The 60,948-nt window shown below is 38.9% G+C and overlaps 2 protein-coding genes and 1 long non-coding RNA gene across 4 annotated transcripts in view; 2 read left to right on the top strand and 1 right to left on the bottom strand.

The window, feature by feature from the left end:
* Positions 1–1,059: 1,059 nt before the first annotated feature.
* On the bottom strand, positions 1,060–20,469 carry sdc4 (syndecan 4). 2 transcript variants are annotated; one of them, XM_042407716.1, is made up of 5 exons: positions 20,152–20,469; positions 3,020–3,245; positions 2,858–2,901; positions 2,553–2,751; positions 1,060–2,412 (listed from the first exon to the last, which is right to left on the bottom strand). In XM_042407716.1, exons 1-5 carry the CDS (start codon positions 20,203–20,205, stop codon positions 2,261–2,263), a joined length of 675 nt encoding a protein of 224 aa, XP_042263650.1. In that variant the 5' UTR covers positions 20,206–20,469; the 3' UTR covers positions 1,060–2,260. The 2 variants fall into 2 exon arrangements, with proteins under 2 accessions (XP_042263650.1, XP_042263651.1); XM_042407717.1 differs by having other exon boundaries at positions 3,020–3,242; positions 20,152–20,468.
* On the top strand, positions 4,505–31,709 carry LOC121894844. Its single transcript, XR_006095629.1, has 3 exons — positions 4,505–4,683; positions 21,644–21,691; positions 31,579–31,709. It is a non-coding gene; the product is annotated as an uncharacterized LOC121894844 (long non-coding RNA).
* Positions 31,710–56,564: 24,855 nt separating this feature from the next.
* The window catches only part of gdf5 (growth differentiation factor 5), an 11,919-nt gene continuing 7,535 nt past the window's right edge, over positions 56,565–60,948 (top strand). The window contains exon 1 of the mRNA XM_042407715.1: positions 56,565–58,408. Coding sequence (XP_042263649.1) covers positions 57,541–58,408 — 868 coding nt within the window. The 5' untranslated portion in view covers positions 56,565–57,540. The remainder of the gene's footprint in view (positions 58,409–60,948) is intronic.

Below are 60,948 nucleotides of genomic sequence, written 5' to 3'. Positions count from 1 at the left end.
AACACGATACATTGTATTTGTTGAATCAGTGAATGTTGGTTTTACGTTGGTTCTGTCTTACTTAAGAAACAGTAAAAAGCAAAAAACCAACTGGAACAAAAGAACATTTTTAAAACTTTTAACTGTAGCTTTATATTTAAAACAGACAGATATGAACTCTCCACCACTAAATAAAGAGAGAGAATGTCAGAGAGTGAGTTATCTGTTAATTATAAGCCTACTGTTAGCTTAGCTTAGCAGCTCTGTACAAAGTCAACAAAAACCACCAACCAGCACCTCGAAAGCTCACCGAATAACACGTTACGTCTTGTTTTATGTGTATAAAAACTAGAGAGTAAAAACATGTTGTGGTTTCATTTCCGTCTCTGATTTCTTGCTCAGAGCCAAGAAATTGTCATTTTTACACCTCAGTTTTTGTACAAAGTAAATAAACAAGCATAAAGAGGGCAGAGCCAGGCTAGCAGTTTCCTTCTGTTTCCAGTCTTTATGCTAAGCTAAGCTAAGCTAAGCTAACTAGCAGCCGGTTGTAGCTTTATATCTCATCTAACTCCACCAAAAAAAAGCTTCTTTTAACTTAAACGTGACTGTGAAAGAGAGTCGGCAGCTACAGTCGACATGTTGAATCTTTGCTGGTTTCACACATGACTGAGCTGCGTGTGTGTGTGTGTGTGTGTGTGTGTGGAATGTAGGTGTGTCACCCTGCAGGAGCATGTTGGTTTGACTCCAGTCGAGTTCACCGTAATAACAGAAAACAAACCCTGGAGGAACCGTTATAATTATTATAGTGGTAAAACATCTTCCAGACTTTTGAAGTCAAACTGGCAGCAGAGGACAACAACACTTTACTCTGTGTGTGTGTGTGTGTGTGTGTGTGTGTGTGTTCTGGGTCATACAGTATTTGCAAATTCTTTTTTTTCCCCCCCGGATTAGTTAAGCTCACTTATCCTGCGCTACGTGCCAGACTGACAGGACTTTCCCTGCATGAGGAGAAACAAACAAAAAAAAAAAAAAAAAAAAAAAAAAAAACCATGGCAGAAAGTTTAGACAGTAACAGAAAAATAAAGTCTTTCAAGATCGTTTTAATGAACTCTGAAAATGTACAGAACATGAACTGAATGGTCTGGTGGGGAGGTGAACTCTGCTCTGCTCGGCGTGTGCAGGCAGAAACAATGATTTGTAAATACTTCGACCTCTTTTGTCTTCTCAGGAGAACCAGCAAAGAAGAAGCATTCACAAATATTGTAATTAAGGCGCCACTACCAGCACATTTCTTAATTCTTTAAACAAAAACACAAAAGAGAGAATTTATAATCAGCCAATATATAATTATTCTGATTTTTTAAAAGTCTAAAATATCAATATCGGCCTGAAAAATCATTGTAAATATTAAAGGTGAGTTGTAACGGATGACATAAAAAGCAGAAGACGCAGTGTTATTGAGAGGTATCGTTTTTCAAGATTCAATCAATGTGAAGTTAATCGTCTCCCATCATGAAGGGAACTTTAAGAATAATAATAATAAAAAACGGACATTTCTGAAAATCTCTCTGCATCACAAGATTTTTTTTTTTTTTTTTAAATAAAAATGTTCATTTAAAAGTCATTTGCTACAGTAATGTGAGAAGCTGCTGCAGTCCCAGGAAGACAAAACAAAAAAACAAAGGAGAAGAAAAATAAAGGGAGGAGATAATAAATAACTGGACTGGATGTTAATGTGTACCATCATACTGAGACAATCATTGCACAGTGTTAGTGTTTTTAACTGGAAAGTGAACAAAGACAAAAAAAAAAGATGAGATGAGAAAGTTGTGTTGTTTTTTTTCTCTCGATGTGGGGGACAAAAAAAAAAAAAAAAAAAAAACACAAGACGAAATGAAAAATCACCGTGTACCGCAGCTGAAATAGTCCACTCCTGTTGCTCCTTTTCTCCAAAAACCAGAGAGAGACCGACAAAGCCTCTGATTGGTTGAGAGAGCACCAATAATATTAATCAGGTAGGAGGAGTCAGTCAATCGATTGTGTTGTTGGGGCTTCTCTCCTGATGTGTTTACATGAGCGTCCGTCCTCCGACCGGCTGTGCGGTCAGAGGAAAAAGTGAGGAAGAGGAGGTATGATGATGGTGATGATGATGATGATGATGATGATGATGATGAGGCACTGTGAGGCCAGGCGTTGGCCCTGATTGGGTTTTTTCGAGGGCTTTAAAGGGAGTGAGGTGTGTGTGTGTGTGTGTTTTGGGGGAGGAGGGAGGGGGGAGGGTCTATGCGTAGATCTCTGTGGTGGGCGCCTTCTTGTAGATGGGCTTCTTCCCCAAATCGTAGCTGCCCTCGTCCTTCTTCTTCATGCGGTAGATGAGGAGGAGGATGAGGAGGACGGCGAACATCAGGCCGACGGCGCCGCCCGCGATGAGAGCTGGAAGAGACAGACGAGGGAGAGAAAGAGACGTTAGACGATGTCAGCAAACATCCGGCGGTTACCGAGCAACGTTCATGAGTTTCTGTCCAGCTGGTGAGTGTAAGTTAACTCATCATTCTGTCGGGTTGCGTACTGACCTGCGAGGACCTCCGTCTTGTTAAAGATGCTGTCTTCGCCGGCGAGGGACATGAGGACGTTGGATGGGTAGTCCTCGCTGGCTTTCGGCTCGTTCCTCAGCGGAGGGATCTCGTTACTGTTCTTAACGATGTCCACCTCGTTGACGGTCGGCCGCGTGGGACGCTCCGCCTCCGGGATCTTGTTGACGTTGGCGTCAGGCTGAGGATGAAGAGAGAGGAAATGTGAGAACGCCGTCCTGCTGTTTCTACACGGTCAACAAACCGAGGTTTAAACCAACTGTTTGATTCATGAAGCAGTTTCTCACCTTCGCTGACGGCCTGAGCTCTCGTTCAGGTGACTCGGTCGCTGCTGTGAAAGGAAGTAGATTCTTTATTTCATCTGAACGTCTGTATATTTGAGCTACAAATCAGATTTCAAGTTTGAATAAGTACATCTGAAATGTTGAAAAGTCTTTGTAGAGACCGACCTGTGTCACCAGATCCGGAGAAGTTGTCGTACTCGTCCTCGTCGTCGTACAGCGTGTCTGTGTAGTAATCGTCATCCTCGTCATCCTCGTCTCCTTCGTTGTCCGTGAAGCCGAAGTCCGAGCCGTTCTGGGAGTCTCCTGAAGACTCCAGGTCACCCGGGTGCGTCGACAAGGCAGCGGTCTGTGTGGTCTTCATGGGCATCCACGTCTCCGTCTCCCTCACCTGCTGGGACACCAGAGACAGAGCACGGGGGGGGTCAGTGGGATACGATGTCCGGAGCAACGATACTCAACACACAGCAGGAAAACAACAGTAAGAGTCTACAGTCGGCGCTGTGAGGCTGAGCGGAGGAACAGCTGAGGCTGATGGGAACGTGAGGAGCTTCGCAGGATTTTAGTCGTAAATCAAATGAAATTTTCATCTGATGATCTAAAGTTAAGTAAAGACAACTTGAGATGATGACATCAAATAAGCACGAATGTTTGCACCAAATTTCATGACAATCTATGAAATAGTTGTTGAGATAATTCAGTCGGGACAAAAATAAAGAATAAAAAAAAAATATCCAGTTTGCAGTGTCTATAATCACACTGGTAAACTACCGTCATCAGCAGATAACAGCATTACAGCAGGTAACCAGCCATCATCTGGACGTCCTTTTCTACTCTAAACCACAGATTTGTGCTCGCTGGAGGAGAAACGTCTCCCGTTCTGGACGCGCTGATCAGCAGAAAAACAGTTATTAGCGACTCTAACTGCCTGGTGGAGACGACCGGAGATCCTGACGAAACTAAACCTGCATATTAAAAAAAACCTTCATCCTCTGAAGCTGCTGTTTAGAGGAAAATGATTTAAAACTCATTCGTTTCTGTTTTACCACCAAAAACCACGACGTCTTTAAATCTGTCACCAAACCGTCTGTTATTGATACTGACGACGTGTTAATGTGGCACAAATACTCTGCAGTCTTCAGACATGCTGCATGTTAAAACACTAACAAGTAGCAAAATATCTACTTCCTGTTTTATTAAGTGTTATTAACATACACTTTTAACTTGTTAGTGCAAAATTAAGCCGACAAAACACGATGTGATAATCAGTTTCCCTGCTAAACCTTTCAAAATAAAACAATGAAGACAATCAAAGGAAACATTATAAAAAAGATAAAGCAGAAAAAAGTCTCACAAAAATGGAGCCAGAGAAGATCTGTCATTATTGTTTGACTAATTATTGTTTCAGCTCTTTTCATAATAAGTGTTGTGATTTTACTTTATTTGTATGTTTCATGTCATTTTTATTATTTTAGAAATATTTCATTTAAAATAAAATAAAACAGCAAATATTCACATTTTTGAAGCTGAAATCAGGATTTTTGCTTGTTAAACATCTGCAGCAACTGATCAATTTATTTAAGTCGATTGACAGAAAATTAATCAGCAACTATTCTGATAATTAGTTTCAAGCATAAAAAAAAGCCTCCAAACACTTCTCTAACGTGCTGCTTTTCTGTTTTATTTAACTGTAAACTGAACATGAGCGGATCAATCAACCTGATTTCTTCTAAACTGGAAGCTGTGACTGAATCATGACTCGGCGAACGGCAGGAAACACACGACTAACTAACGTGAAGTGTGAAGAACAAAGTTCATGAAATCTGCATGAGGTAAAGAAAGCGTCTCTAATCAGTGTGAAGCTTAACATCCACCTCCTTTAATCACATTAACACACTTAATTTCATTGACCATTTGCTCTGTAAACAGCGTGAACGGGATTAAAAACACACACACACACACACACACCTCCATCAGCCTAATTACCATCTCAGCACACACACACACACTCAATCAGCATTAGAGCTTCATTAAAACAGAGGCGACTAATGTTCTCACATCTTTTTACTCAAGTTTATATTTGATATTCTGTTTTCAGACACTTGAGATGAAACATTCTGTTTATCTGGTTTATATTTATGGATAAAAAGGACAAAATAGAAAAGAGAAGATGGGATTAAATTTTCTTTTCTGTCACTATAAATCACCATTAATGACAAATATGTTGTGAACACCTTGTTGTCTCAGTGAAAACATGTTAAACCTGTCAGGCAGTAAATCAATCAACATACAGCTCAAACAATTAGTCCAATCATTCAGTTGAGTCGTCCAGAGAAGCTGCTGGAAGCAGAGTTCAAAGATTCAAAAAAAAGAAAAGATTAAATAATAAGATTATCAAAATATTTGCTGATCTTTTCAGCCTTGAATCGATTCGTCGCTGCGGTTGTTTGATTAAGAAAAAAGGAAAAAGTTCTCTGCTTCAAGATTTGCTTATTTTCTGTCTTTAGTCTTGAAGGTATTTGGTCGTAACTAAAGTATTGGAGAAATTAACATTCTGACCAGCTGACAGAGGATCATCAATGTTTCTGGGATTAATCATCTGGAAACCAGAATATTTGTTCCACTTCTTGAGCCGATCCATCTTTGATAATTATATTAAATTATATTAAATGTGTTGGTCGGAGAAAACAAGACATTTGTTTAGCCATAAATCTACTGAAATAAAGTGATGAATGATCTGGAGGCGTTCTCAGCCACTCAACCTCATTGATAAGTAAATTGATCACATGTCAGACAGAAAGAGGAAACACGTGCCTACAGTTTGTGTGATGGGAAGCAGCCAATCACTGTGTTTGGTTTAATGGAAAGAAACAAAACTCCAGATACAAGAGAGAGCACATTGTTTTTTTTTTCTTCTCTCCTCCATTTTTCAATGAAACCTTCCATTTACCGAGAACAAAAGCCGACCACAAAATCACGTTGGAAACATGCCTGGGCATCACCACAACATCCTCATTGACTCTCTCTCTCTCTCTCTCTCTGTCAGACACAGCCAGTCCTTCTCCTCATAATTACTTCCATCTGAGTCTTGTCAGGGTCTTAATTTTAAGGGTTAACTGGTGGCTAAGCCTGCCCGGGGCCTCCCAGCATTATGTGTGTGTTCCCCGAATGCTTGGCATAGTAACGATGTGTGTTTGAAGGTAATCCTCTGCCTTTAAAAGAGAAGCCTATATGAGGAGGAGGAGGAGGAGGAAGGCCCCCCTACCCCACCCATTGTAACTACACAGGGGGGGCTTCAAACAAGGGCGGCCATTTTACTGTGATTCCTCTGAGCGACAAGGTGAGCTGATGAAGACTCCCTGCTGTGTTTAGCAAACATTCACTCTTTCATTTATTCCTCTTCTTTCAGAAAACTAACAGTTTCAAAAAAGGAAAAACCCAAAGTCGTTGTAAATCCTGTGGAGATCGACACCATCTGTCATGTTGTAAATATGTTGAATGAATGGATTTTAAACTGCGTGTTATTCAACGTCGGTTGTATAAAAGTCGACAGTGTTGTGATATTTTTTGTCCAAACGGTTGATGTTAATGTTTCTGTTGGTTTGGTGAAGTTGGAGAAGCAGAATCTGGATATTTGACATATTTATCCATAACTTCATCTAACTATTTAAACTTTTATCTTAACTATTCTAACTTCTGTTTGTTTGTTAATTAGTTTTCATGGACTCTTTTAGCTTGTTAGATCAACTTCACATCAATGTCTAATCTGACTTGTGTGTTAATTTCCCTCCTGAACACAAATATGTGGACACATTTCCAGTTTAATTTTCATATTAGTTCAACATCCCACATTTCCCAGCGGAGGCTGTGAGTCACTGCTTCATTATGTCCTGGTACGTGACCGGTGGAGAGTGTGTATCTAGTCTTAAATCCTAAAATGGTGACTAGTGGCTCTTTATTTCCTCACTGCTGTTCAGATGGGAGTCTGCTGCTGTGACGTGCTGAAACAAGTCGGGTTTATTCACTGAAGTACGGCGGCATGACTCATTCATTCAAACAGCTTTTCTTTCCCGTAACACTGAGATTTTACAGTGCTGTGAAATATCGTGCCCCAAGGCAACTTTTACTATGTACTACTACTTTTTTTCAATCAGCTTCTTACTATTTCTAACCATCTTACATGAATATTTTCTGCCAAATTTAAAAGGGTTTTATTTTCTGTTAATTAACCAGCAGCTATTTTGATATTCACTTAATAGTTTTAGACATTAAGTAGAACATCATATGTCCCTGATCTTTAAGAAACGTGGACATGAAACGGCTCTAAAGCAGCAGCGTTACAGTCTTACAGGCTGCTGAAACTTGTCCCAACAGGCCAGGTTTATTCAGCAAGACAGAGGAGGGAAAAAAAAGGATCAAAAGCTTGAGAATTTTTTTGTTATGTTTAAAGTAAAGATGGCAGCCCACTGAAGTTACTATCAGATGTGAGGGGGTAGGAGGGGGGGGGGGTAGTCCATCTTTACTATATTCTCCCAGGAAGCGAAGCCAGGATGGGATTCAGGCCAAGTCCCACCGAGTCTGCCGGGGGACAAAAACAAGCTGTTCCCAAATCCAAGAATGTATTCAGGGGACGACACAACAGAGCGGATGAAACCGGAAGTCTCCTTTTCACACAAATAATAAAAACTGTATTCTATAACAGAAGACTTGTGTGTTACTCTGTTATTGTGCGAATGGGACAAAGATATGCATGCGTTGTCCAAAAAAAACAAAACATTTAAGCCAGTACAGACAGTGAAAGAGCTTGAACAGTAGTTATGTAACCAACATGACTGAATGAGGGTCTGTCTGGTTCGTTAAACTCAGCTCCATTCAGTCATGGAGGCCTGTTGGCCAACTATTAAACTGTTGTTTTGATCAGCATTTATTTGGTGAACGATTGACAAAAAAAATGTAAAAGCAGAACTGAAACTCATTCTGTACGTATAAAGCACTAAATTATTATCCAGCATCATAACTGCCACATAAATTATGACGCTCTCATATGCAGCTTAATGTGATCACAACAAAAAAACAGCCTTAATGGGCTCAACAACACAAAGTGCTTTAAGAAGGAAACCACAGAACAGCACAGAGGCTAACCAAACATCCAGCTCATGATCATCTCTCCAACAACATTTCCTGAAAATGATGGTTAGAGGAAAAACTAACAAAGTTCTTGGGCAACCATTTTAAACGCCACTTATGACCCCAACAGATCACCATTTTGTCCTCCCATCAGTGATTCACAGCCTCATTTATTTTCTGACTAATGTGCGGCAGCTGATAAGCAGCTGGATGTGGATCACAGCCAAAAAACCAAAAAAAGATTTCCAGCAAACCGAATGGTTAAAAACGGAAAGAAGCAGGAAATATTATTTGTGATAGTGACGCAAAAACCTGCAACAGTCCAGACGTATCGACATGGAGGTCATTCCTTTCTCAGATACACCGTTGTGACCGTGATACCTGTTCTCAGACGAGACTTCAAACAGTGATTATCAGTTCAGATAATCTTTTATGTGGGACTCTTGGTCTGAACCGCAACAGTCAGTCATCCAACGGCTAAACAAAGCTGCTCTTTGTTTAATGAAAGCCTCTTAATTGCAGAGCTCATTTGGCATCGCTGTGTCAAAGCAAAAAAAAAAAAAAAAAAAAAACACCCACGAGACTGAAGCTATCCAACATGTGACCTCGATGTCATCAGATCTGACATAAACCAGGCCTGATCGACACATTAAAACTCACTGAAAGCCATGTTATGTAGTAATGTGATCAAACAGCATGAAAACCAGGAAGTATTCACATTTAGGAAGCTGGAACCAATGAATTTTTACCAATTTTGCTTCCATACCATATAATAAACTAATAAAAACACCCTTCAAATTCTTCTTTTGGCTGCTTCCACTGTGACTTCATAGTGTAGCGTCACATTTAGGAAACTCCCTCAGCTGGTCAAAACACTAAAAAGTGGTTGTTTCCTGTCCCGTCCGTCCCGTCCTGTTTATCCTGCCCCATCTCAGCATGGAGGTCCTAAACTTTCCAGTTACCAATTGTCCGCATTCACTGAAAAGGCAGTCTGTCAAGACACCCGCCACCCAGCCTTTGGGTCTGTCCCTTCCATTGACACCAAACAATGCCGGTGGATGCCTCGAGAGCATATCAATGACCAAGGTAACCGGGGATAAGCCTCCAGCAGCCTCCCTTCATTAAACTGGAGAAAACAATCCCTCCATCTGCCGACACAGAGAGAGGCATCTGGTCCATTCACACGGCGGCGTGGAGGAGGTACAAAGTATGAAAAGACCCGAAAAGAAACACCAGCACGCAGGAATGTGCTTCCTTATTCTTTGTGATGTCCGACGTCTCTTGACCTCTTCGAGAAAAAAAAAAAAAAACAGTTGTTGTAGTTTTCTAACAATCTTCCACGTGATGTTCAGCTGGCCGGAGCAGATATGGTTTAAAAAAAAATAAAATAAAATAAAAAGGTATAAGAGATCTCAACCTCCCTTCCCTCCTTCCTTGTTTTTTTCCTCGTCCTTCACCTCTTCACATTTCACTCCCTCTTCATTCCCCATCCTGTTTTTCCAACTCCCACCCTCCCCCCTCCCCACTCCCCCTTGCCGTGGTGATACTTGAACCAGCAGGATTTGCACCATGTATTGTGTCGCCTGATCTGCTTGTAAGATGCACTTCTGACCCCCCTGACGTAACTCTTCACAGACTCATTTCAGGAGTCCAAGTCCTCTAGTTTATAGTATCCAAAGAGCCTCCATAAGAGTCTGGTGTTTGTGTTTGATTCAGAGCGCAGCGTCATTCTCTCTCCTACAAACAGTCCCCCTCACATAGCCTGGAAACCACTGAGCGACTGTTTCCATTATGGGCCTCATTTGTGTGATGAGTTCCAGTGAAGTCTATGTGTTTATCAAACACACACCTACTGTGTTCCCTGCAGTTTGCTGTGACAGCAGAGCTCTACATTCCTTCTACCTGCTCCCAGTCTATCTATAGCAGCGTTTCCACCTATCAGCACCATGCCAGATGGCAACACAGCCATCGACGTACAGGTAGCGGAGGCGTCGATGTATGACGAGGTAACTGGTGGAGTTTTCATTGTAGACTTTGGAAACACACATCTGTGATAATATGTTAACCTTGAGGTTCAGTTAGTAGCTTTTTCAGGAGCTCAATCAAACAAACATTTTGTCCACCTCAACTCTAACAATTAAGTGAAAATGAGGCCTGAATGTATCTAACTGTCTCTCTGTCTAGGTTTCATATCTGGGAGTAGTCATGATTACTAATTTGATCAATCGGCTACATGTTGAGTCAATCAGGGCTGTTCTTTCTTTATTACAAAAACAAATATTACTCACTAAAATGAGTAATATTCAACTCTAACAACCTGAGCCATTTGTCTCCTACGAAGCTCTGCTCCTCTGACTCTTGTAGATAAGACAGGAGCTGCGCAGACGGAGCAGCTGTGCAGCAGACTGCGTTGATTCAGCCTCCACTGATAAGCGTAATTGAGTTTTGATGAGCGCCTCCTGAGGAAACGTCGCTGGTCTTATCGTTACGGCCTTTATTGGTCACTTCCTGTCCTCCGATGAAGCCATCATGCCATGTCAATTGGATGATTCTTCCCCCCCCCGTTATTACCAAATCCATGACTGATGGACAAATAAGCCGAATGCCTGTGAGCCAAACTCTTACAGAAGCTTCTCTTAATGTCTTCCCTTCTTCTCTCTTTGATGTCACTCCCTCAGGCAAACATATCGCTGCCTCGGATCAAAAAAGACATTACAGCCCAGTAGACTAAATGGAAAGCTACTGAGGAGGTTATTATCAGCTGAAGGATCAGCTCGAAGCTTTAAATGGCAGGAAATAATATGAAAGAGCAAAACAGGAAACATCCATCTAAAGACAGATCAACTCAGTGTTTAATAAAAGTCTCTGAGAAGAAGCATGAATATGAATTATGCCACAAAACAACTGACTTATTTATACTATTTAAGTCGTTTTAGACACGTGTCCGTTCATGAAGAGTTGGTCACAATAACTCCCATTCTTTACCAGTTGGCCCTGAATAGCTGTGGGTCATTACACCAGTAAACATCCTCTAATTTGAATTAATATAAAAGTAAAAAAGGCTCCATTTAGTGCTGTTTATTATCAAATATCTGCTGATTAAGTGGATGAATCGTTGCAGTTTTAGCTTTGCCAGTTTGTACATAAAGTCTCCTGTCTGCTTGAATTACAACTGAAACCAGATTAAAGTTTGTTCTGGCATTGATTAACAAACTGCAATGTTTAATGACACTTGACTAACAGATGTGTCACTTGTGTTATCGGTTAATGTTCAACTTCATCCAGCACACGTTGGCCTGACTCACTACCAGTGATAATGGGGATTTTTCCTGTCTGTCTTTCTTTCTTTGGGATTATGATTTTGTAATGTTTCCCCTCAAACCCTGCCCTCACACTCAGAGAGGTCCTGCTGCTGCTTAGATTTACTCTGCTCAACTTCACTCAGATAAACTCGACTTCAACAGATTTCCAGCTTCAGCTCAGGCTGCTCGTCAAACGTCTGCTCTCAAATTTCTGCTCTTGGATTTTTTTTTTTTATCCAACAACCCCGTCGAACTCCCCGACCAGTAGAGCGCCAGGTGTATTATTGACCAATGAAATGATCTCTGCCTCCTTGCGGACGTGTTCGCTCTACTTCTCACCAGGTTCATCCACTCCTGCTCTCCAGAGCTTTTTATAAAATCTGAATCAATAACTAGCAAAAGAGGGAAATGTTACAGATCAACCTGCTGAGGAAATATGTCAGCTGTCTTAAAACAAAAATACCACATACAAGGTTTTGTGATTTTTAGCTTCTCAAATATGATGAATTGCTGCTTTTCTTCCTATATGGGTTAGGGTTAAGGTTAAGGTTAAGGTTAGGGTTAGGGCCAGGGTTAAGGTTAGGTTTAGGGTTAGGGCTAGGTTTAGGGGTTAGGGGTTTGGGTTAGGGTTAAGGTTTAGGGTTAAACTGAACATTTAAGGGTTTTTGGACTTTTGGTTGTCACCTTTGGTTTTGGGGGAAACTGATGGACATTTTTCACTGTTTGTGATTTAAATGATTAATGGAGAAGCTAATAATTAGTTACAGCTCTAAGAACAAGTGAAAACACTACTAACCTCAAAGTTTCTTAGCTACTTGTTGTTCAAATGTAATTTCAGATCTATGGTGACACAACTGGAGAATATTTTGTTGCTTGTGGTAATCAGACATCAGCTAATGATTTCATTTTTCAAGCAAAAATGGCAAACATGTCAGCTTCTCTCTGTTTTAAATCATGTTAGGCTGAATATCTTCAGCTTTTGGACTGTTGGTCAGACAAATAGACATCTGAAGATCTGAGAAACTTCGATGGGCGTTTGTTCAGAACTTTTTGACATTTTGTGCTGTCTGCATAATAATCAACAGAACATAATCATTAGTTGCAGCCCTAATTTAAGGTCTAAAAATACAATAGAAAGTCAGCGTGTGTGTGTGTGTGTGTGTGTGTGTGTGTGTGATGGAGTGTATGAAGCTGTGCGGTGATGTTGAGTTTGGCAGACTGAGGAATGCGTCTCTCGGTGTGGGTCAGCTAAGTAGCCGGGACCTCGGCTCCACAGTCAGCCACCACATTCCTGTCTTCTCTACAATGAAGCCAAGACTCTCTGTACACTCACACAGAGAGACAAACACACAAAAGAAGAGCTCCGGCCCGAGCCACCAAGGACCGCTGCTCTGGTTCCTCCAGGTACGAGATCAGACCGCGATGTCCTGCGGCGAGGTGGTTGATTTACAGGAAAGAAATTAACCCGTAAGGGAAGTTATGCTTGGTTATTTTTGCGGCTATTTCATGGTAAAGCTCTTCAGGTGAAGTGTTGTTCTGTGGAAACAACAACCTCTAGCAAAACAACCTTATTTGACCTCATTTCTGTCAGACATACAGACACAAACACACAGCAGACATCAGAGAGCCTGCAGGTGGTACGGGGGGGGGGGGGGGGGCTTTCCCCTTATTCAGACATCCTTCCTGACAAACGAGCTCGTGCCCTGCTGTAGGGCTGCGACCCATGATCAGCTTCATTATCGATTAGTCGGACGATTTCATTCAAGTAATCATTTTGTCTATAAAAGAAAAGCCGTTATAGTTTAACAGTCCAAACCCCAAATATATTCAGTTTACTATCACAGAAGAGAAGGAAGACTAAAGACACTGAGAACGTTTCCTCCTGATCGACTGATCACACGCAGCAGAGATCATAGAGCTTTTGGGTGGTACGAGGGTTTACTCCTTTATTCAGACATCCTTCCTGACAAATGTGTCTCAATAATACAGTAGCTCTTTGATGTGGTGTGTGTGTGTGTCCCTGTATTAATGTGTGCATCACAGTGTGTGTGGGGTCTACCTCTCTCTCTACATTAGAGACCACCACTGGCTCCCTTCAGTCAGCCCATGTGGGCACCACAGTCACTGAACCTATTGTCAAGCAACAGAGGCCACCTTGTCCGCTTCAAATCCAAATAATTCAGCTGTGATTAACTTGTGATAGTGTTCGGCCTTTATGTGTGTGAGTGTGTAGCAGTATTCTTCTGTCCAGAGACAGTCATGTTTTATTGGTTTTCGGGAAGAGCCGTGTGTTGTCAAATGCGATGTCATTTATTACCCTTGAGGATCATAAACAAATTGTTTCAGCTGTGTTTTGAATATTTATGTAATTTTCTCCCCAACTGTTAAACTAGTTTTTTTTAAACATGTTTCTGTCCACCTGGTGAATTTGAGTCCAGTATTCTCTCTCTTTTAGCTCTGTTTTTGCTCGCTACCAATTGCAGGTAGTGTACAGCTGCTTTTTACAGCTTTTTTACTCTGAAAACGACGCTATGAGACGCTGAGAGTGAAGCAAAACAGTAAAGTTGCAGCCGGACAGATAAACAATGAGCTGAAACTCACTATAAAAGCTCCGAGAGGAGCTGCAGATAATTCTCTGTAGGTTCATCACTACGAGTCAAACACATTACACACTGACAGCTCAGACATTGTTATTGTGAAAAATAATCAATTATAGCTGCTTTAAGTCAAAAATAATGAAGACTAAAATGCCTCAGCAAGCTGCCACAAACACCTACTGAGCTCACAGACATGCTCATAAACCTCTGAGATACAGAAGAGCATGATAGGAAGGTTAAAAGTCCACATAGCCAAGATTTATACAAGAGTAAACATGCAATCATACAGTGTGCAAACCTGTAATAAACTTGACTGTGTCTCAAAAGTCTCTTTATGTGTGAACATCTTCAACAAACAGCCCTGAAACATCGTCACATTACAGACAGAAGCAGTCAGTCAGTATTATGGGGATATCTGATTGTGTTGCCTAGCATCAGGGTAGATCATTTTGATTATTACATTTCATGCAACCGCTCCGTTCTTCAAGTCAGATACATCTGTTCAGCTCTGGGAGAAGAGTGCATCAGCGCTGATAGTTGCTAACCGTCTGGCTTCAGGCCGGGAAGAAGCATCTGTCAGAGTATGACAGGGTGTCCTGGGACAGCAGAGGCCCACATCAAACGGCCTCCCTCCAGGCTCCATCATACATTTCCTGATGGAAACACAGCCGGGCTCATATTGCATGTTCTGCGGTTCTCTATATTTTTACTCGTCCATCACAAAAGCCACAACAGCTTTTCTTTGAAAGACAGAGGGAGGTGGCGTTAGGCGCGTTTCCCAGGCTGTCAACGTAAAATCTCGGGATGCTTCCGACAAACAAAACTCAACGTGTAGAAAAGCAGAAAAAAATGCCAAACATTTGATGATTCCAGTTTCCCAAATGTGAAAATCTGCTGCAAAAAATTAACATCAGAGAAGCTGAAACTATAAAGTTTCGCTTGCAAAATCATTTAAACAACAATCGAAGTTCCTTCAGATTAATTTTCTGCCAATCAACTAATCAATCATTCAACTAATTGTTGCAGCTGTAGACTAAAAGACAAGAGAAGCACAAGCTGAAAGTAACAAAAGGAGAAAAACTAGACTTTTAATTGATTAATCTGCCAGTTATTTTCTCAATTAACAGACTGATCGCTGGGTCTATGAAATGTTAACGTTTAAGAAGCTAAAACCAGAGAAAGTTTGGTATTTTTGCCTATAAACGTCTGAAACGATTACTCCATCACCACAATAGTTTCCAATTAATTCTCCTCGGTTCAATTAATCATTGCAGCTCTACTGCTCTGACGGCTGCAGGCTCAACTTTAACTACAACAAAAAGAGTCCAGAAACTGTTAGATGAAAGTGATATAAGCAGGAAAGGAGGGGTTTTTTTTATGGTCGACTTCTGCCCTGAATGTATTCATATAGTTCCCGTTACAACTGCCAGAATATGTAGCGGTTGAAAGGAGGTGGAGGGAGGTGGAGGAAAGGGGGGGGGGGGGGGGGGGGAAATCAGACTCTCGACTGCTCTCCATCACAGGCAGGAAGGACAAAAACCTCCTCTCTCTCTCTGTGCCAACATTCCACGGCCCAAAGGGATTTTATAGACCAGCGGACAGCAATGCAGGAACCATTATTACATCCTAGTGATACTATTTATCATGCTCCCTTCTTTTCACCGCACAAGCTTTCAGTGCACCCCGTCATGCAAAAGAGACACACACACACACACAAAAAAACTTCCTTAAAAAAAAGAAAACCTCTGGCTCATTCTGGTGCAAATGATTGGGGGGCTAAATGCAAAACCAGTCACATTCCAACAAGATATAACAAATGGACTCAGCCTCCAGGCTCCAAAGGCAACAAGCTGAGGTTTGGTGGTGCAACATGGATTAACTCCGGGGGCAAAGAGGATTTTTTTTTTTCCTACCCTGATTAACCACCACAGTTGCCCCCACAAGCACATTTAGTAAATTAAGGTGCTCTGACGTTGCTAATTGAGATGAAAACCGTAAAACAGCTTGAAGAGATCTGCGTTTGTGTGCCTTTTATTTTTTTTTAAAAACACAAGCACTTACTGTACTTTCCTATCTTTCAACTCTCATTCGAGACGTGTGTGTTTGCATGTGTGACCATACATGGGCAGAAAACGCTGAGGTCAATGGAAAAAAAAAAAAGGGTTTGTTTGGCTTGGTCTATCTTGGACTAACTGATAAAACTGTACAAAAAAAAAAAAAACAGCCTCTGAAACATCTACCACAGGCAGCGATAGACTTCGCTAAATGAGGCAATAACTTCCCAGAATTGAGAAATTAATCGTCCCTGGGCATCCTGTTGATAAGACAGCCGACTCAATGCATTGATAAAAACATTCCGATCATGCCTGCGGCTCCCCAAAAAAAAACAACAAAAAAAAGCCCTTTTTTGCATTCAGAGCTGGCTGTATTGTCAGGTAAAGGAACACTGTTATCGATTAGCTGGGAACGCCAAACCCACATTCCAATAATGACCTCAGTGGGTAGAGAGAAGAAAAGGCTGCAGGGAGGGAGGGAAGGATTGTCATAGCTCAGAGGCTAAGTATCCATCAAAGGAAAGAGTAGCAAAAAAAAAAAAAAAAAAAAAAGAGAGAAAAGAAAAGAAAAAAAGAGGGAGAAAAGCCGCTGAGGGCCTTACTGAGGAATGACAACTGATCACAGAGACAGGCTGAGTGGAGACTAAACTACAGATTATCTTCATTATCAATTAATCATCTGGTCTATAAATATCACAGTAATCATTCCTAAACTCCAAGGTGACTTCTTCAAATGTCTCATTTAGTCTCACAAACAGTTCAAAACCTCAAAGTATTCAGTTTACTGTCATAAAATACTAAAGAAAAGAAGCTGGACTGATGAATTTTTGCTTGCAAACTTACTTAAATGATGATTAAAGTTGCTGCAGCTTCATTGAAATCATTATTGGATTATCAGAGTTACTGTCCAATTAATTCTCTAATTGATTAATCGATGCAGCTTTAGAGTATATCCCGGTGGGAAAGCTGTAGGTGTAGCCACGCTAGGCTAGCTCGCAGCCACCCAACGGAGGAAAGGAGTGTCCCTTATGAAAAGGCCCCGGGGCCCTATTGAGATCCCTCCGAGTGTGCAAAATCCCCAAGAGGGCCGGTCAAGGTCACCAAAGGTCACATTCCAGAGAGGAAAAAAATCAAAAAGAAGAAGAGACAAGATGAGGGAGAGTGAGCAGAAGCTCTGAGGAATGCAGCAGATAGTGACGCCAGCGACATGCTGCTGGACAGAAACAGCAGATGAGCAGAGTCCCGAGTGTTTCTGGCTTCACATGGGAAATATCACTGTGTCACAATATGTCACGCTGAAGCATGTGATAGCTTTCAAACCCTTGCTGCCTTTTTTTTTTTTTTAAGTGTAAACTGATAAATGTCAGGCATGTAGTCAAACCTAGAGTGACCAGTAAAGTCAGCGTTTTACTGCTTTCCACCTTCTCGCACCATTTGTACTGACCAACTGGGCTGACTGGGGGGGGCATGTTTGTGTGTGGGTGGCATCCACACAACCTGTATTAGTACTCCAGTACACACAGCTACAAGTTCATGTTAAAAAGCAAAGAATATGAGGACGGACGTAACCGACAGCCTCGTCAATGCAACTGGTGGTTTGTGCTTTCATGCTGATAAATGCTTTATTTAAATCAATATCTGCCTCTATTAATCCACTGTGTTCTAAACTTTTAAAAAGCCTTTTTATTAAATGTTACTGCAGAGTTTATTTCCACTTCCTCTATGTTGTAATTGTTACTCTTTAACATGTATATATATACATACATCTCTCTCCATTTACACAACACTGAAGAAGCTACAGGCCAACTTCTACACACAAAACAGGTTAGTTGCCTGTGTGACCGCCACCACATAAACCCACACACAGAGGCCCCCACCCCCCCACACACACACACACACACACACACACACACACACACACACACACACACACACCATCACATGGCAAATCTGTCCTTTGCATATTAGGGCAGGTCTGGGTCAACCCATGACATTCTCAGGTGTTTGAACAACACATGTTGCACAATGAAGAAACAAGGCTTGTGTGGCAGAAGGACACCAAACAGGACAACAGCCTGACTTTAAACTTTAGAAAATGCTGGATAACAGAGCAGAAAAGTGATACAGTGATAAAGAGAAAGCCCACATGAATAGGGGTTTTTTTTTTCTGTCAAATCAAGATGGGTCACACCCTAGAAATAATTACAGCATATAACTCCTAAAAGTCATAAAAGCACACATGGAAACCCTCCGGTGTCTCGTGAAATAACGTGGGTATATGTCAGCCGCTTCCAGCTCGGTGACGCTGCTCGGTACACAAATTCTTCTGAGGTTAAGTCAGACTTTCACAGCACAGCAAGACGCAGTTCAACTTTTCCCCAGAGGATCAGTGCTTCATGAAGCAGAGTCTTCTGACGGACATCTACTGAAAAATTCAACATTTTAGATGCTAAGAGAATGATTATTCTCATCTTAAAGTTTCATGATTGTTGACTGCACCAAAATGTCACAACAATCAGCCAGAATAAAAGACACTTAAATCCTACAGTAGGGCTGCAACTTCAGATTTATATTATTGATTTGTTAGTAAATATCAGAAAATATTAAAAGTGTCCATCAGTGGCGTAGGTGATGACATCAGATGTCTTGTTTTGTCCGACTAACAATCCAAAACCCAAAAATATTCTGTTTACAATGATATAAAATAAAGAAAAGCAGAAAACTCTCACGTTAGAGGAGCGTTTGTAAGCACTTTTTCTTTAAGATAACTTAAACGATTAATCAATAGATTATTTTTCTGGCAATCAACTAATTGATTGATTGTTGCGGCTCTAATCTACAGTATAATATGCAGCAACGTTTAAGAATAGAGGGAGAAAGTTGTAAGAAGTACTCAGATCCTTTAAGTAAAAGTACCAATACAATAACGTAAAAATACTCTATTACAAGTAAAAGTCCTGCATGAACAATCCTACTACTGCTACTACATAATACTACATAAGTATTATGAGCTTGATGTAGTTAAAGTATTGCAGTAAAAGTAGTGGTTTGGTCCCTCTGACTGATATATTATTATATATGACATCATTAGATTATTAATAGTGAAGCATCAGTGTTAGAGCAGCATGTTACTGTTGTAGCTGCTGGAGGTGGAGCTAGTTTACACTACTTTATATACAGTTAGCTAGTTTAGTCCAGTGGTTCCCAACCTAGGGGTCGGGCCCCTCCAAAGGGTCAGCAGATAAATCTGAGGGGTCGAGAGATGATTAATGGGAGAGGAAAGAAGAAAAAACAAAGTTCTGATACACAAATCTGTTTTCAGTTTTTGGGACTTTTTCTCTAATCTTTGATTTTTGCTGAAATATTGGATCATTTGAACATTTATTGAAATGAAAGCATTTGAGAAGTTTAGAGGGAAAAATCACTATTTGGTGGAGCTGTTAACAACTCATAGACATGTGAAATGTGACCCGGACTACACACTGCTTTTTGTAAGACGTCAAAAGACAAAAAGGTTGGAAACCACTGGTTTCATCTTTAACAATGTGTTGTATTTTAAAAGCTTGTTATATTATCCATTGTGTCAAATCTTCATCTGAAAAGTAACTAAAGCTGTCAAATAAATGTAGTGGAGTAGAAAGTACAATATTTCCCTCTGAAATGTAGAAAGTAGCATCACATGGAAATAATCAATTAAAGTATAAGTACTTCAAAACTGTACTTAACAACAGTACTTGAGTAAATGTACTTTCCACCACTGAAATCAAACGTGTGCTCTGGCTTGTTGATCAAAAAGAGTCATTCATGTAAAACGAGCAGCCCAAATGTCCCATCAGAGGCAGGAAAAGTGACTCTGCAGCTTCCCCCCATCTGGGCCCCAAACTGGATAATAGCAGCGGTCTGTGGATGCCTGAGTGTCCCTCTCCCCCCCAGCCAACACTCCCTCCCTCCCTCCAGCCCTAAATCTAACCATGAAGGTAGCTGGATATCAACACTGAGGCTGTGTGACTGTGTTACCTACTTTATACCAACTTTATTTGTATGTTTGAGCCTTAAAAGTTTTTTTTTTTTTTTAAAAACAACAGTTGGTCTCTTTGACGTTAAATCACAGCTATCTGAGTCGCGGTTAACGTGAGCTAGCGAAGCCGGTTCAACCGAAGAAAACTCAGCGTTTTCAGACTTTTATCCCACATTTAAGAAATATAAAGTAAACAACTTACCGACTCTGAGAAAACGGAGGCAGATAAAATCAACACGAGGCAAAGGTGGAGCATGGTGGTCCTTTCAGGTAACAGTTACGTTAACGTTAAAAGTTTAAATTAAAAGCCGTTGGACGTTAGCTTTGTGGTTAATAACTACACCGGTGTCTCTTCAGGTATAGTTGCTCCGCAGCGGTGTCCCGATATAGTCCAAGAAACGTACAAATAGTTCACCAGTAGTTCACCAGTTGTTCACCTTTATCACCATTAACGTCTCTTTATCGGTAACGTCTTCTCTCTACTGTGTCTGCGTGACTTAACTGCAGGCGCTCGAGCCGATCTCGGTTTATATAGTAACTCCCCAGCTCTCCTCCAATGGCTGACGAGCTGCTCTGTGACGTAGCTGCTACATAGCCACATATATGCATACTTACCGTAAGTCACGTTCAACATTCTTTCCTGAAACAAGCGGAGCATTTAATTATAAAACGAGGGCTATCCCCGAAGACTTATCCCCGCTAATGAAAAAGGAAAGAACCTTTTGATGATATTGACATTATGGATGCTAAATACAACAATAAACATACGTAATACATTATATGAAAGAAGGGGGGGGGGGGGGGGGGGGGGGGGGGGGGGGGGGATTACACAATATATATATGTCCAACAAATCTATATCTCTCTCACTTTATAAATGATTTTGTATTTGTTATGTACAAAGTGTAATCGTTTTCTCAAAATAATATATTGTAATAGAATATTTGCAGTTATTTACATAATTGCAGTTGTCTCTTTCTCTCTTCTCAACATATTAGAGTTAACGTTATGGTTCTATCTTTATTCTCTATTACCATAATTTTCTTATCTCATTTGTTGTTGTTTTTTTATGATTAATGTGACTTTCTTTTCCTTGTTTTCCTTTTTCTTGTTTCCCTTCTCTCTCTCTCTCTCTCTTTCTCTCTCTCTCTCTCTCTCTCTCTTTCTCTCTCTCTCTCTCTATCTATCTATCTATCTATCTATAGGCTCAAGAATATTAAATTTGGTTATTAATAGACATTAAGTGTGACACACAAGAAAAAAGTTATGTTTATCTCCACTAATTACACGATAACAAGCTAATAACAAGCTAATAATTAATCGTTTTTATAACAAACCATTTGCCAACAAGCCACAGTGTGTGGCTGCCTGATAGACTTTGATTAAAGGTGATTTTTTTCCCAACAGAGAACAATGGACTTATGTTTAACACTAGTTTACGACATCATTTTGTTTTGTGGGTGTCCACATACTTTTGTCCATGTCATGTATAATAAAATAACCCACTTTAAGCAACAGCCTTCATTAGTCACATGGTTTTTCCACAATGGTAGGAGTCAAAATGTTATTTTTAAAAGTGAAGTACAAAAGTTTCTATGCACTGCAACCATGAAATATGATAAAACTCAAATTACAAGCCAAACAATCCAGTGTTTGGATTTCTTCATGTTGTTGTCATGTTTCTGTTTCCGTAAAGCTGAAGCTGCCTGAGGGGTGGAAATACTTTGAGTGACGACATCTTCCGGTGAGAAAACTTCCCCCCTCCCTCCCTCCCTCCCTCTCTCTCTCTCTCTCTCTGTCTCTCTGTCTCTCTGTCTCTCGCTCTCTCTCTTAGTGCTTCCCTTTCGCTCTGGTGTTTACAACCTTCCCGTTTCCATCCAGATGCAAAGATGATTGTGTGGAGTTTATCTGGAAACAGCACCATTAGTCACTGGTTTCATTTTTCCTCTCCATGTTGTCTCACAAGGTGTTGCACAATCGATGCTTTCACTTCTCTTGATCCTCACTTACTGTCCACTGTGTCATACTGCAAAACAGACGTATGAGACTTGTGTTAGTTTGGGTGAATACTTACATTCTTATTCTTAATACTTACATTCTGGGTGTCAACCTTTGCTCAGTGTAGCCTCCAGCTAATAACAGCCACAGGGTGTGAGGTAGTATCTCTGTCTCCTCTGCTCTGCTCTCTGTCTCTGGCCCTGTTTACACCTGGTATTAAAATACATCTTCAGTGACCACTTGTGATCTGATCTCACTTCCCCACTTTATATGCAAATAAACACGTACATCATATCCGTTTGCAAAGACCAAATTCTTGTTGTTTTTAACTGGCGGGAGGACTGGGAGTCAGTGTTCCCTCTGTCCAAAGCTGCAATATATTGTGTCCCTCCTCATGAAAATCAAATGCCCGTCCTGTTGATTTCCTGTAGCGCAGCATCTGAACATATATTATATATATATATTATAAATACAGAGTTATATGCAGCGATCTCCCCGCAGCTGCATCTCTGCATTGAGAGAAGCTGTGAGCAATTATGCACGAGGCACAGCAGCATAACTTCACTGATTATTTAAATCTCCCACACGCTGACAGCATCGGTCCGGATTAAATGTTACTTAATGTTCTGTGTTCAGTTGTTACACATGCAGTCCAGGTTCATACTGTTTGGAGTAAAGCAGCCGTCCTCCTGATAAATCCTGAACTCATTATGTGGAGCAGCGCAGCAAAACTAAAAACTGTAGGCTAGTTATCAACTAGACAGGTCAGAGGGAAATATCCAGCAACGTTTAGCTTCTGAAATATTTTTTAGACAAACAAATGAATGGTTTAATTTCTATTCCAACTGTCGATTTGATGAGGAAAACGGGTTAGGGGCTCACACAAAATCCAGCAACGCGGCACCTTCCTGCAGGGTTGTACGGAGGTGTGGGCGTGTTTATTTGTGCTTTAGAAACTAACCACCATGAAACAATCAGAAAATAACATTTTATTTATCTGATTCATGGCTTTGTTCTCACCAGCGCCGCTCGCTCTCTTCATTCACTCTCTAGCTCGCTTGACCACCGCTGCTCTCTTGCTCTCTCTCTCTCTCGCTCGCTCGCTCAAGACGGGGAGAAGGGGTCAACTTTGAATGTTGTGTGTTTACAAACGGCAGCCGACAAATCCTCCACAGTATACCTTTAACTATATTAGCAGTAAACTGAGTGTAAACTGAATGTACTTAATGGTATCTGGCTACTACTAGTACAACTTTAAATAAAGAGTTTCCTTTGATTTAATTAATTAATCTATTAATTTATATATGTGTTTATTTATTTTTATATTTTATTTGTATTATTAATTATATTTGTTATTTAATAATTATTTTTTATATCTTATTATTTATTTTTATTATGTATTAATATTTTTGATATTTATTTATGAACCTACATCAGCATCTGTGTTTCTCAACATGTTGATCAGCACCTCCAACAAGGGTCGCAAGATATATATATATATATTTAAATGTAATTTATTTATTTATTTATTACTTTATTCATTTATTTATTGTCAGATTAATTGATTACGTCCATTCATAGTTCATAACCCACAATTCATTGCATTTTAACTCTTACAGTTGTAATAGTGAGAACTCCAATCTTAAAGCCAAATAATTCTAACAGAGTAGAACAAGGAAAATATTTTTTTTTTAAAAAAGAAAAAGAAAAATCATTATAATGATGTGTTCTGCAGCACAGTAAGTATTTACATTAAAGAGGACATATTCTGCTTTTTGTGATTTTTTGTTATATATATCCTGGTGAATGTATGTAGAAATGCTGCCTTTAAAGGAGAGACATATGTTTGCTTGTACACATAAACTCACATTAGAATCTGTGTGAGGATGAGTATGGAGGCATTAACCCAACAGTGGACTGTTGTTCAGTTCAGGACAGTTTTTAAAAAAAGCGTAACTACGATCGTCCGCTCACCTTAACCCCGTGGTTATTATTGTAGCCATGACGACAAAGGTGGCCTAACTTTAAGGAAGTGTTGTATGAAATTGTTGCAGAAAAAGGTACCAGAGCAAAAAACTCTCTCTTGAAAATAAAAAGGGAGTCAGAGGTCCAAGCAGCAAAGTGTTCTTTAATGCCGGCAAAAAAGGGGAGCAAGTAGCACTTTTACAACGAACCAAATCGCTCCGAAGGTAGTATTGGGAATCATTTTACACCATTATTGCCAAGTTGTCTTCTGGCCTTTTATTTTTTATAAGTTATTCTAGTCATTTTACACTCTTATTTCTTGATCTCCTCCAGAGAGTATTTTTTTTAAAAGGCGAAGACTTTAATGCAGACCCAAGCAAAGTGACATGTAATACAAACACACTCAAATTTCTCCAGTGTATGATTATGATTCTTCTACTGTGCCTCTATACGTACACTGTGATTAAATATGGTTCATGAGATTATAACTACACCAACACAAATTGTATCACACTAGCCCTTATTGCTTATAAACTTATAAAATCAATCTGCATAGCTTAATATTGTCTTTAAGCACACCAATGACTTTTAATGAAAATACACCACAGATGTAGTAACTTTAACTCACATCACGTTTCTCTAACCTTAACAAACCTAACCAGACCTTCATCATCATAAAACATCATTATTTTGAACAGTGATGTGTAACACTTCGGTGTCAGGCTGGAATCACATGGTCAAACCACGTATCTGGTCATTTGATTTGGAGGATTTGTCCTTACAGTCAACCAGTTCCTCATCCTTGCAGGTTTAGTGGAAGGGTTACTGGAGTTTACCAATCCAGTCTACATCTGTTTTGTGGAGGTATGAACCACCTGTCTGCTGCTACAAACATGTACATCATGAATACACGTCTGCGATTAAACTGGGATATAAAATGTTTGTCTGCAGAGAGGAAGGACAACAATCCACTGATACAGATCTGCACTATGTACATACTGTATCTGTTTTAAAGAAGTTGCCACCGGCCACATGACGTGGAGATTTTCTGCCCTTTCAGATGTTATTTTTTCTGTTACTGTTATAGTATTAAACAGCAGAGGATGAAGTAACACAAAGATAACACATGGAGCAGACATAGGAACAAGATAACACACATGCAGATAAAAGATAAGGTGTATCTGGGAAAACCCAAGACTAAGACATTTTATAACAGTGTGTGTGTGTTTGAATGGCTCTTTGTGTTTGTTTAAATGCAAATTTCCGTTGCCAATAAAATAATATAATGAGAGGAAATTAAGCGTGTGCTTTCTGTGACATTAACTATTACATTCAGCACATCTAGCCAAGCTGAAATGAAATGAGGTCACTTCTTAAAAGACATTGTTGTGTTGTGTGTTATCGATACGTAAAAAGAGGAAGCAGGTAGTTTCCAGCAGTTGTCTTCTGTTTTCCTCACCTGGCCGGTCACACCTGCTGAACTTTCCCCAGTCACACTACTGGATATGAAAAAAAAACTTTACAAAGGACAGATGATTGTTTCCCTTCATACTGAAGGTGTTGTGGAGTGTTTTGGGTGGAGCGGAGGTGTCAGCGACAGACATGTAGCGGCACGGTTTACGGCCAGGTGTATATAAATGTTGAAATATCGGGTATCTTATCACGATGATCTGATACAGTATGAAGAATAAAAATCCAAAGTTTACGGCAGCCGAACAAGACGTAACAGAGAGTGAGCAGGAGCTCGGCTCGTTTTCACTCTACAGTCAGATCAGATTAAGATAATGCAGGTAAATTCCCCGTTCAGACGGAGGAGGAGGAGGGAAAACCAGGAGCCTGTGTGTGTGTGTATATTCCCAGAGGCGACAGGTAAGATCCCTGCCCAGGTGAAAATGAAGTCAGGTGTGTCTCGTGTGTGTGTGTGTCTACTGGGTTTTCCTCATGTTGTGGGGACAAAAAGCAAATAATGTAAATCATTCAATAACAGGGTGAGGACTTGGTTTAAGGTTAAAGGTCACGTTCACAATTTTTTCAAGTGTGTCTTAAAGCAGCAGTCAGGTGTCCATAGTAACAGTGAAAGAGGTTTTCCTCGCTGTAATCATTCCTCCTGTTCATACTGGATATTAAAAGATCCTTCAAATGTGCTTTCAATGGAAGTGATGGAGGATAAAATCCACAGTGTGTCCACACAGTCATTTAAAAGTCTGTGTGAAGCTTATATTCAGCTTCATCAGTCTGAGTTAGTCATATCAAGTGGATATCTGACACATTTACAGTCTTTTTAGCATCAAATTCCCTCTTTGTGTTTCCTCGGACAGTGTTTCCCTGTTGAGCTGCAGGTGGAAGTATAGTAACAAAAAGAGGAACTTTGGCACTAAAAAGACTGTAACGTTGAAAGATATCTACTTGATTTGACTCATTTGGACGCTGAAGCTTCATATTAGCTTCAGATAAACTTTTAAATACATTTTTTGTACAGAAGGAGGACTGTGGATTTTGTCTCCCATCACTTCCATTGTAAGGTCATTATGAAGGGATCTTCTAATGGTCAGTATGAACAGGAGGAATGATTACAGCAAGAAAAACATGTTTAATGTTCATTTGGGCTCCTGACTTGAATAATTGTGAACCTGTCCTTGTCACTGAGCAGCAGCTACTGTGAGATCCGTAGTGACACGTACTTCCAATAAATGTCCAAATTGCAGATAATCAAAGTTTAGATTTATTATACAATTCTTCACAGCTTAGCAATGATGTTCCAGGATTGTCCATACATGTATAAACATAAAATAATTAGTAAAAACAAGGAAGCACCTGTTGTTTGTAGGAGACATAAATAACACAAATGTCTCCTACATACGGCACTTATTTGAATGATAAAGGTCAGCGTCGATCGCTGTAGATCTTTATTCACATGCAGAATAAAAATGTCAAATATGTTTGATTTTGTTTGTTTTACTGTTCATGCTTTTTTCACACAGTCATACCGGCACTCACATCAATAAACACTGCTGTAAATGTGCCAGAGTTAGCTAAGAGGCTATTCTTCATCTGTAGTCCCTGGACAGATGTTACAGAGTCTCACTAAATACAGAATATGAAAATGAGATTGAAATTACAAAGTTACTGAGATCATTTATAAGCATGCAGAACAAATAATAAAATGAAGAAAAAAGAATATATTAAACATCATTCAGGACATCCTTAAAACATGCAACACAGAGGCTCATAATACAAGACATAATGATGGTTGGTGCATCACTTTGATCCAGACTTAAATGTCTCAACAACTATCGGATGATTTGGCACCAAATTCTATACAGATATTCATGTTTCTCATATGAAGAAGACGTTTCCTCTAGTGCCACCATGAGGTTCAGTTTTCTGATGTTGAGTGAAATATCTCAACAACCGTCGGATGGATCGCTGTGAAATTTGGTTCACACATTCATGTTCCCCTCCGGAGCAGCATCATTAAAGCAAAATTTCATTTTTTTGTGATCAAACCTGAAAAACTATGTCAACTTTGTGTTTGATGCTGAAGTACCTTAAAGTGCTGCTGGATACTTCAACTGACCGAACAAAAAGTCTCAACTTCTCTCTAGAAATACTAAGTCAGTCATTTTTTTCAATGAGTCATTGTGGTCTCAGTCTTTAACTTCAGGCCCTCTAAGTTTCCTGGTGGTTATCTTGGAAATTATTGCTCCATTAATAAGATTTGAAGACTAACAGTAGCGTTGATGTCTGCTGTGTCGGGTTTTCTTCGTCAGTTTATTTTATAACGCAGAGCCGTGAAAGTCAACGGGGATAAATAATACTAGATGAAGACTAGGAAGTGAAACGCTACCTAAACGTGAGAGGAGAAGCTGGTTAAAGGCCAAACAGGCAAAGTCCAAGTGTGAGCGTGTGGGTTTGTGAATGTGTGTGGGTTAATGAACACAATCATATCTCAAATGACATTTAGAAAGGTCTCATGGTAGAGAAACAGAGAAGTGAAAGAGAAATCCAGTGACATCACACCTTCATACACAGTATGAGGAACCCCCCCCCCCCAAAGGTCATAAACTAAAAACCACAAAGTCACACATGAACATTCACATTTCAATTGAAACAGGAAGTGAAATGTTTACAGTCAGACGGGGTTTTCTCTCGTTTAGAAAGAGAGGGCAGGAGAGGTGAATAAACTGGAATAAAGAGAGTGAAGAAAGTAGAGAAAGACAGAATGAATAACAGGAACTCAAAGAGTTATAATTCTTGAGAATTGAAGTAGCTGAGTAAATGTTCCTGATTATAAGAAAGATAAAGGACAGTTTTTTTATCAGCCGTCTGGATCACAGAGAGCTTTTCAGTTTAGTCTGAGGTCGGTCTGATGTGTGCTGAACTGAAAGCTCAGGGTCACACGTTAACAAGCACAACTTTTCACATCGTTTATGTAACATTTTATCAAACATCAAACAAGACTGAGAGGCTACAGTCAGCAAGCAGCTCTGTGAGGCCGTTCAGAGGCACCGCAGAGCTGTGAGCTAAATGCTAAGAGTGGTGGAAAGTAACTAAATACATCTACTCAAGTACTATTTAATTTAATAGTACAATAGAGTATTTCCATGTGATGCTACTTTATACTTTCTACTCCACTACATTTATTTGACAGCTTTAGTTACTTTTCAGATGAAGATTTGACACAATGGATAATATAACAAGCTTTTAAAATACAACACATTGTTAAAGATGAAACCAGTGGTTTCCAACCTTTTTGTCTTTTGACGTCTTACAAAAAGCAGTGTGTAGTCGGGGTCACATTTCACATGTCTATGAGTTGTTAACAGCTCCACCAAATAGTGATTTTTCCCTCTAAACTTCTCACATGCTTTCATTTCAATAAATGTTCAAATGATCCAATATTTCAGCAAAAATCAAAGATTAGAGAAAAAGTCCAAAAACTGAAAACAGATTTGTGTATCAGAACTTTGTTTTTTCTTCTTTCCTCTCCCATTAATCATCTCACCACCCCTCAGATTTATCTGGTGACCCTTTGGAGGGGCCCGACCCCTAGGTTGGGAACCACTGGACTAAACTAGCTAACTGTATATAAAGTAGTGTAAACTAGCTCCACCTCCAGCAGCTACAACAGTAACATGCTGCTCTAACACTGATGCTTCACTATTAATAATCTAATGATGTCATATATAATAATATATCAGTCAGAGGGACCAAACCACTACTTTTACTGCAATACTTTAACTACATCAAGCTCATAATACTTATGTACTTTTACTGCAATACTTTAACTACATCAAGCTCATAATACTTATGTACTTTTACTGCAATACTTTAACTACATCAAGCTCATAATACTTATGTACTTTTACTGCAATACTTTAACTACATCAAGCTCATAATACTTATGTACTTTTACTGCAATACTTTAACTACATCAAGCTCATAATACTTATGTACTTTTACTGTAGAAGGATTTTTCATGCATGCAACTTTCTCCCTCTATTCTTAATAGTTGCTGTATATTATACTGTAGATTAGAGCTGCAACAATCAATCAATTAGTTGATTGCCAGAAAAATAATCTATTGATTAACGTACTTTAATTTACTTAAGTAAAGGGTCTGAATGTGTCAGAAATGTCAGATGATCAGCAGTCAGGAAGATTCATCGTCTGCCACGAAATTTCACAATTTTGTTCTGTTTCACATCATAATGATTGTGAAAGTTGTTTTAAGAGTGAAATGTTAACAAAGATAAGAGAACAGATTTATAAGGTAAAGTTTAACAAGCTATGAGTAATACCTCAGTGGAAAAATGAGCTGTAACCAAGAGGCCGAAGCCCAAAAATGACCTCATGGACGCATCTCTTTTATATGAATTCTTGAGTGACATTAAACATCAGATTCACTGAATATGTCATTTTACTGCATACTGTGTACTTCCTGTTCGTAGACAGAGAAGTAAACTTACTATAAGCCACAAATGATGAAAAGTAATGGTAGAATTTTGTTTACAATCTGTAATTACAGCAGTTTTGTACTATTTCAGTCAGTCAGGTTTTAAATGTGTTATGAGGAAGTCAGTCTGCAGCTGGATGTTTCTGCTGATGCTTTAGCGCCCTCTGCTGATCAAACACAAACCTTCATGTCTGTACAACATGGTAGGATTTTCACATATATTCTATATCAGTGGTTGGTGTTGACAGAAGGCTGTTTACACTCACAAATACCAAATTTGGATTTCAGTTTTTTGATTCTGGAGAGTTATAGCAGTTTATTCAGAGGAGGTCTAAACCTCCTACCTTAAAATAAGTGACATCATGTATCTTTTGTAGCATTTAATGAACTGAAAGTACAGCTGAGGCTGATGGGAATGCCATTTTTTTGTATGCATTTGGTCATAAACCAAAGTATTGGACACATTGATATTTTGACCTGATGATGGCGCTAAATCATGACAGCTCATCAGATATTGTTGAAAGTGTCACTCAGAACCACAAAAGTCAACCTGCAGCGGCGCTTTGAGCTAAATGCTAACATCAGCACGCTAACCTGATGTTTATCATGCTCAGCATTATGTAATTTGGTGTGTTAGCATGCTAAGAGTTGCTAATTAGCACTAAACACAAAGTACAGCTGAGACTGAATGTCACTAATTTTGCAGGTGTTTGGTCATAAACCAAAATGTTCTGTAAATTACACTTTACATACTGTAAATGACTTCTTGACAACTATACATATACATATATACGTGTTTTGGGTCATTATCTCACTGTAGGATGAACTCCTGTCTAACTAGCTGTAGACCAGACTGTGAGTGTGTTTAGAGGTCATGAACTAAAGTTGGGACACCTGTAGGAATTTGCATCAACTTTCAAAGCTTCATTTACTTCCATTGCTGCAGAAACCCCTTACTGAAATGTTTTAAGTCTGAAATTTACATCATTTTTCAGTTTTTGGTAACTTAAAAATATTTTCTTTTTACCTCTGGCAGTTTGTTGCTTATCTTTGTTCCACTGAAGTTTATTCACTGGACTTGAAGTGCTTAAATTTCAATAAAAACTGGATGTTTTAGGTGTGTCCTATTATGCAAAGTGGGTGAAGAATTATGCAAATATGTAAGTTATATTTGCAATTAATTTAAAATAAATTCAAAAACACGTGAAATCTCCTTTGATTCAATGTCAATATATACAACATAACAAATATAATAACTTCCAAAGGGGTGACTACACTTTTTAAAGACACTGGGGCTCAGAAGTTATTATATTTCATAGTTTTACAACATTGAAGCAAAGGAGATTTCATGTGTTTTTTATTTATGAATAAATATAAGATATAAAATACATGTTTGTATAAGCATCATATTTTAATAATTTATTGTAAGGTTCAGAATATAATATTTTCTCTAAATATTTTCTGTGGATAATTTATTGAAATAAATATTAATACTTAATTTTAATGCAAGTATGATTCCTTAATGATCATTTTCACATAAAACATACAAGGAAAAATGTGTTATTATGGGATTGAGCTTCATAAAAACCTTCAACATCTATCACTTTAATCATGCCTGATAGTACGACCCTGTATGCTTTAACTGAATGAAACATTTCTACAACTTCAACTAAATGTCCGCAGCTCTGAGACACTTTTATGTGCGTTTGTAGGAGTTTGTGGATTTACATGTGGTGGCAGCAGGATGAGACCTGAGGAGGTGACGACCGCCATCACTGACTGTAGATGGCGCTGTGCTCCCACACTCACAGCTGCATGTTCATCTGACTCAGCAAATACAAGCTTCACCTGCAGAGGTGCTGAAGTTGTTCTTCAAAATGTGATTTAACTAACTGGCCAATAGGCTGAAACAATTATACAATTAGTTATTAAAAGTTAATGAAGATAGACCATGAGTGAGAAATCACTTATATTTAGTAATAAACTTACTCAAATGTAAAATGAATTGATTGTATCAATCCTAGTGAAGACAGTAGACTATGTACTTGATGTGTGCACAATTAATACATTTTAAAGTTAATGATAAATTCTCGTTGTAATATCAGAGTTAAATCTCACACTTTCTGGAGTTTTTTTCTGTTAACTGTCAGAAAATACTTTTTTACGGTTGATTTTTAAGTGTACATGTCTTATTTTGTTGTGTATTTGATCTTAAACTTAATGGTGAACATTAGTTATTATTTATTGATTAATTACACCAACAGATCATAATGATTTCTCAATAACCTGCATGTTTTCCTGTGAGATCATCGTATCTCTGAGAAAAGGAATCATTTGAATCTCAAACTGACTTCATGTTTGGGGTTCACCTTGAAGTGGCTCCTTCATAAACATGCTAACTGTGATTAAATCTGTACCTCTGCAGGTTTAAGGACTTGTTGCTATGAATTGAATAATCCAGACAAACCATCAACAGTCAGCAGAGATGAGCCTTGAGCTAGAAGAGATCCAAATAAACAAATGAAGCTAACTCAGTTATCCACAAAGGAAGAACAGGACGTATTTCACTTTTACAGGTGGTCTGATGTTAGCATTTAGCTCAAAGCGCCGCCGTAGGTTAACATTTGTAGTTTTTGTCTCAACAACTGTTGGATGGATTGTTGTGATGTAGCGCCGTCATCTAGTAAAGAACAATTTGAATTTGTCCAATAATTTGGTTTCTGACCAAATACCTACAAAACTAAAGACTTTCCCATCAGCCTCAGCTGTACTTTAGTGCTAATTAGCAAATGTTAGCACCTGCTAAACGTCAGCATGTTAGCATTATCATTATGAGCACATCAGCATGCAAAATATATAAAATAATGTATGTGAAAAGTTCTGCTTGTTAACATTCAACTCTGAGATTTTAGTAAATTGTATAAATTATATATATACTGTATATATATACTATATACACACACGCACGCATGCACGCACACACACACACACATATACACATATATATGTACGCAGGTGACAAATTAAAGGAAAAGGTCCATGTTTGACCCCTACAGTGAGGAGGTCTGGGGGCTTTGTTATGCTTTGGGGGGCATTTTGCTGGCATCGTTTGGGTCCACTTGACCCCTTAGAGGGAAGAGTCACTGCTAATCAATACAAAGTTGTTCTGAGTGATCAGCTTTATCCTATAATGAAACATTTCTATCCTGATGGGAGTGGTCCCTTCCAGGATGACAATGCTCCAATTCACAGGACACTTTTAATGAGTATTTAATGATATGAATCATATTTTATGACCTTCATAATCACCAGATCTCAACCCAGCTGAACATCTATGAGAGATTTAGGACTGACGTGTTAGACAGCGCCCTCCACCACCATCATCATCACAACACCAGATGAGGGAATATCATTATGAAGAATGAAGAAGAGTTCAGACACTGTAGAATCAATGCCGAGGAGCCCTGAAGCTGTTCTGGTGTTACGTGGTGGCCCAACACCTTACTAAGACACTTAATGTTGGTTTTTCCTTCCTGCTACCCATCTGTATATATATATATATATATATATATATATACATATACAGTACTATGCAAAAGTTTGAGGCACTTCAGATGTTTACATTCTTATCGGCGTCTGATTGGTCACAAATTTATTCTGTAACAGGACAATGACAATGTGTGCAAATAAAAATAAAAACAAAATAAAACATATTATGTTAAAAAACACTTTTTTAAATGTGTATATCCTGCTTTTAAATGCTAAAAAAGGGGACTTTTAGTAAAGTGTTTCTTCTACAGCTGTCGATAAAGTTAAAACAAAGAAATGCTTTTATTTTATTTCCATTCACAGCTCAGTAAATGTAAAAGTTTAGCAACAGCAAAAGTAACTTCATATTTCTTTTAAATTAATAGTTTACTTAACGTAGTAATTAACTCTTAATTAACAGTTCCACAATTAATCTTTTAACCCCCGGAGAGTCATTAAGTATCTCTGTGCAATAACAGATCTGCAGTCTCGCCCTGAATGCGAACACATGCGGCCAGATGTAAACTGCAGCCGGCTCCTGCGTAACTCAACCCCTGAAGTTTGCCAGAACAGATCCATCATCATTTACGCCCCGCTGAGCGCTGTTTGTCCCCGCAGCTCGCCGCCTGCTAAAGGTCAGAGCATAAGAGACTGTTTAGTGGCTCTGAGCTGCGTATGAAAGGCCGGCCTTGACGACCTCGGCAGCCGCAGCGCGAGAGGGCGAGAGGAAATGAGCGTGAAATGAATGTCACATTGAAATCAAAGGCAGGGAAGATAAATGAGAGAGCTGGTTGGAAATCACCTGGACCCGGAGCGAGAGAGAGAGAGAGAGAGAGAGAGAGAGAGAGAGAGAGAGAGAGAGAGAGAGAGAGAGAGAGGGGGGGGGGGGGGGACAGAGAGCGATGGATGCATGGATGGTTGGATGGATGGATGGATGGATGAAGGGAAGGAGGGAGGAGTAATTATTAGTGATTGAGCAGCTTCCCCCTCACGTGTTTCATTAGCAGCGGGCCGTTCACACACAATCTCTTCTCTGTTGGGCCGTGCCAGAGCCCGGCAACTCCAGTTTATTTGACCATTTGAAATCTTAACAGTTAATACCTGTATATTTCCAGCATAATATTGTCTCTGGCACAGATTGCCAGAAAACGTATCCCCATGAAAATAAACGGCTGCATTCGCATGCCAGGTAATACAAGGGCCATGTGGTGCAGGAGGAGGAGGAGGAGGAGGAGGAGGGGGGGGCGGAGAGAGAGGAGGAGGAAGGGGAGGGAGGTCAGACAGGTGAAGGTGAAGAAGAAAGAGCGAGGATGAGGAGGAGAAGCTGCTGGAAAGAGAGGTGAAGGAGTTATTGATAAAGACTGATTATCTTGCCGTGTGCTACAAGTTCTGACCATAGACTAGTATAAAAATATGGACGTAGTCGCCGTGACAACACCCGTTGGTTTCTGAAGAGCGGTTTTGAAGGTCAAAGTGAGCCGCTCCGGCCGTCGCCATCTTGACAGTACGTGACTCTGTCTACCTCCCAGCCAATCAAAAATGGCGGCTGGCGGACCTGTCACTCAAAGCAGCCATGTCCTTCATTATGCAGAACTTTACGGCTTAATAACATTTAAATGGGTGAGTTATAAAAAAATTCACCCCCCGTACAGTTGTCATGAAAGAGGAAATTAGCTACAGAGACCAAAACCGTTGTTTGTACCAGACTGTAAACATGTTTATTTCTGCTGTAAAGTTGGGCATTTTAACATGGGGGTCTATGGGGATTGACTCACTTTTGGAGCCTCATGTGGTCGTTCAAGGAACTGCAGTTTTTGGCACTTCCGCATTGGCTTCATTCTTCAGGTTCCAGCTTGCTTCTGACTCACTTATGGAGGAAAAACATCTTGTTAAAGTTGTGACCAAATTAGAAAACGGTTTGGCTTTAAGTCAGTTAATCATTTAGATATTAACACATAGCAGCAGCGTCCCTCTAACCCCGGTTAGTGTCTCCCATCTGTTTGTGTCAAAACTCTTCCTCCTTCTTTGAGTCATAACTCATGACTCAGACATGAAACACATTATTATTATTATTACTAAGCTGTGTTTATTCAAGAAATGTTATTGAGATTGTATGATGAACTTTTAAAGCTAATCTGCTGTGATCTGATGTCATGGCTGTTAGATTCTTATTATTAGATTCAGTGTGACTCACACTTCCTGAGGATATATTTATCTCTGATGTCCATCGCCAATAAACCTTCATAAATTCACTTAGAAATCAGAGAAAAAACAGGCTGCAGAACAGCTGATTCACATGACTTTTAATGGAGACTATTTACCAAAATCCTCAAACGCACCTGCTGTATATTCAGGTGTTCAGAGACGTTAATCATCACTGACATTCAAACAACATCAATGTAAATGTGCTGGTTTTAGTTCAACAGCTAATTTACAGCCATAATCCCAACATGACTAAAGATTGACAAATGGATAAAACCCACAAAAAACTGGAGAAAATGTTTCACAACTCTTTGTCCAAACAGCCTTAAACAAACATAAAAATCAGACAAGAATTAACCAATAAAAACATCTGAGTAGATTTGAACCATATTTTAAGTGTGATTTTAAGTTTTCTATGCAGCCGAAGGTTTGTTGCTGCTCTCACAAAAAAAGCTGAATGTCCAAAGTTGCTGTGTCTATCTGGGAAAATGCAGTCGCTATGGCAACTGCCCTTGTTTTTTACTGTCCACAAGTTTAACAAAGATCTTAAATATGATCCATAAATCTTTCTATACTGATTGAACTGGATCTCTGAGTGAAATGATAATCTGATAGATGGAAGCATGTTAACCATAGACTGTATATATATAAGAGCAATAATTTCCAAAATGATCACCATCATGCTTATTAAAGGGCCTGAATTTAAAGATTCAGACTGTAATGATTAAAAAATAAAAATTAAAAATGAATGACTTAGTATTTCTAGAGGGAAGTTGAGGCTGTCTTGAGACGTGTTTGCTGCTGCTCGATGTTAACACTCAAATCAGGGCCTGAATACAAATACCTTATTCGGCAAAGCACAAATAGTGGGGTTTTTACGAATATTTGTTTCATACAAATATTTTAAAAATCATTTGTTTACGGGGAAAAAACCAAAATAAACCATGTCAAATACCAGCGTGCAGGTCGGTTACATCACTATCTCAGTGTTTCTCCTCTGCTCCGCTGTGACGTCTATCAGCAGGTCTCAGTGAGGGGAGTCACATCCACCTGCTACATGACGCACATTTCCTAATTTGGACATCACTCCCAGAGTTGGGGGTGTTCCCCAGAGATAAAGATGAACTACTGACACACGCTTCATGAACAATTTCTAATATTAAAAGCCTAATAAAAACAAAAACAGGATTTTTACCTTTATTTGAATACAAATACAAATAATTTTGCTGCTTCAACAAATACAGATACAAATACAAATACTGGGCTTTCTGCGCATCCCTAAGTCAAATAAAAGCTTATTTGGGAACCAAACTGTCAGTGGAAGGAAATTAAAGCCATCAGGAGAGCAAGACCCTGTAAAATCATCAATTAATCTGTTGTAATATAACTATAAGTGTGAATCTTCATGTGAAGTTTCATCCAAACATTAGAACAAATGTTGAAAAGGCAGCACGGTGGCTTAAAAATGACAACGTCAGCGTTCTTTACTGGAGCAGAGTAGCAGTGTTTAGTGGTAAAAAAAAACACAGAAACACCTGCACACACGCTGCCATTTCTCATCATCAGGTTACCGAGCGCCGCCTGCCTGCACTCGTTTCCACATCCACACATTTCCACAGTGCGTCAAAGGAAGAGGGGGAGGGGGGCTGTGGAAGGTGATAGGCTACAATCATCACCACCATCATCATCATCATCATCATCATCATAAAACACACACACACACACACACACACGGACATGTTTACACACACAGTTTATTAGGAGCCAGAGTGGGTTTTTCTTTTCCCCTGGGCTGGCAGGCTTCAGGGAGGAGCGGGGCTGAAAGTCAACATTTCCAGGGTGAAGGTAAATGACGGAGCTCCAGTCGCTCCAAACCACAGGCATGTTAAGCAAACACCTGTGGCTCAGGTGGAAAAGCAAGGCCTCTCTGGCCAAGAGAAGGAGCTCTTTCTCTCAGGATCAACCCTCTCAGCGTTTGGACACTTGACACTACGGCAGCTTAACAGTGAAAGCTGTAAACCCGAATGCAGGACGGTCTTTCAACCTTCGGATGTTTAAACAGGAAACAAACTGAAAACAAAGTGGAACAGATGACAGAAATTGTTCATCATGATGTTGCTTCATATCATAATAATTTTGGTGTTTATATTAAATGTCAATATCCATTTTTTTCTCCGTCCGGCACCTTAAAACTTTGAATGTATCGCACCAAAAAAAAAAAGCACTTGTTGAACAGAATCGCTACATGTGCGAAGCTGTTTTCAGTTAAATCCACCTTGAAGAAACATCACATGAACAAAATAAGCTGCAGATGGGATCAAATGGCTTGTAATGTATGTATATACACTACCGGTCAAAAGTTTTCACCTGTAGGAATTGTTTGCATCAACTTTCATGGTTTAATTTACATCCATCGCTGCGGAAAAGCTTTAAGTTGTAAACGCATTACTTCATCCCTGAAAAAGGCCTTTTTATAAAAAAGATTCACATCATTTTTAAGTCTTTGATAACCTTCCATTTTTTGTTTATTGCTCAACTTTGTACCGTTTAACGTTTTCCACTGGACTTGAGCTGCTTAAATTTCAATAAAACTGGAAAGAAGGTGAGTTCTGAAGCTTTTGAGCAGCAGTAGTGTATAGATAGTGGATGGTTTGAGTGTGAATCATCTGCGACGGCCTTCACAGTCACCAGATCTCAACCCGACTCGACACCTCTGGGAGATTTAAGACTGACGTGTTAGAGAGCGCTCTCCACCGTCATCATCATCAAAACACCAAATGAGGGAATATCTTAAATCCACAAAACTGTGGCAACTTCTCCAAGATGCAGGAAGTCAAGTACCTGAAACACCGAGGAGAAAGCATCCTCACTTTTAGTCCCTAAAACATTTGCACAGTACTGTATATATATATACTGTATATACATATATTCACATAAGACAAAGACAAATGTCAAAACTTGGGAGTAAAATATGTTCACAAATATTTGCCAGACAGCCATGAAGAGATCATCTGGTTGAAAGAGATCAACGTCGACACCGCATTCATAAAACAATGAAGTACTGATATTAGGATGAAGGTTGGACATTTCTCATCGTTTGTTAATGTTATCAGTAAAGTTAGGCTTTGCTGTCGACTCCCTGAGTCATTTTTTAATAAAGAGTGAGAGAAAAAGGGAAGAGTGTGAGCGAGCGAGAGAGTGGAGGAAAGAAATAAAACTTTATTTTCTGATAGTTTGATGGCGGTTACGTTCGAAAGCAAGAATAAAACAAACACTCGGCAGGTGATTTACTGCGGAGAGAAGTGTCCTCAGTCCTTCACTCATTCATCAGTAAATACAAAGAACAGGACGACTAAGGCGTCAATTCTTGATTTTCATGTGTCCACTTTTAATAATCTACACGGTTCTTCCTTTAATTCCTCGTTTATTTCCTGAGATTAGTTCCTCTGGTTCCAAAGTACCTGAAACGTTTTGGTTGTTTCATGTATAATTTGATATATCAGTTCCACATCAAAGATTTGTTCCCATTTATGTTGAAGTTGGTGTCAAACAGACTTTTGTTCTTCTGATAAAAACAGATACATGTCATTGTTTTTCTCCTTTTCATTTTACGCCATTTTTAATGTGATATTGTTCATATTTACTGCAGGATATCAGATTTAACTTCAAACATATTTTTTTTGGTCTTTTTATGCTTGTTTGCATTGCATACGCTCTGTAAGGCCCAGAAACAAAGCTTCCTCAATGTCTTAATAAAGAATCTGAGGTGGACAGAAATCAAAGTATCTTTGTGAATCAAGTTGAATTGTTTGGTGACGTCCAGCCGCCAAATAAACTCCCCCAACGACGACCACAGACCAGGAAACAAGTCAATCATCGTACATATACAATAACTAACATATTCCTTCATGACGAGAACAAAACACGCTGACGTGACTGCGGTCAGTCTGATTGTACATTTGTTTCTCCCTCTGTGTTTCAACCCCAACCCTGTTCTTTTTTTTTTTTTTTTTTTTTTTTTTTCCCAGCGCTGCCTGAGAAACGTCACCCCGCTCCACGGCCGCTGCGAGGGTCACCACGAAAGGTTTACAGTTCACCGACCGAATCCAAACCTGTCACAGTTTCCATGTTTGAACCTCAGTCTCACCGCTCTCTTTCTGCCTCTCTCTGCCGTGTCAGAGGAGCCTGGAGTTAACTCGTTCTCCACCCCGGGGAGCGTTTCCTGTGAGAGATGAAGAAACTAATAAACAGACTCTCGCAGTGATCCGTGTCACATTGTTTGGCCCACCTGCAACCTGTAAACTCCTCGCCACGGACTGGATGTTCTCAATTTGTTCCACAAGGAGGCCCTGGCTTATATTAGCCTAAAGGGGGCACTGGAAGAGCATCTGGTCAGGCAGTAAATACAGCAGCACGCTCGCTGGCTCTGGGTTCAGTTTCAAGTCAATTACGAGGCCCAGAAACCACAAGACGGGGAGCAGGAGTTCTGTCAGACAGCGGGGCAGATCAGGGCACAATGGAGATTTTAAGTGCTTGAACATTTTGCGTGAAGAACAAATAAAGGAGCTCCTCGTGTAGTCATTTCCGAGAAGCTGGATGCTTTATTCATGTGAAATAAATGGAAAAAAAATATGACAACAGGAATGAACAGTTAAAAACTTTATGTGCTAACAGACATCAAAAGACAGTTGCTTGGAAAAACCTAAGAAAAGGTTTCCTGTAAGTTTCGTACTACAGTGGCCCCTAAAGACAAAAAAAAAAATACTGAAAAGCAAAAGCACAAACATTAAGGAAACCAAATGCGACGAAACACTAAAACACATACGAAAGTGAAAACAAAAACATGAATAGAAATGAGCTCCAAAAAAACAAGAAACAGCTGGAAAAGAGAAAAACACATAGAAGAGTGAAAACACAATCATTAAGAGAAATGCAACAAATATCAAAAAATACCACATACAAAAAGGAAAAACAAATACAGAAGGAGAAATGCTATAAAAGATTTGGTAAACAGGAAGTGCTCCCAGCTGCTACGGGCAACACGCTTTAAAGAAAGTTAAGTCAGTTTTTATTTATACAGCCCAACATCACAAATCACAAATTTCCCTCAGGGGGCTTTACAATCTGTACAGAATACAACTTCTTCTATTCTTAAACCCTCCATTATATTCAGGAAAAACTCCCTAAAAAAACATTTAACTGGGAAAAAATGGAAGAAACCTCAAGAAGAGCAACAGAGGAGGGATTCCTCTGCCAGGACGGACAGACAGGAAATAGATGTCCCACACATGATGTCCTCTATGACTACTTTAACTTAATGCCAACAGGAATGCCTTTTAGATCATCTGTATGTAAAACAAACAGAAGGAAGTTTGTTTTTATTCCAGAAGCCACAGCACAAGAAATGGTCAGTTTAACTTGTGTACAGACTCATAAATGTACTTTTGACACATTATAAGTGTGTTTGTTGTGTTGGATATCGTTGGCCAGCTACAGACCAGCCACTGAAATTAATCCTTGTGTATTTAAACTCTTTCTAACATTGTCATACCTGTGATTTTTAATTGTTTTTATGTGTGTAAATGAACTGTATATGTGTATTTGTTTGCAAACTCGCTTGCCTTAAAGTGTTTTGAACTGAAGTGACATTAATTGAATACAGAGTAGACCAAAAAAAAGCAAAATTAATGCTTTATTTTACAGATCCTTTAATTTTATAACAAATTCCTGGTTAATTCGTAGGACATTTTACACAAAGGGCAGTGCAATTTGGTAAAAATTATAAGAAAATACAGAAAGAAAGTTAAGTTGGTTTGGTTGATAAGTACAAACTCATAATAAAATTAATAATTCTTAATAAATGACTGATTACATTCTTTCTTAAAAACTCTTTAAAAACTCTTTAATGAGTGTGTTTCCCTTTTACTACCAAATTACATAAGAATGAAAAGTTACACAGCAACTACTTTTAGGAAATTATTGAAAAAAATGTTGAAATAACATATGAAACCACAACTCAACCAAAGTAACCTTTTTCCCATTTTTATAATTTGTACCAAATTGCACCACAGTTTTCTGTCTAATGTTCTTAAAATTGACCGTTAACGTGCCTGCGAACTACACTGAAAATTTCCAGGAAATTTGTAGAAAATGAAGCGACCTGTTTGTTTCCCAAAATTACAGAAATACAACAGAGAAAAACAGGATGTCAAAATTATGGATGGATGTATAACATATTTGAAAACAGACAGGACCTGAGCCACGTGACCTCTGTCACCACCATTGTTGTGTTTCTCTTAAATATTTGGTATTAGGGCACGTTTTGACTCTTTTTTTACATAAATACTGAGTCTTTTTAAACATATCTGTGACATTTTATCCACCAACAGTTGTTTAGATTTCTCTAAATCCATCTTTCCTTACAATCCAGATTGGCCATTGGTCCAACAGCCCATTATCCCGAAAACAAAAGCCCACTGTGCCGAAAATACACACTCTCCCTGGAGTTTTTTGCCCTTAATATCTTAGTTTACTTTGACGTGCAAGTGATCATTTTAACCCAAACCATGATCTTTCTCTAACCCTAACCAAGTGTTTTTGTGCCTTAACCTAACCAGACGTTAACCACAGCGCTGTCACATCATAAAACATCATTATTTTTTAATAGGCATGTCAAACTGAAGTAGAAGGTTTTTATTTCCGCCTGAATTTTTTTTTTGCAAACTGATGCCTGCATGATGACGTATAGCTGGGACTTATTAGCTGGAAAACACAATGGGACCACAGCATGGAGCCTTACCTAGTCCAAGTTCAAATTTAATAACAATACCACAGGAAAATAATATTTTACATGTTTTTCTGAGGGTATTTCTAGGCTGCTTCCAGAAAAAGGCCATTTAAAGACACTAAATAACCCCTGTTTCAGAGTAACTGAAGCATAAACACATTATAGTGCTTTGTTCCCCTGTTGAAACTAAACTTTGTGCATATAAAAGAGTCAAAAAGAGGTGCTATGGTGGAAAAACAGTTAATATAAAAAGTAACACACAACAAACTTTAAATGAACACAATTTCCATTTATGACTTTATATTATCCACTAAACAGCATATGATCATTTTCAGAATTTCATTGGCTATTTGAAGCGACAGTCATTGGCTCGAGCTTTACACAGAAGAAAAGGGGCAGGCACCTCCTTTCAACGCGGACTCTCGTTGGCTATTGTAGGCTGCGGACAAGACACGGAAGCTCTTGTTGGGTCGAGTGAGGTGTCAATCAAAACATTAGAGCGCAGCGACCATTTTGATACCGAGATGTGGCTACTGTTTTCATGCTAATGCGAGTTATGATGGAAAATACGTGGGAAGATTACGACATCTGCCGGCTAATTTGAAATGATGCATCAGCTGTTTGTGATGTAATAATGGAGTAAATATTTTACTGGATTGGATCGATTGGACCTTCGCCAATGTAACAAGACCGTTTTTGTCAGAGTTGTATCAGTCAGTGGAGTAATATGAGGCTTCTTAGATGAGTAGCATGAATTTTGTAATTGATTGTTTGTTGGTCTGACAGAGGTGTTGATTGTACCTGCTGTGGTGATTGTATCTTGAAATGGTTTCCATCAATCGAATCACAAGAATCTTAGCTTCCCAAAGGTGTGTCGCATGAGTATCCACTTAAAGACAGGAGTTGTGTACATAGAATAACGTTTGGTTAAGGGCAAAAGACGACAATCAAGTCTGACAAAACTTTATATATATTACTGAGGTCTTCTGCTAAATTCTGCATCATGTTTCACTCAGTAAAACTTGGATTTAATAAATCAGCAGTTATAAAAATGTGTAAATTGTTGAGACAGACGAGCATTATCGGGGAAACATCACGTTTTCATTATATGTTAAATGTTCACAGAGTGAGTTAGTGTCTGTTTATAGGTAGTAAGAAATCATAAATGATCTTTTAGAAGAAGTAGATGATGAAATTTAACATCATGTTAACAGAAGTTTTCCTCCGACAGTAGAAACAGTTAAAGATTTTATCTGATAATATTTATCTACATTTAGCTGATAACAATGTTTATTGTTACATACGTTTTGAACGCAGGACTTTTAGTTTAATTAAGTTATTTCACAACATCAAACTATTAACATCACAAAAACAGTTAAAAAACTTTTTCCAATCAATCATTAGTACTCAGCTGACTGTAGGCTGTCAAACAATAACGTTAAAAATCTTTAGTTTATTTAAGTTAGTTTACAGAAGAGCTGAAATGAAAAAATCTTTCTTTAGGAGTCATAAAGTCATACGTTATGATTTAGGAGGAGTATCTGAGTAACGAGGAACCTGGATCTGTTATATTGAGCAATATGTTAACGGAGTCTGGAGAGCAGTAAGGCTGGTAGTCACTGAACTTCAACTCCAGAGTGTATCTTCAGAACAGTGGGCTTTTTACTCGGAGTAATGTCTGCAGTTGGAGATGTCAGACAGTATATAGCGTCTATGAAGCAGAGTCTGATCCTGAATGAAGTGAAGAACCTGCTGTTGCACAGCTGAGACTCAACAGGATGTTTCAAAACGGTGAGATCACGTCGACGTTTCCTCACACACAGTAAAAGTCATTTTTTCAAACTTAGCTGGAGGTCTGTAGCTCAGCTTTAGCATACTTCCAGTGTCCTGCTTTGCTCGTCATCCGGCTGAAATGCCAACTCCAACTACAGAAGTTGCGCTCACACTCAGCGTAGCGCTGAGCGGCGGTGGGCTCCTGCTAAACCTGCAGATTTGATTTCACTGTCTGGTGAGATGGAGTAACAATTTCAGCCTCAACGCCGCCCATTCTTGAGTTGCGAATTTCAAAATTCCAAGTAACTTGCAATATGTAAGAATTGTGAGGCAGTTTACATGTATTAATCGCTTTCTACTGCCAATATGTGAACGGATTGTAACATAAATACATTTGATTGATTGATTTATTGAATTGGACAGTGTGCAGTTTGAAACATTAAAGATGCACTGCACCAGAGTTAGCTTGAAGCTAATTTGCATCTGTAGTCCCCGACAAAAAACAAAAAACAAAAAAAACACACAGAACACACCATACAAAATACAAAGCAACACACAGCACATCACATACACCCACAATGTCAATTAGAAATAATGTAAACTAATCAGCTGTGTGACTCAATGAGACCTTCCCTGACTTTCTCGACAGCCTGTGGACTGATTTCTATGTAAACGACTCGAGACGGCTTTACTGAAAAAAAATCCAAAGGATGTGACATTTATGTGCGCTCCCAAGTGCCTTGCCTCACTCCTGTGCAACGCTAGCTAACGTTACCTTAGAAATGGAGTCAGCTAACGTCAACAAACGACCAGCATCCACCACAACACAGAGTCCAGCGACAGGAAGAGGAGGAGCGTGGTTGTCTCCGCTCACTTCTCCACAGTGCAGAGACCAGCAGCAAAAAAAAAACCCATCCAAGGCATTTTTTGGACTAATTTTGATTTATTGCGTCAACACAGATGCAACCTGTTTCCATCAGATTTGTCTGCTGTCAGATAATAAGGATGTGCCTCTCTGGCTGACTGTGAGGTTGCTATGCTAGATTATAGCATGTTTCATTGAGGAAAAGAGAGGCTGTTTGTGTGTTGAAAGGCGAACAGAGGCGTATATGGATATAGCATTGAAAACACTGTGTAAAGAAGTGGATAATAATAATAATAATCTCTGCTGTGCTGTAGTGTTTAGCCTGTGAACTACCACTGTCTATATTCCCTGGCTACAAGTAAATTAGACGTTTTTCTCTGTGTGAAAATTGCGATGATTTTCACTTCTAGTTAATCTTTCCTTATGTTCAAAGTTTCTGCAGCTGAATCAAATAAAACCACAATAGTCTTGTGCTCCTGCTGCTCGCTCGTGCTGACTGAGTGTGAGCACATGCGAGCGACAAGATGCTGACTGCAGTTTCACCGCCGGCCACCGGTGTCACTAATGGGTAGGAATTTCTGAAAATTACATACAGCACCTTTAAAAAGACTGAGGAGACAGAAGTGAGTAATTTTACAGCACAGGAAGCTCCACCATCACCCCGATCCATTACAATAACCAGTTTTCTTGCTCTTTAATGTTGTTCGTATTTTAGTATTTATAGCATTTTTGGAATTGGAGCACGTTTCCTTAATGTTTATGCTTTTGTGTGTGTTTATTGTCCTTATGGGCCACCGTATCTAACAGGACAAAACCTCAATGTATCTTTCATGTGCTCGTATTTTGTGGAAAGAAAAGCGGCAAGAGGTCCTCGTCCAGGGGTCACATGATCACACTTGAGGCCGGGAGGATAGTACGATCACTTCGCCTTAACGAGAACCTCAGCCATGTTGTGGCGTCCTGTAAGTGAATTTCCTTATTTAATATTTGATTTATCTTTATCGCACACAATTTCTCTTGAGAATTGATTTGATGTTAATCATTTTGTTCTCTCTTTTGCAGAGCTTAAACACACAACCACATACACCCACACACACGGAAAAGGAAACCCACAAAGAATAAAATAAAACAGCTCTGCATTTTTGCACCTTGGATTCCTGCCTCATCCTCGCTTCATCTACCTCACTAACCGTTAGATTCTGAATCTGACAAAATGTATTAATATTTTAGTTTATTTATAATATACAAACATCAACATACATATCTGAAGTATGTACATAAGACTTGCAGCAGCTCTCTAACCTTTGCTTGCAATTTCTTGTTTACGTGATGAATTTAACCACCTGGTGACACACACACACACACACACACACACACACAGAGTCACGCAAGGCACATAATCCCTTTAACACACAAACCAACATCCTGATGTACAAATCCCATCTTCTTCTTGTTTGATCAAAACAACGTTTAACAGTGTGACACCTGGTGAACACGCACAGGATTACATTTACACAAACACACACATACACGCATACATGTACACACACACAGTCCTAACTCGGAGCAGATGACATGGGGCTGAAGTCAGGGGTAACTGAAGTGAAGCAACCAGGGACAATTATTTGGGTCCTAAAGGGACATTTCACCAAAACAAGCTGTAAACGAGCTGTAAACAAGGAAATCTTTTGGAGGTTTTCTTCTTCAGCTGCTGTTCAAAAAACCTTCTTTTAAGAGGATACAACCATGCCAAGAGTTCGTCAGGTCAGCCAGAAAAGAAGAAGAAGCTTTCACACAGTATTTCATTTTGGAAAAAATGTCTGAGGTTGTTCAGTTTTTTTCCAACACATCACATTAGTAACCAAGAGCACAGATTTTTCATTAGTTTTGCAGGTATTTGGTCATAAAGGCACCAGTATACTTCATCAGAAATACTTGTCAGATGGTCAAATAGCTTCATAAACCCCCTCACCCCACACCTTCACAGCGCCGGATTAGGAGGGGGCTTTCCCGAAAACCGACAATCCGCCAATCACACCCACTTCACGCCATGATTGGCCGGCTGTGTGGAGGTGAGCCAGGGTTCTCTTTTTTTTTTTTTCACTCTTGACAAAACTATTTCTGTCACTTTTCATGTGAACTCACTGCTGTTTACTCAACTTTGTATCAAGTTAATTATTAAATAAAAACTATTATTGGAGTTATTTTTGAAAGCGCTTCACTTTTAGCACCTAAAACTTTTGCAGAGTACTGTATGTCTCCTCGCCTCTCTGTGACGACCAACTAACCTTTGAGGATGATCAAACTCTGTAGAATTCATGTGTCAAGAAGTCCCCATGGATCATGAATGTCTATAAAATGTGGTGCCAATCCATCTCGTAGATGATGAGATATCTCTCAGAATATGTGAAAAGTTTGACCTGCAGGTGGCGCTGCAGGAAAAGTCAGTAGGATTCTTCCCCTGGTGACCATGAATGCCTTCAGGCCTTCCATATGCCATGATAATCCATCAAATAGTTGTTTAAATATTTTACTAAAAACCTAAAATCTCAATCTGACCATGAATGCCTGCATCCATTCAGTTGTCTTACTCTGAATGACACATGCTAACGTCATGGTGGCGCTACAGGGAAAGACAGCGTATCACCCATAGACTGTATAAAAATATGGACGTAGTTACCGTGACGTCACCCGTTGGTTTCTGAAGAGCGGTTTTGAAGCTCAAAGTGAGCCGCTCCGGCCGTCGCCATCTTGGCAGTGTGTGACGCTGCCTAACTCCCAGCCAATCAAAAAATGGGCAAAGAGGCGGGCCGAATGGCTGAAACAAGCCACCTAGCGGCTGGCGGACCTGTCACTCAAAGCAGCCACGTCCTTCATTATGCATAACTTTACAGCTTAATAACATTTAAACGGGTGAGTTATAAAAAAATTCACCCCCCGTACAGTTGTCATGAAAGAGGAAATTAGCTACAGAGACCAAAACCGTGTTTTGTACCAGGCTGTAAACATGTTTATTTCTGCTGTAAAGTTGGGCATTTTAACATGGAGGTCTATGGGGATTGACTCGCTTTTGGAGCCTCAAGTAGTCGTTCAAGGAACTGCAGTTTACAACCCCGGAGGTTGCCGCTTGGGATCACCAAAGTACACCAAAGTATACCAGATATCATTTCAGTCCATTCAATAGTTAGTTAATTTTATTTTGAACATGTAAAAATAAAAAGCAGATAAAAACAAAACAAAAATAACAATAAAATGAAAGAAACAATAAATCTATACAACAAACTCAATAAACAAATTCTCATAAACAACACAAATCAGATATTACATGTTCAAAAATGAGCAGGAAGAAGTATAAACTTATTTATTCCTACCCTTCCCCTTTTTCTCAACTACTCATCCATAAACTCATATATACAATTTATATATAGTTGCTGTTATATAGCTGTCAAGATATTTCAGTCTGGACCAAAGCGGTGGATAGAAGGATTTTACCTCCCAGGAGCCACGTTGCTCGTGTGGGTTAAAAGTTATAATTGTAGGTGTCACTTTTGGAAATGGTGGAAAAGTCAGTTTGGAAGGAAACTCTGCTTCTCTGTCAAACACGTATTTCTGACTGTGTTTTAAAATAACAACAAAGAATAAAATATCATTCTGACTAAGGCGACATTAAAATACACAAACAGTGAACCCAGTCAGACAAATATGTAGACAGTGGGTTTTTACCTTTCAGTCTGACAATGCTGCACAGCCTGCTGGACTGCTGAAATATATAGTTTCTCTAATGGGAGTCCACGCTGATGGAAGATTTCTATACATCACAGAATATCAGAAACATAAACATGAATTCACACCTGCTCGATTATTTTTGTAGCTTTAATTATAGTGGAACTTCTTTTACATTAGTGGACTATTATTTCCAATTATATAATAAAAAAACAATATCAGCCCACTGACACACGCGTCCAGCCAAACCATGAATATTCTATATATCCTGCCATCTAAACAAACCTTTTTCCTCCTATGGTGTGAAGTTTTATAAACACAGCAGCAGTAGCAGCAGGTTTCCAGCGAGTCTGAGCGACAACAGGACGCGTCTCCAAGCAGTGGCTCACAGTTATGAAAGGAGGGTAACAAATTGACTCTTTATTTTATCGGCCTAACCTCAGGCAGACGCTGTCTCGCTGTGCGGTTTAGCAGCATCACTCACCCCTGTCTGTCTAAATATCAGCGGTGCAGCCGACACACCCTCTCTGAGTTATTATTGTCGTTGCATGGCAAAGCCCCGGGGCGGACAGGAGAACACATTCAAACAAAGACTGCGTTAACACGGGCAGAGGATATGACTTTTAACCATTTAGTTCACAAAACTGACTGACTCGTGATTATCTAATCAGAGAGTAATACTAATATTTCATCTCTGTTTCGAGTTATGTCGTTTTTGGTTGACAACAGACTCCTTACATCCCTCGTGAAGGAAAAAAATCTACAAGAATGTGTGATGCTCTGTGACTCCCAGTGGTGGAAAAAGTACTCAGATTATTTACTGCAAGTAAAAGTACCAATACAGCAATGTAAAAATACTACATATTACAAGTAAAAGTCCTGCATGAAAAATCCTTCTACAGTAAAAGTACATAAGTATTATGAGCTTGATGTAGTTAAAGTATTGCAGTAAAAGTACATAAGTATTATGAGCTTGATGTAGTTAAAGTATTGCAGTAAAAGTACATAAGTATTATGAGCTTGATGTAGTTAAAGTATTGCAGTAAAAGTATATAAGTATTATGAGCTTGATGTAGTTAAAGTATTGCAGTAAAAGTACATAAGTATTATGAGCTTGATGTAGTTAAAGTATTGCAGTAAAAGTACATAAGTATTATGAGCTTGATGTAGTTAAAGTATTGCAGTAAAAGTACATAAGTATTATGAGCTTGATGTAGTTAAAGTATTGCAGTAAAAGTACATAAGTATTATGAGCTTGATGTAGTTAAAGTATTGCAGTAAAAGTACATAAGTATTATGAGCTTGATGTAGTTAAAGTATTGCAGTAAAAGTAGTGGTTTGGTCCCTCTGACTGATATATTATTATATATGACATCATTAGATTATTAATAGTGAAGCATCAGTGTTAGAGCAGCATGTTACTGTTGTAGCTGCTGGAGGTGGAGCTAGTTTACACTACTTTATATACAGTTAGCTAGTTTAGTCCAGTGGTTCCCAACCTAGGGGTCGGGCCCCTCCAAAGGGTCAGCAGATAAATCTGAGGGGTCGTGAGATGATTAATGGGAGAGGAAAGAAGAAAAAACAAAGTTCTGATACACAAATCTGTTTTCAGTTTTTTGGACTTTTTCTCTAATCTTTGATTTTTGCTGAAATATTGGATCATTTGAACATTTATTGAAATGAAAGCATGTGAGAAGTTTAGAGGGAAAAATCACTATTTGGTGGAGCTGTTAACAACTCATAGACATGTGAAATGTGACCCCGACTACACACTGCTTTTTGTAAGACGTCAAAAGACAAAAAGGTTGGAAACCACTGGTTTCATCTTTAACAATGTGTTGTATTTTAAAAGCTTGTTATATTATCCATTGTGTCAAATCTTCATCTGAAAAGTAACTAAAGCTGTTAAATAAATGTAGTGGAGTAGAAAGTATAAAGTAGTATCATATGGAAATACTCAAGTACAGTACAAGTACCTCAGAACTGTACTTAACTACAATACTTGAGAAAATGTACTCAGTTACTTTCCATCACAGTTGACTCCCAATTCTCACAAAATGTTACAATGTTCAGATCTCTTAAAAGACTATAAATGATGACTTATGACAGATTGTTGATAACCGTGTCAGATTAAATCTTTTTTATTGTGTTGTTGACATTAGCCAGGATAAAATGTGGTTCTTTGGCCCATTAAGTTTAAACTCGGAGATGATCTTTGCCTTCAAAGCAGCTCCATGTGTTAGAAATGTTTGCACTTGGTGTCCTTGGTTTGACTCTGGCCTGGGGTCCTTGTTGCATGTCCCAATCTAAAAAATGTCAACAAGTTATATTTCAGAGATAATTCTGTGCTCATTTGCTTTTGGAAATGCAACCAAAGGTAATGTTTCCTGCATGCCAGTCGAGCCTGCTTAAGATGAACCATATTTCCTCGAAACATCTTGCATATTCACAGTTGACTTTTTTTGACCTTTTGGATGAACCGCCATTAAATTTTGTACGCACATTCCTCCAGAGGATGAATCATGCTGACGCTGGTTAGTGCCACCATGAAGTTGACATTTGAGGTTTTGGGTGAAATATCTCAACAACTTTAATTTGGTTTAGGGCTGCAACTAATGATTATTTTCATTGCCAATTATTTTCTCGATTAACTGTTTTGTCCACAAAATGTGGACGATTAGTTGTTTGGTCTATGAATATCAGAAAATTGTGAAAAATGTCGATCATTGTTTCCCAAAGCCCAAATGTCACATTCTCAAATGTCTTATTTTGTCCTGAACAGTTCACAACCCCAAGATATTTGAGTTTACTGTCATATTTTCACAACCTGAAAATATTCACATTTGAGCTGGATTTAGACAGTTTGGACATTCTTTTCTTAAAAAATGACTCCAAATGATTAATAGTTGCAGCTCTAATCTGTTGCGTAAGCTAGCTGAATGAAACAGCTGACAAAGCTAATGTTCATGGCTGCAACTAATGATTATTTTCATTATTGATTAATCTGACGATTATTTTCTCGATTATCGTTTTCTCTACAAAATGTCAGAAATTAGTGAAAAATTATGGTCATAATTTTCCAGAGTAGAAGTTGACATCTTCAAATGTCTTGCTTTGTGTGACCAACAGTCCAAAAACCAAGAATATTCAGTTTACTATCATGTACAACAAAAAAAGCATCAAATCCTTCCATTTGAGAAGCTGGACTAAAACTATTATTTGATTACCAAATGCTTAATTTCTGCTGATCAACTAATTGATTAATCGACAAATCATTGCAGCTCTAATCTGGTTAACACATTCAGTCATGTTCCCCAGAGGATGTAGCCTACTGTTATAACTCTGGTGACTTTTCCTAAAGCACCATCATCATCAAAACTAATAACATTCTCATCAGCCTCAGCTGTACTTTGTGTTTAGTGATAATTAGCAAATGTTAGCATGCTAACAGTAGCATGCTAACTAAGACAGTAAACAGCGAAACATCAGCATGTTAAAGTGCACCAAGCTGCTAGCATGACTGTAGACTATTGTAGACATTTTCTCTCAGGTCAAAGTTTGCAGGTTTTTTTTGCTACATTAAGGCATAAAAAAGCAAAGATGTCTTTCAACGTTTCATACATTCAGACTATTTTAGTTTCTGCTGTGAAGTGAACATTAAGCCTCTCAGTCTGCTTGTGTAGCTGTAAACTTTAAACTCAAATTAAAGTGACTTGTGGTTCTTAATGTGTTTTTAGCCAAAATTATCTGCATATAAAGTCAGTCTGGCAGACTTCAGCTACAAATTGAGAGAAACAACAGTACACTCTGTTAATGCAGAAAAGTGAAGCTTATTTTACAATTAAACCAAACATAAACCTGCTCCTGAGCCTCGTCTGAGCTGCAGCCGCTCGGGCCAGTCGCTGTTAACTCACATCCTTTAGCTGTTTAGTCGAATTGACTGGATCAGGTTGATTTTATGTGTGATCCATGACAGCCTCATATTATCCAATCGCTTCTGTTCATCCATCATGCCCTCACGCCGAGCTGCACGGTGAAAGACGTAGGATCGAGAGAAAAGGGGAGAAAGTAAGAGAGACAGAGAGGGAAAGAGAAACTGTACCATAACACCGGCTCTGGTTACAAACCTCCAGAGACTCGGCTCCGCTGCCAAAATCTCCAAATTTGAACCCAAGCTTTCTGGCTGCTAATTATTCCTCGAGCTGGGTCTAAACTAAATTTATGACACGAAGCTGGAGCTCCTTGTGGCACCATAAATTAAACTGGCAAAAGGTTTTAGAATCAAAACCAAAGCCTCCTGTCCTCCAGCGAAGGAAGGAAACAGGAAGAAAAACTATAAAGACGAGGAGAAAGTGAAAACCCGATTCTGTGACCTATTTCTGCATTTTGAAGCAATGAACTTTACTTTTTGTGTTTTCTGTGTAATTTCTGAGGTTCTGAAGATGAAACTTAAATGTTTTACAAAGAAAAACTACAGATTCAGGCATTTCAGGAAGTTCCCCAAAACTACACATTTATGTTGCAGTAACGGCGCCTTCTGGTGGTCGTCGTGATCATGACGGGAGCAAAAGAAGGAAATCAGGTGATTTCTCTTTTGTGGTCACTTAAAGCTTTCAGGTGTGACAGGGCTGCGTCCCCATTGGCCAATTACTTTTGGGGGAACAGGTCAATGATCCAAAGTGCAACAAGCTGCACTTATTTTCAAATTTATCTAACATTAATGTTAACTAGACCTAAATTAGTCCTTCAGGAATGCTGCCTTAATAGCATGTTAGCTTTAGCTTGCAGCTGATTAAAGCCCAAACACATGTAACGTCAAGTCACATTCTTCAAATTCATATATATATATATATATATATATATATATATATATTCATCAGTCAACGAATCTATATGTTTATTTTTAATCAGTAATAATAACCCAAGAAAAATTAAGAACAGTCTTAACTTCTCTCAGGACTGCAAGTTACAAGAAACAGAAGAATTGGTCGGAGAATTTAAGTCAAACCACTTGTTGCACGTCTCACATGAGAGAGCCGGAATAGTGAGAATATTGTAATCATATATATATATATATATATATAAGGATATATATATATAAGGTCATTATTTTGGTTATTTATTTGTTTTGTTTCATTCTTGGGAGATTTTGTTCAATTATATATAATATAATATATATTACAGATTTAATCCCGTATTACGGGACTGTCGTGACTCAAAACAGCTAATGTAGCAACTACCATCTACGTTACTTTCTGACTAAAAATAATCTTTATGTGTATATTGTACTAACTCGATTTTCACCATTTAGATATTTTACATATCTAGCAAAGACAAAAAAATTTTAATTAATCAAATTAATTTGATATATCACCCAGCCCTAGTTCAGTTATAATTTTGTGTACTTTCTATTTCTGTACATGAATTATGTCTGAGAGCTTAAAACTCTGGTGGACAAATACTGAATCATTCATAAAACCAGTTTTGGTCAATATAGCAGCAAATAAGTTAACTTTGAGTATATGGGTATACTATAGTATAACGGGTATAATATATGAGTATAGTATAATGGGTATAATATATGAGTATAGTATAATGGGTATAATATATGAGTATAGTATAATGGGTATAATATATGTGTAGTATAATGGGTATAATATATGAGTATAGTATAATGGGTATAGTATATGGGTATAGTATAATGGGTATAATATATGAGTATAGCATAATGGGTATAATATATGTGTAGTATAATGGGTATAGTATAATGGGTATAATATATGAGTATAGTATATGGGTATAGTATAATGGGTATAATATATGAGTATAGCATAATGGGTATAATATATGTGTAGTATAATGGGTATAGTATAATGGGTATAATATATGAGTATAGTATAATGGGTATAGTATATGGGTATAGTATAATGGGTATAATATATGAGTATAGTATAATGGGTATAGTATATGGGTATAGTATAATGGGTATAGTATATGGGTATAGTATAATGGGTATAGTATATGAGTATAGTATAATTGGTATAGTATATGGGTATAGTATAATGGGTATAGTATATGAGTATAGTATAATTGGTATAGTATAATGGGTATAATATATGTGTAGTATAATGAGTATAGTATAATGGGTATACTATAGTATATGGGTATAGTATATGGGTAAAGTATAATGGGTATAGTATAATGGGTATAATATATGAGTATAGTATAATGGGTATAGTATATGGGTATAGTATAATGGGTATAGTATATGAGTATAGTATAATTGGTATAGTATAATGGGTATAATATATGTGTAGTATAATGAGTATAGTATAATGGGTATACTATAGTGTATGGGTATAGTATATGGGTATAGTATATGGGTAAAGTATAATGGGTATAGTATAATGGGTATAATATATGAGTATAGTATAATGGGTATAGTATATGGGTATAGTATAATTGGTATAGTATAATGGGTATAGTATATGGGTATAGTATAATGGATATAATATATGAGTATAGTATAATGGATATAGTATATGGGTATAGTATAATGGGTATAGTATATGGGTATAGTATAATGGGTATAGTATAATGGATATAATATATGAGTATAGTATAATGGGTATAGTATATGGGTATAGTATAATGGGTATAGTATAATGGGTATACTATAGTATATGGGTATAGTATATGGGTATAGTATATGGGTATAGTACAATGGGTACAGTATAATGGGTATACTATAGTATATGGGTATAGTATAATGGGTATAGTATAATGGGTATAATATATGAGTATAGTATAATGGGTATACTATAGTGTAATGAGTAAAGTATATGGGTATAGTATAATGGGTACAGTATATGGGTATAGTATTATGGGTATAATATATGGGTATAGTATAATGGGTATAGTATAATGGTATACTATAGTATAATGGGTAAAGTATATGGGTATAGTATAATGGGTACAGTATATGAGTATAGTATAATGGGTATAATATATGGGTATAGTATAATGGTATACTATAGTATAATGGGTAAAGTATTTGGGTATAGTATAATGGGTATACTATAGTATGAGTATAATATAGTATATGGGTATAGTATAATGGGTATACTATAGTATAATGGGTATAGTATAATGAGTATAATATAGTATATGGGTATAGTATAATGAGTATAATATAGTATAATGGGTAAAGTATTTGGGTATAATATAATGGGTATACTATAGTATAATGAGTATAATATAGGCTAGTATATGGGTATAGTATAATGGGTATACTATAGTATAATGGGTATAGTATATGGGTATGGTATAATGAGTATAATATAGTATATGAGTATAGTATAATGAGTATAATATAGTATACTGGGTATAGTATAATGAGTATAATATAGTATATGGGTTTAGTATAATGAGTATAATATAGTATGTGGGTATAGTATAATGGGTATAGTATAGTATAATGGGTATAGTATATGAGTATAATATAATGGGTATACTACAGTATAATGGGTATAGTATAATGGGTATAGTATATGGGTGTAGTATAATGGGTATAGTATAGTATAATGGGTACAGTATAATGGGTCTAGTATAGTATAATGGGTATAGTATAGTATAATGGGTATAGTATATGAGTATAGTATAATGAGTATACTATAGTATAATTAAATAAATATTTAAAAATATTTTGACCCAGTTTTAAGTAAGTGTTAAGTGTTTGTTATATTACTTAATTATAATAACTAATTACTTACTGTTTATCCAGTGTTATTTTTATATTATTGTTGAGTTATTTACCTTCCTGTAACGGAGTATTTTAGGTTTTAAGAGCCGTATTACTACTTTTACTCAAGTAATACTTCACTGGTATTTGATACCTGTGTGAGTGTTTCGGTGAGATGCCCTGACATCACCTGACCCCCCTGTAACCTTTTTGTTTGGAGAAAGTAGAAGCAAAGAAAAACTGCTCACTTCAAATGACATAATGCAAAGTTTTTCTCGTCCCTTTTTTTTCTGGGGGGGGGGGGGCTGGTTTTTTTTGTGCCATTTAGTGTTACAGCTTGAGTGAGTCATCATCGGTGGAAAGAGGGGAGGAAGATTTGAGAAGAAATATTGCTGTTAAATGAGTTTGGACAGCATGACATCACGGGGTAATTAAAACAGCTTTCTGGAATTCCGTTTCCAATTCCTTCGCTCAGGTTTGTTGGAGGATTTTTTCGAGCACCTGCAGGTTGGTGTGTGAGTTAAATATTTTCACTGGACGGAGTTCAAACTTTGAAGGGAAAGAGAGAAAAAAAAAACGGAGGCAGCGGCATTACGCCATTCTTGCCTCTCTTGGAAAAAGAGTGGGATTTAAAGAAGTTTCTTACAAGATATCCAGCAGAATAGAGCCGCGGAGAGTTTAACGCGAGTCCACCTTTTCTCTTGGATTTCTGCACTTGTGTCACAGACAGGATCTTTCCAGCACTATGGTTCTCACAGATGACGCATGGGAGAAGAAGGATTTGCAGGATTTGTTTCTTGAACTTATAAAACTCAGTTATAGTCCACATCTTTGCTTTTACAGCCTCGCATATGTCTACAGCTTATTTCAGACTGGAGAAGCTCTTTTTAATCATTTCTCCTGCGGCGGAGCGCAGAGGAAACTCAGAGGATGAAAGACTCGGACCAAACGGGACTCCCTCTTCTTTTTTTAAGCAAACAGAACAATTAGCCTAATTCTGAACAGACTGCGGTTTATTACAATGACGGCCTGGCAGAAGGCTAAAGGGCTTTAGGATGAAAGTTGTGAAGCGTTTTTGTCTTCTGCTGAGCTGCTGGACTCTCATTTACCTGCATCCCGTCCTCGGTTCACTCAGCCGGACCAGACCGACCGAGCACCACCTCCACCGGCTTGGAGAGGCAGCGGAGCGCGCGGCAGGCGGCGGAGGAGGAGAGCAGGCTCACGGGAGAACCGGAGGAGGAATCGGTGGGTCCACATTAGCCGCAGGCAGTAAACCGGTGACCTCTTCTGGGACTTGGAAAACATCACCGGTGAGTCCGGCAAGGATCACGCGGATCCGCGCGGGTCCGCCGTTAATTAAGGGCGAGACGACTGTTGTCAAAAGCAAACTTTCTGCGTCCTCATCCTCGCCACAGCGCAGCGGGGCCGTGCCGGGCAGCCGGGCACAGCTGCAGCAGCAGCACCGGGACAGAGCGACCAGTTTAGGGCGCAAAGAGGCTGTGCGCTCCTGGTTACCCGGCGGGGACGCTCACACTAAAGTGCACGCTCCCGCGGCGTTCAGCGCACATGCAGCAGTGAAAATCGGGACTGCGGCTGGTGGAGGCGGTGGCCCACCGGGGAAAACTTTCGGGAAAGTTGCTTCCAGAGCGATTGCAGCTGCTCCAGCGCGCTCCGGGCCTCAGCAAAGAGCCGTCGGTGCGCAGAAACAGCAGCAGAGCGCCGCTCCGGCGGCGCAGCGGGGAGCCGACAACAAGAACCCCAAACTGAGCGACCGGGAGGCGCATCACAAAGAGCCGCTGGTGATTCCTCACGACTACATGCTGTCGCTGTACTGGTCTCTCTCCACCGGGGACCTGAACAGCAGCGCGCTGCATGCAGCGGGTCTGGCCAACACCATCACCAGCTTCGTGGATAAAGGGCAAGGTAACCACAAACCCTAACAAGGTTTCTCTCTTTACAGGCTCTCAGCTGTGGCGCTGACAAGCTTTTCAACAAGTTTTCGAATATAGTTTGAGTCTTTGAATGACACGTTTTGTCTCACAGAAGGGTTTCGTATAACTACCGTTTTTATTGAGAAGGTTGTTTTTTAAAATCACTTTTCATTTCCACGTAGAATAAACATTTCTGTAATAACTCCAGCTGGAAAAAATGTTTTTTCTCTGTGTGAGAGAAATGATGATGGAGCTTCTCTTTTTTACAAGTTGGTCCTGGATGACCCAGAAATTCGAGCTTCCGTTGAACTTAAAATGACAATGTGATGGATCTTAATTCTCTCTGTGGAAAAACAGACTAAAAACCTTTAAATATCACTCATTTGGACCATTACTGAGCCTGTTCTGGTGACATCTAAACCTTATGCTGCAGTCATTCATCATCACCACTGCCTCAGCGTTAAAGGATACTAGCCTACCTGTCTGAGGATGAACTTTGACCTGACATTTGGCAGGAGTTAAGCAGTAAATCACCGAATGACTGTTGATAGCTTACTTCATGAAGTTTCATTCTGATGAGCGGTGGTGTCAATTAACTGAATGATTAATCAGAAAATTTGACTAAAGACGGGACAGAAAAGCAGAAAAAGACGGCTGGAGCAGGATCAGGGTAAAAACTGAGGTTAAAGCAGCAGCTGATCGTAAATCCATCAACAATTTGTGCATAAAGTCTTTTCTAAGTTCTTAATAACTGCTAACTAGTTTTAAACTGATTTATTAAATCAGTTTGCACCTTTAAAAAGTAAGAAATACTTAGCTAGTTAACACTTTAGTAATGTGTAAATCGGTTGCTAGGATACATCTGTAGCATCGTCCAATAAGAAGCAGCCAACTATGTAAACAGGAAGTTGACTCTTCAACCTAAATGGCTCAGATATTAGCAAGCTAACGCTAACATTAATCGGCAACTATTTTGATAACTGAATAATTGTTTTTAGTATTTTTTAAGCTAAATTTCCAAATATTTGCAGGTGACAGCTTCTCAAATGTGAGGATTTGATGATTTTTTTTTGTCGTACATGACAGTAAACTGAATAAACTTGGTTTATGGACTGTTGGTCAAGACATTTGAAGACGTCAGCTTCTACTCTAAATAATCATTAGTTGCAGCCCTGAACATTAGCTTTGTCCGCTGGTTCATTCAGCTAACTTACGCAACAGATTAGAGCTGCAACGATTAATCATTCAGAGTCATTTTTTAAGAAAAGAACGTCCAAATTCTCTGAATCCAGCTCAAATGTGAATATTTTCAGGTTTCTTTAGTTCTCTATGACCGTAAACTCAAGTGTCTTTGGGTTGTGAACTGTTGTTCGGGACAAAATAAGACATTTGAGGACGCCATCTTGGGCTTTGGGAAACTAATTGGTTAATTGTGAAAATAATCATTATTTGCAGCCCTACAAAAGTTTCCACCTTCAGTTAGTAGCTGTAAATATTTAGTAGCAACTCGTCTCTACGTAACAACCAGTTTGTGTGGTTTTAATTTAGTGACGCGTAAATCTGCGCTTAGTAAACTCTGACGTTATAACGAGGCTAAGTTTAAACTTACGAACAGCTGCTGCAGCCGACTCCTGAGAGAGAAGAACCAAAGGCTGTGAATGAGGAAGAAGAGGGCTGAAAGCGTAGGGGAGGTGTCTGATTTCGAGAGCTGAGAGTCTGCAGATCTGAGGGATCGGGACTGGAGGTCAAACTACAGTCTGGAGGTTACTGGAGGAGGGCGGCGCTGCAAACATGGCTGTAAATTGTCTAAATGTGGACATGTCTGTGTTCAGGAGTCCACATGAGGTAAGAGAGTAAAACAAGAGAGAGCATCTGGAGGGGAGTAAGGAAGGTCAGCCTCTCCGATGATGGGAAAAGAGACGACTCTGTTACTCATAACAGTTGCTGGATCTGACTTCAAAGCTGCAGGAAGCTGCTGAGAGCTGAAGAGAGAGCTGTCACACGTCCGAATGTCACTACAGTATGTGTTAAAGGAACAGTCCAACATTTCGGGAAATGCGTTTATTTGCTTTCTTGGCCAGAGTTACATGAAAAGATCTGGAGCCAGCAGCTGGTTAGCTTAGCTTAGCTTAGCGTAAAGACTGCAAACAGGGGGAAACAGCTAGCCCGGCTTTGTTCAGAGGTAACAAAATCCACCTACTGGTCTACATTTGTTTACATTTTTGTCAAATTGTCTCCATTAATAGTCTGCTGAATTATTAGCAGTGTAACACGGATGTACAGACAAATATCAGTGGATTTCTGTGATACTGAAGGAAAAATGTGATGATTCACAGGCAAGTTTTGAGTTATGGGAAGTCTTTTTTTTCCATTATTTCTAACCAGATTTATGGATGTTTATTCACATAGACATCACAAATAAAGATATCCACAGGAAGTGTAAGTCACACTGAATCTAAAAATATGTTTATGATGTCTGTGTGTTCAGATTTGATTGAGTTATGACCCTGAGAAGGAGTACACATTTTCGGG

This window comes from Thunnus maccoyii, chromosome 3 (genome assembly GCF_910596095.1).
Source record: "Thunnus maccoyii chromosome 3, fThuMac1.1, whole genome shotgun sequence".
Taxonomy (NCBI): domain Eukaryota; kingdom Metazoa; phylum Chordata; class Actinopteri; order Scombriformes; family Scombridae; genus Thunnus; species Thunnus maccoyii.
The sequence above is the reverse complement of the archived record's forward strand: the minus strand, read 5'-3'. Positions and strand labels throughout refer to the sequence as shown.

What these genes read in the sequence shown, in the direction of transcription:
- sdc4 (XM_042407716.1), bottom strand. Translation starts at nt 20,205, where the DNA reads ATGCTCCACCTTTGCCTCGTGTTGATTTTATCTGCCTCCGTTTTCTCA. An exon ending in CCTCCGTTTTCTCAGAGTCG is followed by an intron (nt 3,246 to 20,151) that starts GTAAGTTGTTTA and finishes CTGGTGTCCCAG; the next exon opens with CAGGTGAGGGAGACGGAGAC. An exon ending in CTCCGGATCTGGTGACACAG is followed by an intron (nt 2,902 to 3,019) that starts GTCGGTCTCTAC and finishes TTCCTTTCACAG; the next exon opens with CAGCGACCGAGTCACCTGAA.